Source organism: Orycteropus afer, unplaced genomic scaffold (assembly GCF_000298275.1).
Source record: "Orycteropus afer afer isolate SDZICR_OR568_19922 unplaced genomic scaffold, OryAfe1.0 scaffold00233, whole genome shotgun sequence".
Lineage (NCBI taxonomy): Eukaryota > Metazoa > Chordata > Mammalia > Tubulidentata > Orycteropodidae > Orycteropus > Orycteropus afer.
The window spans coordinates 2187401-2257934 of record NW_006921820.1 but is presented as its reverse complement, the minus strand read 5'-3'; the positions used below and the strand labels follow the sequence as shown (position 1 = coordinate 2257934).

The window sequence follows — 70534 nt, the reverse complement described above, 5'->3', positions numbered from 1 at the left end:
CTCAGAGATGGGGGCAAATCAGGGGTGGAAATGGGGCCAGGAACCCTCCAGGCTAAGGCCTGGCTGCTGGTCAGTCATCTCAGGCCAAGCCAGTGTCTCAGCTTCCCCTCGAGCCCATGGTGCCCACTCACCTGGCCGCTACCCCCTCGTCATTTAGTAGGCACTGAGGCCTGCTGTGTGCCAGGCCTGGGGTCTGCACTGGGCACACAACGCTGTGGCATGCCTGCCTCTGCCCCCAAGGAGTTCTCAGTTGAGTGGGTCAGACACAGAAACAGACAAAGGCAATTTCTATGTGGTTAAATAAGGGGTTCCTAGAAGCTCAAATAAGGGACTACTGCATTCTGCCGGTCAGGGAAGACTCTACAGAGTAGGTGATATTTGAGCCATACCTTGAGGAATGACAAGGAGCCTGCCAGACAGAAAATAGAAAGAAGGACATTCCAGGGAGAAGGGATAGCATGGGCAGTGGATGGTGGCATGAAAACCTTTCCTTCTTTTCTTCCTTACCATTCCCAAACAAGTTTGGTGCCCTCTTGGTGGCATTTCTAGCCTGTGTGGTGGAGGGGAGGAATCTTCCTTGCTCCCGTGTCCCTCCCTTATTTCCTTGCCCTACCCTGAGTCCCCTCCAAGAGGGGCAGCAGATCAACTCCTTCTTGCAGTGCTCTGACTTTTCACCTCTGACCCCCATCTTCCCTTGGTTAGGAGACCATGCAGCACCCTTCCTAGCCCCTGGGCTTGAAGTGGTGAGATGAGCCATGGACCCCAGGGCCCTGATGGCACCTTTCTGGAGAGGACCCTCAGAAGTTGTCTGATACTTGAGTTCACCAGCAGTAACTCCCATACTCCAGAGTAGGCCCAGACCCCAGGCTCTCCGAGGCCTCTGCCCTCACACCATCTTCCTTGACTCCTTCCTGTTGCACAGTGGGAAACCTAAGAGGAGAAAATAGGGGACAAAGCCTGCCTGCCCCTGGGACCATCTGCTCATGGCCAGCTTTACTGTGACGCAAGCCCCTGCTCCTGGGTCAGGCTGTACTATCTCCTCCAATCTATGTTTACGTCCTCAGAGAGCTGCTGACTTCTCCACCCCCAGGCCAGGCTGTGGTCAGCAGTGGGATTGGGGGAGCTGGCCCCCCAGGAGGTTTTGGCCTGTTCTTAGCTGCTGCTGCTTGAGTCTTTTTTTCTTGATAAACCTTTTACAATTAAAATAACAAATGTGTGACCTTTTCTATGTTGATTTTGGAGGAGATGAGGGTAGTGGGAAAGACAGAACCCTAATGGACCAGATTCTGAGGTGAGGCTGGGCACAAAATTGACCTCAGAACCACCTCAGAAAAGTTGGGGAAGGGCTGTACTGTTGGAAGGTGTTGGACTGGGGAGCTGAAGGTGCCATCAGTCATGGCTGGATGCCAGTCCTCCCTCTTCTCTGTAAAATGGGTAGAGTACTGCTCAGGGGCCTGGCTGTGCTGTTCTTTGATCTAGGCCACTTGTAGAAAGGATGGGACGTTGTGCCCCTAGACCCAGGGAGGCATGTCTTGGCCTTGGTCTGGGAAAGCCTCAGTCCAGGGAAGAGAAGGGGAAGAATAGAAACTGTCCTCCAAGTAGTCCTGTGTGCCCAGCCCTGCAGTGGCACCCATGCTGGGGAGTCTGAGGAGGAGCCCCCAGCTGTGCTCTTGGCAGTACCCCAGTCTGGATAAACAGGAATTCATGCATAGGAGAAAGAAGAGTCATTGTTAACACTAAGGTTCTCTTGTAGGGCCAGTGGGACTTGGTGGAGAGAGAGCTTCAAGGGTCAAGGCTGTCAGAGGAGGCTTTGGCCAGACCAAGGGCACAGGGAGCTCATGGGGGTTAGCTGGGGTAAAGGTCCACAGGTACTGGAAAGAGGCAGGCAAGTGTCCATGTTTAGGGCAAAGCATTCTCAGAGGAACTTCTGGAATGGATGTCCCTGGCCCTGGACCAACATTAGGTCAGATTTGGGACTTTCTGGGGAATTTTCTCCTCCCTCCTCTTTCCCCTCTTTCCTTCATTTTTCCAGCCCATACAAGGAACTTCCTCTTCTCAGCTTTGACCTCAATGTGGCCTTCTGCAGAGGGGGCTCTGACCTTAGGGTGAGGTTCCCTTTGGAGGCCAGTCTGGGTTCTTCCCCCAGAAATGCCCACGACTCCTCCATAATACCTGGAAAGCCCCCAATTAGTGCTTCCTGCTCATGGATAGGCATTGTCCTCTTTCTGTCCGTTGCCCTCTTTGTGTCCCTTCCTTCAGAGAGGGCCCTCTCCCACCCCTCCCATCTGCAGGGTGGTGGAGTCAGTCTCACAGTATTCTCTGGAGGGCCTTGGACCTAGAAGGAGAATCAGAAAGAGTCTCAGAATGGGCCAGGCCTGCTCTAGTCCCCCTGAGGTCTCCAGGCTGAGACTCTGTGTGTGTGTGTGTGTGTGAGAGAGAGAGAGAGAGAGTGAGGATGTCATGTTCCCTCTCTTGTTTCTATCTCTGGATAGGGGTATTGGGGAAATTTGACATCAAGGTGGGCTGGCCATGGCCTTTCTCAGCAGGAGACTTGGGGACTCAGGAGGGGGCTGGTATTTTGGTGGAGGCAAGACCTGCTGGCTGGCCTCTGTCACATGCCAGGCAGATGTTCTGGCCTGAGCTGGGCCCAGCTGCCTCCCGTTCCCTCCCTCACTTTGCTCCTAGGGCGTTGGAAAACAAGGCCTCGCTTTCTGTCCTGGGTAGCTACCAGGACCTGAGGGTGGGGGTGGGGAACCCTTGATCTCTAATCTTGCCCACCCCAGGAAAGGGAGTCTGCTTTGTCTTACACAGCCACATGTAGGGGTAAATAGGGGATGGAGGTGGAAGCAGACCACATATCCTAAAGCCTGTTCTCTTAGGGACACAAGAGGGTCATGAATTACTGTGCTATGGCTGGCCCCAGCCCCAGCCCATTACTGCCCCCATCATCCTGTCACACAGCCATGCAATCATCCATGTGTCCTCACATTCCCTGATGCAGTTAGTCACTCGGAGTCTCAGACATACAGCCCAAACCAGACACACTACACACAGGCCACATGTGCACATGCGTAGTCCTATGCTCACACTGTTGCACTCCCAGCCACATGGTCACACACTCACAGGCACACACACACTTGGCCCATCCACATGTGCACCGTCATCTGCTCACAGGGTCAGAGTCATGGCCACACTGTCACCCACAGCATCCCCTCATATGCTCATACATACAGATCACAGGGTAAGGTCTCTTCACCAAAGTCACACAAGCACATAACAAAGGTGTCACACATAGGTGCCTGGACTGCACTGGCACCGACCACCACCTCCTGGGCCCCCAGTTCTGAAGCCCAACTAGTCAGAGGTTTTTGCCTGAGGGACAAGCAACCCCAGGAGGTGTGTCTCTGAGGAGGTATAAAGCAAGTCACAAGCCCTGCGTCCAGGCAGATACCTTGAGAGATCTGGGGGTGCAGCTGAGTACAAGGGGGTGCGATGTAAAGCTGAGATGATCCAACAGCATCCATTCAACTCCTCATTGCACAGACAGGAAATCAGGGCTAGGGAGGGGTGGCAGTTATCCAGCAGTACCCAGAGGGTTGGGAGGTGCTTTGGATCAGAGTGGAGCTCTGGGCAGTCTCTGTAGCCTAGGCCAATCCTATGAAGGCCCCTGGCTGAACCTACTCAACTACGCTCCAGGCATCTTCCATCTGAAGCTGAGGCTGCAGTGTCCACAGGAGCAGGAGCCAGAATATGGTGGGCAGGGCCCAGGCCTGGGCGGGAATAACATTCCTGCACCATCTCCTCCCCAAACATGTGAGGACTGGGTCCGCCCCGCCCCCTTGCCCCCGCTGACTCAGGCCTCTAGGAGCCAAGCTCGCTCAGCTCCCAGACCAACCCCAACCTGCTTCCTCTTCAGCTTGGCCTTGACACTTCTCTCCACTGGCTGGGTCAGAGGAGACAGTGAGCCCTGGCAAGAAGACTACGGAGAAAATTCAAAATCCAGTTCCCCTAGACGGAGCTTGGAGGCAGAGGTGGATAACCCAATAAGGTAAGCATGGATTTACTTGTTTACTAATCTGTAGTGAACAGTTTCACATGTTTTTCAGGCTTTACTAAACAGTTTCACATGTGAAACTGTTCAGTACAGATTAGTAAATAAGTGCAAGTAAGTCAGTGCTTACCTTGCTTACTGGGCACTCTGTCATTCCTGTCAGGGACTGTAAATTTGACAAGAGACTTTGATTCTGTACAAAGGTGGTATGGGGTTGGAAGAGAGACAGCTGCCAGCCATACCTTGAAGCAGAATCTTTGATATGGTGAAAAAATGTGAAATTGTTCCCTGCAGATTAGTAAGTAAGCACAAGTAAGTCTGTGATTACCTTGTTTATTGGGTAATCTGACACTGCTTAGAGGGCTGATTGTGAAACTCAGCTCCGCAGGGTAAACTTTTTTCCTTTTGCTATTGTTTTGTTAGTCAAGCCCCAATGCAGTCTTTTTTTTTTTTTTTAATGCATTTTATTGAAATATATTTTATGTACAGTGAAATACACAAAACTAAAGTGACATGGGTCAGTGCTTTTTTTTTTTTTTCGCAGTGTTCCCTTCCCTCCCCTCCCACCCCTGGCAACCAACAAAGAAAATTTCCCTCCATATATAAACTTCTTCTTGACCCTCCACAACAACAAATTAATACTATGTTTGTCCTTCTGTGAATGACTTATTTCACTCAGCATAATGTCCTCCAAGTTCATCCATATTATGTGGTGTTTTGCAGACTCTACATTATTCTTTAGGTGCCGCATAGCATTCCATTATGTGTATGTACCATAGTTTGGTCATCCACTCTTCCGCTGATGGGCACATAGGTTGTTTCCATGTTTTTGCTATTGTAAATAGTGCTGTGATGAACATGAGTGTGCATATATCTGTTCCTGTCCTGGTTCTCATCTCTCTAGGATATACACCTAGTAATGGGATTGCTGGGTCAAATGATATCTTCAATTCCAACTTTCTAAGGAATCACCATATTGCTTTCCACAGTGGTTGTATCACTTCACAGTCCCACCAGCAGGGTATGAGAGTCCAAATCTCTACACATCCTCACCAGCATTTGTTATTTTCTGTCCTGTTGAATTTTGCCATCAGTGCTGGGGTGAGACGGTATCTCATGTTGTTTTGATTTGCATCTCTCTGATGGCCAATGATTGTGAGTATCTCTTCATGTATTAGTTGGCCACCTGAATATCCTCCTTGGTGAAGCGTCTAGTCATGTCTTCTGCCCATTTTTCAATTGGATTGTTAATTCCTTTGGTGTTGAGGCATTGGAGTTTTCTATAAATCTCGGAGATAAGTCTCTTGCCAGATATGTAATTATCGGCAAATGTGAATTTGTTGCTGTCATTTTTGTTATGTGCTTTTTTGTGGTGTTGATTTCTTTGTTCCATATATTTTCTGTGCTCAGTTCGATTTGTTTATTAATCATGTTATCACTTCCTTTGTTGCTATTGTTTTAGTATTTGCTAAATATTTGTGCTGGTCCTTTTCTCTATTTTGATGTGAAGGTTTATCATTTTTCTTTGAGGTTACTCTGTGATTTATAGTTTTCTTCCCCAGTTTAGAACAGTCCATTCCATCTTGTAGTTGTCTTGACATTGCTACCATCTAGAAGTTCTGTAATGACACAGTTTTTTTCCTCTTTTTGGTTTGTAGTTGTCCTCATTTTGTCAATTGATGTCTCTGGTTCCCTGCTTACAATCTTGTAGGCTTGTTTACTTTGGATACTTCCATAGCTGGGCTGGTTTTCTGGGTTATATCATCATGTGTGTTAATGGTCAGTTGTTGTTGGCTGTTGTTGCTTCTCTGTCCAAAGGGCTCCCTTTAGTATCTCTTGGAAGGTTGGTCTGGTTTTAACAAATTCCCTTAATTTCTGCTTATCTGGAAATGTCCTAATTTCACCATCATATTTAAGGGACAGTTTTGCTGGGTACATAATTCTTGGTTGGAAATTTTTCTCTTTCAGAGTTTTATATACACTATCCCATTGTCTTCTCACATACATGGTTCCTGTTGAGAAATCCTAGCCTAGTCTTATTGGTTGCCCCTTGTAGGTAACTTTTTGTTTTTCCCATGCTGCTCTCATGATTCTTTCTTTGCCTCTGGTTTTGGTAAGTTTGATGATGATACGTCTTGGTGATTTTCTTTTGGTGTTTATCCTGTTTGGGGTTTGTTGGACTTCCTGAATGCATATATTCTTATCTTTCATCATATCAGGGAAGTTCTCTTCCAACAAATCTTGAACAATTTTCTCAGTGGTTTTATTTTTCTCATTCTGTTCTGGCATTCTAGTGACATGGAGGTTATTCCTTGTGATGGTATCCCACATGAACCTTAGGCTTTCTTCATTTTGTTTTGATCTTTTTTCTGATTCATCTCTTTCCAAAGAAGTGTTCAGGTATTTGCTTTCAATTTCACTAATTCTGTCTTCCATTGATTCAATTCTGCTCCTTTGCCAATTCAATGTCTCATCTATTTCTGACAATTTAGTATTAATCTTCTGGATTTCTGTGTGTAGATTTTGTATCATTTCTAATTTTTCATTTACTTTGTCATTTTGTTCTTGTATTGTCTTTTGAAATGTTCACAGGGTTTTCTCTGTGTTTTCCTTGATCTGTCTCTCAATCCTTTGAAGATACCTAAATATAGTTCTTTTGAATTCCTTATCAGGGAGTTCCAATGCTGCGTCTTCCTCAGGGATGTGTTTTAGGTCTGTATCCTGGTCCCTTATTTCTCCTGCTTTATCTTGCTTCTTTATGTGGACTGTGATGCTCTGTTGTCTCCGAGGTATTGTGACATTTTTGTGTTTATATTTAATTGATGATTGTATGTTGGAGTGACTTGCCCACAATTTTCATTTTCTTTGTTTTGTTTGTATGTTATCTACACAAGCAGGGTACTGTGCTGTGCTCCTCTGTTCACTAGTTGGCAGCACTTATACCCTTACCACCTGTCTCCTTTCCTGTTGTCAGCCTCTTGTATGTCCCTACCAACCTTGGCAAACAGAGCCTATTCTTAGGTCCCTGGAATCTGAATGAGAACGCTATCACTTTAAAATCCAAAATGGTTGCCACTTGTAAACATTCAAAATAGCTGCACCCTCAATCACTTTAAATATCTAAAATGGCTGCCACGTGTAAACAATCAAAATGGCTGCACCCTCCAAACAGCAGAAAGTCAACAGCTCAGGTTGTCTCCCTCCTTGTTGTTTCCCTTCCTAGTCATAGACCATCAGTGCAGTCGTCCCTGCAGCCCCTGGTGACCAGGGCTGATCTTCAGGTCAATTCTCAGGTCCCAACACTACTTGAAAATATTCAGGCTGTTGGTCCTGTCAGAGGAGCTGACAGTCCTCAGCTCTGACCATCTCTGTATTCACTGTTTTCGTTTAGGTTTTTCCACTAGTTGGTACCTAATCCACTCCTGTATAGTTCCTTTCAAAGCTTAGTGCTCCAGGATTATCTTTTGTATCTCTGTCAATTGGTTTTTCTTTTCCTTGTTGAAGAGGGTCTGTGTCGCTTGTCTGCCTATTCCTCCATCTTACTGGAAGTCCCCCAGTGCAGTCTTGTCTGTTTAGAAGGCCGTGCCTCACAGAGCTGTGGGCTCCTCCAGCCTCACCAGCCATGGTGGGCATCATTGTTGCATTTCACAGACAGAGACAGAGACTTACTTGGGAAAAGGTTGGGACCTGCATAGGATTAATTACACAGTGAGGCTGTAGCAGGACTAGACTCAAACCCAGCTTTCTGGCTCCATTTTTTCTTGTTAGGTGCCATCAAATTAGTTATGACTCATAGTGACTCTATGCACAATAGAACAAAATACTGCCTGGTCCTGCACCATCCTCACAATCATTGCTATGTTTGAGCCCATTTTTGTAGCTACTGTGTCAATCTTGCTGAGGGTCTTTCTCTTTTTCACTGACCCTCTACCAAGCATAATGTCCTTCTCCAGGGACTAGTTCCTTCTGATAACATGTCCAAAGTACATGAAGTCTTGTCAGTCTCCTTTCTAAGGAGTATTCTGGCTGTACTTCTAAGACAGATTGGTTCATTTTTCTGGCAGTCCATGATATTCTTTGCCAACACCATAATTCAAATGCATCAGTTCTTCTTCAGTCTTCCTTATTCATTGTCCAGCTTTCATGTGCATATGAGGTGATAGAAAATACCATGCTTGGGGTCAGGTGCACCTTAGTCCTCAAAGTGACATCTTTGCTTTTGAACACTTTAATGAGGTCTTTTACAACAGATTTGCCTAATGCAATACATCATTTGATTTCTTGACTGCTGATTCCATGGACATTGATTATGGATCTAAGTAAAATTAAATCCTTGACAACTTCAATGTTTTCTCCATTTATCATAATGTTGCTTATTGATCTAGTTGTTTGGATTTTTGTTTTTTTTTATGTTGAGGTGTAATCCATACTGAAGGCTGTAGTCTGATCTTCATCATTAAGTGTTTCAAGTCCTCTTCACTTTTATCAAGTAACGTTGTGTCATCTGCATATTGCAGGTTTGTAATGAGTCTTCCTTTAAACCTGATGTTCCATTCTTCTTCATAGTCCAGCTTCTTGGATTATTTGCTTAGCATACAGATTGAGTAAGTATGGTGAAAGGATATAACCCTGACACACACCTTTTCTGATTTTAAACCACACATTATCCTCTTGTTCTGTTAGAACAACTGCCTCTTGGTCTATGTATAGGTTCCTCATGAGCACAATTAAGCATTCTGGAATTCCTATTCTTTATAATGTTATCCATAATTTGTTATGATCCACACTGTTGAAATAACATGGACTGCCAGAAGAACAAACAAATTTATCCTGGAAGAAGTGCAGCTGGAATGCTTCTTAGCAGTGAGAATGGCCAGACTTTGTCTCACCTACTTTGGTCATTTGTTCAGAAAGGACCAGTCCCTGGAGAAGGATATCATGGTTGGTAAAGTGGAGGATCAGAGGAAAAGGGGAAGACCCTCAATGAGATGGATTGACGCAGTGGCTACAAAGATGGGTTCAAGCATAGCAAGGATTGTCCAATTAAAAAATTGGAAGAAGACACGAATAGACACTTCACCAAAAAGATATTCAGGCAGCCAACGAACTCATGAAGAAATGTTTGCAATCATTAGCCATTAGAGAAATGCAAATCAAAACAACAATGAGATACCATTTCATCCCATCACTAATAGCAAAGTTCAACAACACAGAAAATAACAACTTCTGGTGAGGATGTGGAGAGATTGGGACTCTCATACATTGCTGGTGGGACTGTAAAATGATACCACCACTGTGGAAATCAATATGGTGATTCCTTAAAAAGTTGGAATTAGAAATACCATTTGATCCAGTAATCCCATTACTAGGTATATATCCTAGAGAAGTGAGAGCCATGGCAAAAACAGACATATGCACACCCATGTTCATCGCAGGACTATTTACAATAGCCAAAAGATAGAAACAACCTAGGTGTCCATCAACTGAGGAATGGATAACCAAATTATGATACATACACACAATAGAATACCGTGCAACACTAAAGAATAATGTAGAATCTGTGGAACACTGCACAAGTTCATGTGGATGAACTTGAAGGACATTATGCTGAGTGACATAAGTCAATTACAGAAGGACAAATATTGTATTAGTTCACTATTGTAAAAAGTCAAGAAAAGGTTTATATATGGAAGGAAACTTTCTTTGTTGGTTACCAGGGACAGGAGGGAAAGGGAGAGAACACTGTGAGATAGGTAGAGACAAGTACCGATTTGGGTGAAGGAAAATGCAATATACCAAAAGCAAGTGACTAACACAGTAACACTGAGGAAATGGAAAACACAGAGAGGTGCACAAGAAGTACAGACAACAAAGATAAACACTTTTACATATACAATACTGTGTTATCACTGATAACAAACATTAATCTACAGGTAAATAAATGGGTAGACAGGCTGAAGGATCAGGTATGACCATATATAAGGTTGGCAGATGATATTTCTACATACATATTTGTATGTACTATGTTGTTACTTGCCATCGAGTCAGACTCGACTCATAGAAACCCTTCCTTGGGTTTCCGAGGCAGTATCACTACAGAAGTAGATTGCCCAACCTTCCTTCTGAGGAGTGGCTGGTGGGTTTGAACCATCAGCCTTTTGGGTAGCTGTCAAGTGCCTTGGCACTATGCTACCAGAGCTCCTAGAGTATGTACTTTATACTACCAGAGTATGTACTATAAGAATGTCCATATATATAATAGAGCTAACAAGGGGCAAAGTTATAACTTCTTGGCCACTTAACCACCCTGAGGGAGTGAATAGTTGGCTGTGGGCTCAGGACCATGGTCATAGGGGACATCAAGCTCAATTGGCATAACATACTACACAAAAACATTGTTCTTACCCTACTTTGGTGAGTAGCAACTGGGGTCTTCAAAGCTTGCAAGTGATATATCAAAGTGAGTGATCAACATGGTGGCTCTGAGGAAGGGAAAAACACAGAGAGGTACACAAGAGGTACAGACAACAAAGATAAACCCTTGAAGATCTATAATACTCTGTTGTCAGTGATAACAAACATTAATCTACGGGTTAATAGATGGGTAGACAGGCTGAATGATCAGGTATGTCTAGGCAAAAAGAAATATACCCATGACCATATGTGAGGTTGGCAGATGATATTTCAACATACATATTTGTATATTCCATTGTTATTGTTATTATTAGGTGCTATTGAGTTGACTCCAACTCATAGTGACCCTGTGTACAACAGAATGTAACACTGTCTGGTCCTGTGCCAGTCTCACAATCCTTGCTATACCTGAAGCCATTGTGGCAGCCACTGTGTCAATCCATCTTGTTGAGGGCCTTCCCCTTTGTTGCTAAGCCTCCACTTTACCAAGCATGATATCCTTCTCCAGGGAACGGTCCCTTCTGACACATGACCAAAGCAAGTGAGATGAAGTCTGACCATTCTTACTTCCAAGGAGCATTATAGCAGCACTTCTTTGAGGACAGATTTGTTTGTTCTTCTGGCAGGCCATGGGACTTTCAATATTCTTTGCCAACACCACAACTCAAAAATGTCAACTCTTCTTTTGTCTTGCTTATTCATTGTCCAGCTATATAATAGAGCTAACAAGGGGCAAAGTTATGATAACTTCTAGGCCACAACCAACCACCCTGAGTGGGTAGTTGGACCTGTGGGCTCAGGATCATGGTCACAGGGGACATGAAATTCAATTGGCATAACATACTACACACAAGTGTTGTTCTATATCCTACTGTAGTGAGTAGTGACTGGGATCTTAAAAGCTTGCAAGCAGCCATCTAGATGCAACGATGGGTCTCTCCTCATCCAGAGCAAAGAAGAATGAAGAAAACCAAAGATACATGGGAACAATTAGTTCAAGGGACTAGTAGAGCATGTGATCCTCAGCCTATATGACCATGAGACCAGAAGAACTAGATGATGCCCAGCTACCACTGTCAACCACTTGGAAAGGGATCAGCGCAGGAGATCCTAGACAGAGTGGGAGAACAATGTGGAACAAAACTCAAAATCATAAAAAAAGACCAGGTTTACTGGTCTGATAGAGCCTGGTGAGACTCTTGAGACTATGGCCCCTAGTTACCTTTCAGGTCTGGAATTGAACTCAGTGCTGTGTCTTCTAGCCAAACAATAGACAGGCATATGGGATGAACATTTATATCAGGTAGATACACTCCTTAGAATGATCAATCATAGGAGAACAGAAGGGCAGTATTTGCACAGGGAGATAGCTCAGGGGGTAGGAATGCATAGGAAAGAAGGAGACAGAAAAAAAGACCAGGTTTGTTGGTCTGATAGAGCCTGGTGAGGCCCCGGAGACTATGGCCCCTAGTTGTCCTTGAGGTCTGGAACTGAACTCACTCCTGTGGCTTCCAGCCAAACAATAAACAGGCATATGGGGTAAACATTTACATCAGATAGATACACTCCTTAGAGCCATCATTTGTGGGAGAGCAGAAGGGCAGTGTTTTCACAGGGAGACAGCTGAGGGGCAAGAGCAGGAGTGCATGGGAGGGAAGGACAAAGGAAAGAGGTAACTACAGGGAAGAAGTGGGAAGAGAGGTGGGGAATTGTGGGGTATTGCAGTCAATGTCATGAAACAAAATGTATGAACTGCTGTATAAAAAATAAATTTGCTCTGTAAACTTTCACCCAAAATACAATAACGCAAAATGCAAATGCAACCAGTGGCGTGGAGTTGGATCCGACTCATAGTGACCCCTCGTTGGGTTTCCGAGGCGGTATCACTACTGAAGTAGATTGCCCAGCCTTCCTTCCTGGGAAAACACAATAAAAATAAAATGGAAAAAAAAAAAAAAACCATGGCAAGGATTGTGAGGATGGTGAAGGACAGGGCAGTGTTTTGTTTTGTTGTACTTATGGTTGCTATGAGTCAGAATCAACTCAACAGCACCTAACAACAACAACAACAACACACAGTCAAATGCCTTTGCATAGTCAATAAAACACAGGTAGACATCTTTCTGGTATTCACTGCTTTCAGTCAAGATCCATCAGATATCAGCAAGGATATCCCTCAGTCCACGTCTTCTTCTGAATCCCCCTTGCATTTCTGGCATTCTTTGTAAATGTACTTTTACAACTGTTTGTTAATTAACTTTAGCCAAATTTTATTTGTATGTGATATTAATGGTATTGTTCAATAATTTCCACATTCTGTTGGATCACCTTTCTTTGGAATGGGCACAAATATGGATCTCTTTCAGCTGGTTGGCCAGGTAGCTGTTTTCCAAATTTCTTGGCATAGACAAGTGAGTGCCTCCAGTGTTACATCCATTTGTTGAAACATCTCAGTTGGTATTCTGTCAATTCCTGGAGCCTTGTTTTTTGCCAATACCTTCAGTGCAGCTTGAACTTTTTTCTTCAGTACCATCAGTTCTTAATCATATGCTACTTCCTGAAATGGTTGAACATTGACCAATTCTTTTTGGTTTTCAATGGGTGGGATATACAGGAATTAAAATGACTACGTTGTGGAAAGAGGCAATGGAGAAGGTCAATATTATCAATCAGAACAAGGCCAGGGGCTGAGTGTGTAACAGACCATAAATTGCTCATATACAAGTTCAAGTTGAAGCTGAAGAAAATTAAAAGAAGTTTATGAGAGCCAGAATTTGACCTTGAGTATATCCCACTTGAATTTAGAGACCATCTGAAGAATAGATTTGATGTATTGAATACCAGTGACCGAAGAAGATCAGAAGAGTTGTGGGACAACATCAAGGACATCACACATGAAGAAAGCAAAATGTCATTAAAAAGAAGGAAAAGACTGAAATGAATATTGGAAAAGACTCTGAAACCTGCTCTTGATTGTAGTATAGTTAAAGCAAATGGAAGAAATGGTGAAGTAAAAGACCTGCACAGAAGATTTCAAAGGGCAGCTCAAGAAGACAAAGTAAAGTATTATAATGAAGTATGCAAAGCCATGGAGTTAGAAAACCAAAAGGGAAGAACTCACTTAGCATTTCTCAAGCTGAAAGAACTAAAGAAAAAATTCAAGCCTTGAGTTGCAATTTGAAAGATCCTATGTGCAAAATCCTGAATGACTCAGGAAGCATCAAAAGAAGATGGAAGGAATATAGAGTCACTGTACTGGAAAGAATTGGTCTACAGAGGAATATAATCAGAAAAATGGAAAACAACTGGTATTGTTGAAGATATGGGGAAACTGGAACCCTCATCCATTGTTGATGGGAATGTAAAATGGTCTAGCCTCTGTGGAAAACAGTTTGGCAGTTCCTCAAAAAGTTAAACGTATGCCCATGACCATGTATAAGGTTGGCAAATGATGTTTCTAAAAGCATATTTGTATTTCCTGTAAGAATGTCCAGATACATAGTAGAGCTGACAAGAGACAAGGTTGTGGTGACTTCTTGGCCATAGACAGCTACCCAGAGGGAGCAAGTACTTGGACCTGTGGCTCGGGACTGTGGTTGCAGGGGACGTCAAGCTCAATTGGCATAACATAGTACACAAAAACATTTTTTCACATCCTACTTTGGTGAGTAGCAACTGGGATCTTAAAAGCTTGCAAGCAGCCATCTAGATAAAACAATGGGTCTCTCCTCGCCCAGAGCAAAGAATGAAGAAAACCAAAGTCATCTGGAAACAATTAGTCCAAGGGACTGGTACACCATGTAATCTTCAGCTTATATGACCATGAGACCAGAAAAACTAGATGGTGCCTGGGTATCACTGTCAACCATTCACAAGGGGATCAGTGTAGGAGATCCTGGATAGAGTGGGAGAACAATGTAGAACAAAACTCAAAATTATTAAAAAAAAAAAAAAAAAAAAACAGGCTTGCTGGTCTGATCAAGCCTGGTGAAACCCCTGAGACTATGGCTCCTAGCTGCCCTTCAGGTCTGGAATTGAACTCCTGTGGCTTCCAGCCAAATAAAAGACAGGCATATGGGCTGGACATTTACATCAGGTAGATACACTCCTTGGAAAGATCAATCATGGGAGAACAGAAAGGCAGTGTGTGCACAAGGAGACCACTCGAGGGGCAGGAGTGCATGGAAGGGAAGGACACAGGGAAGAGGTAACTATGGGGAGAAAGTGAGAAGAGAGCTGTTGCATTGTGGGAAACTGCAGTCAATGTCATGAGACAAAATGTGTATGAACTGCTGTATGGAAAATGAAATTGCTCTGTAAACTTTCACCGAAATCACAATAAAAACTATTAAAAAAAAAAAAAAGGTTAAACATAGAATTACCATGTAATCCAGCAATTCCACTTCTACATACATACCCAAAAGAATTGAAAGCTTGAGACTCAAACAGATACTTGCACACCAGTGTTTATTGCAGCACTATTCACAAAAGCCAAAAGTTAGAAAGAACCCAACTGTTGATCAACGAATGAATAAACAAAATGGAATATTTTGTTTAATGGAATATTATTCAGCCATAAAGAGAAATGAAGTTCTGATACATGCTACTACATGGGTGCATTTGAAACCATTATGGTTAGTAATATAAGGTAGAAACAAAAGGACAAATATTATATGATCCCACTTATACAAAATATCTAGACTAAACAAATGGATAGAGAATAAAGTTTAGTAGTGGAGGTCTGGTAGCATAGTGCCTAAGGCACTTGACTGCTAACCAGGAGTCTGGTGGTTCAAACCCACCAGCCACTCCTCAGAAGGAAGGTTGGGCAATCTACTTCCATAGTGATACCACCTCAGAAACCCAAGAAGTGGTCACTATGAGTTGGGTCCGACTTGATGGCACATAACAATAACAACAACAACAACAGTGGTTATCGGGGTTGGGGGAGAAGGGAAGGGGAATTTTTGCTGATGGAATACGGAATTTCTGTTTGGGGCAATGTAAAACTTTTGGAAATAGTGATGGTAAAACAACATGGTGAATGTAATTATCACTCAGTTGTACACTTAAGAATGGTTGAAATGGCAAATTTTTGTTACATATGTTTCACCGCAATAATAATAATAAAGTTAGGTGAGCTAAGGCTACATAAAAGAGAGATCAAATCTGACCCCTCTTACCACCCTACCACCTGTGTCCGAGCCACCAGTACGATTGCTTGAACTATTACAGTAACCTCCCAACTGCTCTTTTGCTTTCTCTCCTGCTCCCTGACAGTCTAATAGAAGCCATATTAATCTTTTAAAAACACATTCTAAATAGAACCACATTTCTCCCATCCTCTCAACATCCACGGTTTCCCACCATACTTAGAATATTCTAAACTCTTACCACAGCCTACAGGGTCTTGTGTGGTCAGGCCCCTGGTAACTTCTTTGATATCACCTTGGACCATTGTCTTGTTTGGTCACAGAACACCAGATCCACTGGCCTGTGTGCTATTCCTCAAAACCTTAAGGTCTTTGCATTTGTTGGTCCTGTTGTCTGAAATGCTCTTTCTCCCAGATATGTACATGGCCTGCACCTCAGTTAAGTCAGATTTCTGACATCTAACCTACAGTCTCCCTAGTCCCTCTCAATCCCCTTATCCTGTCTTATTTTTCTTCATATCACTTATGGCGTCTGTCAATTATATATGTGTATGTGCTTTTTTTTAATGGAAAATTTCAAATGCACACAAGAATAGAAATGAATATAATAAAATATAATAGATTCCCCTATATGGGGGAATCATATGATGGGAGCTCTGGTAGCATAGTGCCTAAGACACTTGACTGCTAATCAGAAGGCTGGTGGTTCAAACCCACCAGCCACTCCTCAGAAGGAAGATGGGGCAATCTATTTCTGTAGTGATACTGCCTCGACAACCCAAGGAGGGGTCGCTATGAGTTGGGTCCGACTCAACAGCACACAACAACAACAACATACCCATCACTCAGCTTCAACAGATAGCTACACTGGGCCAACATTTTACTCCTCATATCCACTGCCTTCCAGCAAACTCCAGTCATTGCATAATCTCATCTGGAAATACACCAGCAGAGAAAGTTAAATTTGCAATGTGTCTGTTTCTAGTCTGTCTGCCCCAGCAGAAAACAGCCTTCAGAGGACTGGTATTTGTCTTACTCACTGATGGATCCAGCCCAGTGCCTAACACAGTGCCTGGCTCATACCAGGTGGCCCTGGGTAGCTGCTGGGCTATGTCTACAGGTCTCTGGGGAAGGTGTGTGTGCATATTTTGGTTTGCAACTCTGCTGCTGTGTCAGTGAGTGAGTGTGTCTGCAAATGCCTGTATGCTTGGCTGCATGTGACAGTCCTGTGACAGCATACATACACATGTGTGCATTGCAACAGCAGCTGGGCGGTCTGATGCATGCCTCCTCCGTGACATCATCTCCCACCCTTCCAGGACCAATGACTCGCTCTGGAGAGTGTTTCCCTCTTTCTCAGCAAGGCAAAGGGTGTGAAAGGATGGGAGAGGGGTGTGAACCAGTCCCTGATCTCTGGAAGGCTGGGTTCAAGGCCAGGCACAGCCCATGCTCATACTGTCCTAGCCTGTGGAGCTGGCAGCCTCCTCCTCCTTGGCCCTGAAGCTCAGCCCAGTTAAGCTGACACCAGCTGGGTGGGGTGTGGGTATGTATGTGGTGGGGGGGGTGGGGGTGTGCTAATGTCCTATTCTGGCCAGCTCCTGAGGCTCCTGAGGTCACCTCCAGGTAGTTTGGTAGTTGAGGTTGCTCAAGTTGGGGATGATTGGGCACAGAGTTCCAGCCCAGTGGGTCAGCAGTCCCTACTCCTGCCTTAGTTCTATATCTTAAAGGGTTGTCTGTGGAGGGTGGGCAATGGCTGAAGAACACACCTCCAGCCAGCACCACGTTCATCCCTAAGGTCTACTCCCTGTCAGACCAGGGGCTCCGTAGTAGCTTCCCTCAGCCGAGTCCCCAGACCACTGTCTATTCCAGGGCACCAATCTCCTCATCTCCCTGGCTCTGTTCCATCTTCCTGTCACCCTCATGCTTTGCCTTTAGCTCAACTCTGCCCATGCTTCAGGCCCAGCCCAGGCTTCCTCCTCCAGAGAGGCCTGTGTTCTTGCTCTTCACTGGCCCACCCCTGCCATCCATCCCTCCCCCAACTGGGCAGGCAGGTTTCAGTGGGGCTCCTCCCTCTTGGGTCCCCTGTGGCCAAACCTCCTCTAAAATAGGCCAGATGTTCCCCTGCTCTCCCTCCAACCTCAGGGGCAGTCCTCCTCAGAATCATTGGGAGGTGAGGAGTGGTGATGGTGGAGGAGGGGAGATCAAAGTAGGGCTACCAGCTCCTCTTACCCAAGTTGGAACTTGACTCTTATGCTGTGTACCACGCTTTCCCCACCAAAGCCCAGCAAAGGAGAACACCTCAATGTCCCTCTTTTCCTGATGAGGAATGCATACATTTGGCCCTCTGAGAGAAGGACAGCATTATCAGCACGTACTATGCACCAGACATTATTGTGATGATTGTAATAAAATTCAATAATAATGTCTGCTTCTGACATTTATTAAGCATCTACCATATGCCAGCCCCATATGTTAGGGAATTTAATAGTAATAACCATTATAACAGCACTGATAATAATGGTCGACATTTATTGAGCACTTGTTATGTGCTGCGTGCTGTTCTAGGAGCTTTGACATAACTCTAATCCTTTGAAAAGAAGCCTTGCTCAGTAGTGGTATTTTGATAGGTCATAACTAAGGCAAAGGGATGGGAGCTGGGCTGGGGGACTCTCGCCAGCCAGGCTCACACTATGGATGCTGACTAGGGCTGGAAAAGGGGACAGAGATGAAGGCAGGAGGTAGGGCTCTAGGCAGAAAGCAGGCACTGGCTCCATAGTCTCTGGGGCTGGTTATCCCATTCTGTGTTAGAACAGATGGGTGGATGTGTTCATTAGGCAGATAGTCACCACTCCTGCCCATCCTCCTTCAGTCCTTGTGTTCTCTTCCCAGACTCTGAGGATCTCAGGGCAGATCAGGAGGTAGAGAGGCTGAGACCCTGGGTCTCTGAAATTTATTGGGGCCCCAGGGTCCTGCCCCAGCAGCCTATCTAGAGGCCCTACCCAAAAGGTAACCTTTGAACAGAGCTGACTCAGAGGGCCTTTCCACCCTGAGTCACTCATCTTCCAGGAGTGCCCAGGCTCTACCAGCCTCACCCACTGCCTGCCTACCTGTCTGCCCAAAAGCCCTTTAGGCATCCCCTAGTCCAGGCACCACCTTCCCTGACAAGACCCAACAGGGTTCCCCCCCCCCCTTTTGGTTCTTGGAGCTCTCTGTCCTGGCCAGCATGTCTAGAGTCCCTGGCTCACTTCCACTTGTCCTAATGCTTCTCTGTTGTTGTTGTTATGTGCCGTCGAGTCGGCCCCAACTCATAGCGACCCCTCCTTGGGTTTCGGAGGCAGTATCACTACGGAAGTAGGATTGCCCAACCTTCCTTCCGAGGAGTGGCTGGTGGGTTTGAACCGCCAGCCTTCTGGTTAGCAGTCAAGTGCTTTAGCCACTATGCTACCAGAGCTTGTCTAGGTGCCTGGAATCTCACTTCTGAGATTCTTGGCATCTGGAAGGTTTTTGGGCCTTCAGGAGGCCCAGGTTTGTCAATGAATGGCTGACTACAGGCAAGTCACCCCTCTTCTCTGGCCTAAGGTTGGGACTCTGGGCCCCCTGGTCTAATGCAGGGTCCCCTGGGTGGAGTAGAAGTGGGGGCTCTGCTCTGCTCCTTGCCTATGAAGGCTGGGATCAGGTAACACTGTAGGTAATTAGACTAGCTGGCAATGGAGCCTATCCCTGGAAGTTCCTAGGAGGAGCTATGGAGAGTGAGAGATGTTAGGTTTTTGCCTCTTCCTGGCCCATTGAATCAACTCTGATTTTATATGTGGTGGGATTTCATGCATGATTGGTGAAAGGGCTGTATCCAAAGGGTTCCGAGAGGAGAGACTCCATGTGTCTGGGCGGGAGGGAACCATGGGTGAGCGTGGAGGAAGAGAGACGTGAGCTCTGAAGAGTCCGGAGGGACAGATTAAATCTCCTTGGAAATTCAGGGCTGGGACCAGGTCTGCCTGGGCTCTGGCAGAGATCTGGGGGCTAGAGCAGCAGTTGGGAGACCAGATGGGATGGAGGGAAGCCAGGGGAGCCAGAGTGGGAGCCCAGGAGAGGGCTCTGGGTGGGGTGAGTGGACTGAGGCCCCCTGGCCTGAGGCTATCTCTGGGTGAGGAGGGCTTGTATCCTGATAATAGATGTTTATTAAGCATCTACTATGTAAGGCATTTGACTGTTAACCAGAAGGCTGATGGTTCAAACCCACCAGCCACTCTTTGGAAGGAAGATTAGGCAATCTACTTCCAAAGAGATACTGCCTTGGAAACCCAAGGAGGGGTCACTATGAGTCTAATCGACTTGATGGTAGTGAGTATGTACTGCTAATCAAAACTTTGGCGCTTCAAACCCACCAACTACTCCATGGAAGGAAGATAGGGCAATTTACTTCCATAAATATTTATTGCCTTGGAAACCCAAAGTGGTTCACTATGAGTCAGAATTTACTTGATGGCAGTGAGTTTGGTTTACTATGTACCCAGTACGGGGCACAATAGGGGCTGGATGCTGCCCTGATAGAATGCACAGCAGTGAACAGTGTTACAGCAAGGTACAGAGAACTCCCCTGGGAGGGAAGGGGAGTTGAGAGCTCCTGAGGCATTCTCCCAGCAGCAGGGAAGCACACAGGCTAGAAGCCTTGGCCTGGCATTCCTTCCCAGCTGCTAGGGAGGGAGTAGAAGGACAGTTAGTGTGGCAGCCTCCAGCCAGCCTCTCTTGCTCCTCACCTTCTGCAAGGTGGAGGACTCTGGGACACCTATCCCTCCTTCCTGACAGGCACCTTCTTCCTGTCCTGCTCTCCTGGCTGCTACTGCTCCTCCATGGGGGATCCCCGTGCACAACACTGGCACTGGCTAGTGACCTTGGCCAGATACATCCCTTCATCCTTTCCTCTGATAGGTGGCACTCAGATGGCAGGGAGGGGACAGAGCAGGAAGAACCAACTGGATTGCCGAAAGCAGGGTGTTGGGGGCTGCTGCACTTTCCAGGGACTTCTTTGGGAGGCAAGGGCAGGAGTGGGCTCTTCCTGCAGGCCCTCCCATCTGATCAAACCTGGCTGCCGCCTTTGCCCTCCTCCACTTCCCTCTCATGTTCATTTGAGGCCCTTGGAGCAGGAGTTCCATAATCAGAACCCTATCCCCTTCTGTTTTTCTTGTGGGGGTATTGCATTTATGTTAATGGTGGTGGAATAATTTCAAAAAGGATAGTGAGAATGGGTGCACAACATGAAGAATGTAATCAATGTCATACATCCATGTAGAGTTGTTGAACTGGGATATGTTTTGCACAAATTTTCACCACAAAAACAAAAACAGAGCCCTATCCCATTAAGACTGAAGAGGATGTGGGAATTTCACAAGAATGTGGGGGAGAAGAGCAGACAGTGTAATATGAAGACAAAATCCTGCAACAGGGTCATGATGTCTGACCACCTTCCAGCTGTGTGATCTTTGCCTTGGTCCCTGCCTCTCCTGGTCTCAGTTTTCCCAATTAGAGGTTGAGGGGCATGACTAAAATCAGTACTTCTTGAACTTTTCTGTGTGGAACTAACCACCCAGGGCCCTTGTTGAAAATACAGAGTCTGATTCAGCAGGTCTGGGGTGGGATCAGAGAATCTGCTTTACTAACAAGGGCCCAAGAGATGCTGGTGCCACTTTGAGTAGCAAGGACTTAAACAGGCCATCTAATTTGGACTTTGGAGACTCAGAGATGGGGTCACTTGAGCCCTTCGTGACCTCACAGGGCATCAGAAGGAAGCCTTGGGATTAGTTCCAGGCTCTGGGGTAACAGCAGTAGCAGTTACCAAAAGGGTGGGTAGTGAGGAAGAAAGGAAAGCTCCTCCAGCCACTGGCTGAGGCTGTGTTTGGGTAGACAATTTTCTTCTTGGCTACTGGTCAACTTAAGGAGCTCTGGCAGTACAGTAGTGAAAGCACTCAGCTTCTAACCAAAATGTTGGTAGTTTGAACCCATCAGCTGCTCCATGGAAGAAAGATGAAGTAGTCTGCTTCTGTAAAGATTTATAGCCTTGGAAACCCTATGGGGCAATTCTACTCTGTCCTATAGGGTCACTGTGAATAATAATTGACTCCACGGCAGTGGGTTTGGGGTTTGGTTAACCTAACCAAGGGCTGCTTCTGTCTTTAGGGGTTCCTAAGAAATCTAAAGTGTTGTACATAAGTTGAGTGTTTATAACCTCGGGACTGACTATATTTAAAATAAGGTGAATCTAATCATAAGTAAATCTAATCATACTTCAACTGGAAATAAACCAAACAACTTAATTATATATATAAAGTATGAAGGAACACAGCATAACTCACTAGTTATCTGAGATGCCAATGCCCTTAATGAGGACAGCAGCTATCAGTTAAACACTATAACTCATTACACTGAGAATGGAAATGTAGTCAGGAGGTAGCTGAGCATGCCCATGGCTGCCCATGCCATGGAATGGGCCAGCATTCCCCAAGGAGAGAAGCAAGCAGATAGAGCCAGCCAGCCTTCCCACTCTGGACTCCCCCTCCCCAACTAGCTCATATCATTGGGTTAATGCACACATCATAGTTTGTAGTTAGTTACTCATTGGCATGTCTGAGTCTCTTCAGGAAGAGCTGGGTGCTTCCCATTCTGCATCTCCTACAGCATTTTTGGCATAAAATGTCATTAACTACACAGGGATGGCATTAACTAGGGTAGGACGGGGTGTGGAAAGAGGGGTCCAATGTGCCTGGTTTCCATCCAGGCTCTACCCACTAGCCAGGGTCCTCTCTAAAGCTAAGAATCAAGCAAAGAACTCTGAGGCAATGCCCAGCTGCCTCCATTCCTTTAAGATCCACCACCTCAGGGCTCGGAATGGATCTTCAGGGCAGATGCCAGCAGCCCTGGCAATTCCCATTGGTCAGGAAAGGTGGAGGAGAGCACTTCTTTGTCTTCTTATTGGAGGATGATAGCTCCAGCTCTGCGGGTTCTGTTTTCCACAGCAACTACACTTAAAGGGCCAGTTTCTAGGATGAGGAGAAAACCAAAATAACCAAACCCATTGCCATCCAGTCAATTTGATTTTGACTTGTAAGGACAGAACTGCCCCATAGGGTTTCCAAGGCTGTAATCTTTTTGGAAGCAGACTGCCACATCTTTCTCCCATGGAGCAGTTGGTGGAATTCAAACCATTGACCTTGACTTTTAGGTTAGCAGCCAAAAGCTTAAGCACTGCATCACAGGGGTCTTTAGGATGAGGAGAGGGGCTCATGTATTAGTTTCTTAGTCCCTTCTTGAGTACTTAAGAGGCTAAGCCATTCCAAGCAGTGAGCAGGGCTTCCAAATTGGGGACCTGGGTATCTGGACCACTCTGGCAACCTCCCCCTCATCTCTCATCTGGGGTGAAGGTCAACTTCCCAATTTCCAACTCTTGTTGATGTCAGCTTGGGTCTGGGCAGGGGAGCCTAGTTTTTGCTCAACATAGTCAGCTCCTGGGACTGTGGGAGGACCACAGATGAGGAACACCCTGCCCCAGGTTTGTGTGTGTACCTGTGTATGTGCATGTGTGTATTATGTAGGCAAGCAGTTACCTTGGTGTCATACGAGTGCCTGAGGGTCATGTGTGAACTTGTTCATGGCCATGGCTACATGCCCAGTGCCTATGATGCATGTGTGTAACATGTATGTTTGTGTGATAAAGAGGGCCAGAGGGTTCTAAACATTCTTGAACACTTGTACATAAGTTGGCTTCTCTCTTCAGTGTCTAAGAAGTGCTGGCTTTTTAAAGGAAGGGGATGGGGAGTTATTTTTTGTCAAGTGGGTAACACCTCCCTTCAGCCAAGGGGGCAGATCTGAAAGCTGCAAGGGATTTGCATACATCGAGGCCCCACGTTCAGGATGGGTCCCCTGCTAGGTTGTGCCAGGTCCTGGAAGAGTGGCTGGTCCTGTGCCCTCAGTGCCAGCCCACTGGCCAGTGCAGGCTAGAGAAGGAGACGGAGCTGTGCTGACTCGTGCCAGCTCACTGGGGGCAGGGCAGCCTGTGTGAACAGAGAGGGTGTCGTCAGTCCTCTGGGGGAAATCTGAGATGAGGCCAGATCCTGCCTGGCGGGTCCATCACTCTTGTCTCGGCTTACACTTCCAGGGAAACTGGTCACCCTGGGTGGAGACTGGCCCCAGATATCAGGGCCCTGAGGACCTAGCCCCTGGCTCCTCAGGCAGGCAGGGCAGAGCTCAGGGTGTGATACAGATACCCTTGGCAGAGTCCCCATATAAGCTGCAGGACAGACCAAGTTTAAGAGAGAATGGGGCCAGGATTGAGAACTCTGGCTGCAGAGGGACCTCTGAGGCCCAGTTCAGAGCTTCAGAAGCCTACCGGGGGCTCTGGTCACCCTCCTTGAGGGGCAGCACTTTTGGTGTGGCAAGAAGGGCCTCTCTGGGTGTCGGGGCCTCACCTGCTCTACTGCTGCCTTCCTCAGCAGCCTTCTCTTCCTCTCTTGGATTCTTGATCTACCCTTGGTCCACGGGGGTCCTTCCAGCAATGATATATTGGAATTCTGGGTTTCCTGTCCCAAACCTTCTGAGAGTGGTGAGGAGGATCTAGGAGGCCAATGCTGAGACGAAAAGGACATCATGGGGAGGGAGTTGTCCAGGGGCAGGATAATGGAGAATCTCCTCTTGTTTTAGTTCCTGGCTCAGTTGTTACAGGTGTTGGAGTACAGCTCTACCCCCAGGCACAGGACAGCTACCAAAGGCTGGCTGGGGCTCTACTCATATTCAGCTGTGCTCAGCCCCCAGACCTCCACCCTACTTACCCAGAGCTTGGCACTTCTGCTTCTTCTCCGACCTCAGGGCCTGCTGGAGCCTCTAATACCCCTATCCCCACTACCTCCAAGCCTGAAGACCCTCAAAAGGGAAAACACCAGAGGGTGGAATGTCCTCGGCAATTCAGTCAGAGGGACCTTTCAGAGAGGCTGTGGTCTCATAACCCATCTCCAGTCAAATGATGGATCTCTGGACCACATACCAGGATACTGGCTTTTCGGAACTCTTGCTGCTTACTCTGCCTTTGAGAAGGAGCATCCTTGGTCCTTCCGTTGAAAGGGCAGATATCAGCAGAATTTGTTATTGTTAGATGTTGACGAGTTGATTTTGACTCATAGTGACACCATGTGACAGAGCAGAACTGCCCCACAGGGTTTCCTAGGCTGCAGTCTTTATAAAAGCAGATTGCCAGGGATTTTCTGATGGAGCTGCTGGGTGGATCTGAACTGCCAACCTTTCAGTTAGCAACCCAGGGATTAAGTGGTATGATACCAGCGCTCCTTTCAGCAGAAGTAGTCCTTGTTAAAATCTCCAGGGAGCCAAAGAGTGGGCCTGTAGTTCTTCCTCTTCCCCCTCAGCTCCTTATCTCAGACTTAGGATTCCCCTCTGGCCCCCTCCCCCATCAAGACTCATTCTCTTCACTTTGTTGTTGGGACCACTTGAAAGGGAGGTAGAGTGGGATGGGATAGGGCTATGGAGGCCAAACCTGGGGATAAGAAATGTATGGTTGTGTTCTCTTAACATCTCTGTTTTATTTTTTTTAAGTTCTGTATAGAGGACCTACCTAGCCTATCTCTGTAAAACCAAAGGGCTGTGGTTCACCCTGCAAAGACTGGCCCCTCAGCCCACATGTGCTGTGAGCTGAGGCAAGGTAGAACAGTTGCCTGAGGGGAGGGTGGTGGTGGTGGTGATGGACCCCAGTGCATAGATACAAACAACACAGTGTTCAGAGCCTGAAGCACCCTTTATCTAGGCCCCAGTGGAGCCAAGTGTCCCTGACTGCCTGCTCCCACAGCCCTCAGGGAGTGTAGGCACTGTGTTGGCCCTTGGTTGGAGACCTTGCATAAGCCCCAGCTCAGCCTACCCTGGAGGCCCTGACTGATGCTTGTCAATCTCTCAGTTCATCAAGGCGGTGCCCTCGGCATGCAGGGGCCTCAGACCCTGTACTATCCCACACCCCCAGGGGCTCCATCAGTCCCAGCTAGCTCAGCACCATGTTAAATAGCTTCTTTGCAATCTCCCTTAAATAAACCCATCCCCAGAGCAACCCGCCCCACCATGAATATATTAGTCTACTGGCTAATGCCTTCTAGAGAGTAGAGAAGCTCTCTCTTGCCATCTGCTCCAGGGATTCCCTTCTCCCTAAAAAATCAGGGGCAAAAGAGCTTTTCCCTCAACCCTGGGGCAGAGACAAGAGGAGGTCTGGGTTGTCATGTAAAACCTATGACTCCCTGGATCTTACCCTTCCCTCCCTAGGGCACTTTCTCCTTGCCCTCTTGGCAGCCTGGATGTGACTTACCCAAGGCCTTGGCCCTTCCTTGTTAGAGGCACCCTGGTTTTGACAGCCAAAACTAGCTCCAGGGTAAGGGGACCGACCTCAGCCTCTTGTCTCAGCCCCTGAGCAACTCTCCAGACATGGAGTGAGCTGGGGGAGACTCTAGCTCTTGACCCAATTCCATCCTGGACCCCTGGGACTACCTCCAGGCGCCCTCCACCCCCAATATCTCCAGGTCTCTTTTGCTCCCAGGGCCTGGGAGCAGTGGGGCCTGGGACCCAGGCAAGCCCGTCCCTGGCCTGGTCAGCATCTGGGCCCAGGCCAGGCCTCACACCCAGTATTGGCCATTTTTGAGGGCGGGGTTGGGTGTCCGGCAGAACTGCAGCAGCTCTGGGTCAGGCTGGCTGCCTGGTGGGGGCCCCTGGCCAGGCACTGCCATCAGCGGGATAGCCTGGCCTGGCTCTACCTTGCGGAAGGTCTCAGTGTCACTGGCCAGGCCATTGCGGGGCTTGGCGGTCAGGATCTGGACGTTGTGCTTGCCTGTCTTGTTGCGTTTGCGGAGGTAGAAGAGCAGGGGCAAGATGAGTGCCAGGAGCAGGAGGACCAGGCACACAGGGATGATGATGCTGAACATGTTGGCCTCAAGGAAGCCCAGGAAGCCTCCCCTGGCCACGGTAGGCATGGGGCTGGATGCTGCTGGGCCTGGCTTTCCTGTGGGCGTACTGCTCTCTGGCTTCCCTGATTCTGTCCGGGCAGCATCAGGAAGACTGAGCAGGGCCACGCTGTAGGGCCGGGCTGCATTGTAAGGCTCAGTGGTAAAGTTCAATGAGGCCACAGCAGGTGGGACCCCCTGTGCCCGTAGCTCCAGAATGAGGCTGTCACCTGTGGGGCCAGGGGGCCTGCCCACCTCCAGCCCCAGCCTCCCAGCCTCAAGGTCCTGCTGAGTGAACTGCTCCACAAGCTGGCTGTCTCTGGGCTCTGTCCTGTCCTGGGGCATGCGGACCACACGGCCATGTTGGGGGCCCGCCAAGAGGCGGAAGCGAGGCACACTTCCTGTGAGGTTGGCTAGCTCGCCTGCATCTAGGATGGCAGGATCCAGGCGTAGGGTGGTACCCTGGGGCCATGGGCCACCTGCCCAGACACGCAGCAGAGCGCTCACGGTGATGTTCACGGTGGCTGATGCATTGGCACCCCGGGCCAGTGCTAGGATGCTGAAGTAGTCGTGAGCAGAGGAGAAGTTGGTGAAAGCAAAGACCACCTGTCCTTGGTCTATCTGGAGCTGGCTGAAAGCTGAGGCAGGCTGCCCGCCCACCAAGAGATGCCCATACTGGGGACCCTGGGTGAGGTGATACACTACGTCTGGCTCCTCCCGGTCAGAAACCACCTGGAGCTGCTGCCGGCTCAGTGAGGCACGGCCTAAGGCTTGGGGCACATCAAGGGGAGCCTGCAGCTGTACCTCAATGGTGGATGGCAGGACATCCACAGCCAGAGACATGGGCAGGGGTGGGCTGGCCCCGTCAGACACGCTCAGCTGGAAGGTGCCTGCCACGCTGCTCCCATTGGCCATGAAGGCCAGCCGCCCTGCATCCACATCAGCCTGGGTGAAATGGATCACAGGGCCTGGGCTGCCCCCCACCAGGCTCAGGAAGCCATTGTGGGGTGCGCGCTGCACCTCATACTTGATCTCCTCAGGTGTTGAGTCTGGGTCCACCACACTCAGCTGGGCCCGGGAAATGGGGACACGGGAGCCCCGGGTGAGCTGGAGTGGGACTGAGGCCTGAGGCTGAGGTGGCCGCTCATTCACATCCCGCACTGTGATGATAAAGGCTTCTGAAGTTTGGGGCCCAGTCACGGAGGCCCCTGCTGGCCCCTGGAGGTGGGCACGGAAGCGAAAGCCATCCTGCTGGGTGCCTCCTCCTCCATGGGCATACGCCAGCTGCCCTGCTGCGAGCTCAGATTGCAGGAAGTGGGGCCGCCTAGCGTGGAGCGGTTCCTCGGACACCAATAGCTGGCCCCTTGTGGGGAACTGTGTGACCTGGAAAAGCACATCATGCTTGGGGCGGTGGGGCAATGGAACGTTGGCCAGGAAGTTGGAGGCGTCAAGGGCAGTCACGGTGATCTCAGCCCGCTGGCCCTCAGGGACCCAGAGACCTGGGGGTGGAACACAGGCTATGAAGGTCCAGTCCACCAGGGCTGGGCTGTGGACCTTTAGACGTGGCCCCCAGGGCAGGGTTATGCTCCCCTCTGCAGACCAGGGTAAGGACTGTGGGGCTATGCCCCTTCTCAGACCAAGCTCCCAGGAGGACAGAACTGTATCCCGCCTCAGATCTCATATCTACCCTCCCCATAAGTTCCCAGGTCCTGGGGGTTGGAAGCAGAAACTACTGACTCTGGCCTGTATCCCTTCCTCTTTGGGCCTCCCTTGGTGTCCCCCAACCTTGTCAGCCCATCACATTGTTCACCTTTGTTCCTCCAGAGGCGGCTGGGGCGCTGGGGACAGGCAGCCTCAAAGGACACAGTCACAGTGAGGGTGGCGGTTATGTCGGGGGCAGGAGGTGAGGACAGCAGGAGCTCCAGGGTGTCATGGGCCTCCCAGAAGGGCTCGGGGGGCATCTCGTGCTCAAACAGAACATTCCCAGCAGACACCTGAGGGGAGACACCTTTGTTGGGGGCAAGAGGCAGGTCCAACCTATGGTGCCCACCAGCCTCCTCCCAGGCTGGCACCGGAATTGGGCCCTCAGGCCTCCCAGACAACCCTTTAGACTCCGGCCTCTGGGCTCTCATGGCTGTGCTCAACTCCATGTCTGTGACTTGCTCTTTCACTCACTGCTCACGAGGTCCCCAGTAAGCACCTGTGTGGCAGTGAAGAGCTAGGCTCTGCAGCCAGTGGCCAGAGTTCAAATCCTAGCTCTGCCACCTTGGACAGATCATCTCATTTCTCTGAGCCTCAAGGAAAGCAATAATCTATCCTTGCTTCTGTCTAAAGCAAGGCTTTCCTCTTTAGGTCTGGACCTCAGTTTCTCTTACCTACTGAAGACAACACTCCCACAGTCTCCTGTCTCTGCTAGGCATCCATGTCCTCCTCTAATGGACCACTCCCAAAGTGTAACACACATAGTAGTTGCCATCAAGTCAATTCGGATTCATGGCAACTCTATGTGTGTCAGAGAAGAGTTGTGCTCCACAGGAATTTCAATGGCTGACCTTTTGGAAGTAGAACACCCGGCCTTTCTTCTGAGACACCTGTGGGGGGACTCGAACCTCCAACCTTTCGGTTACCAGCCAAGAGCACTAACTGTTTGCAACACCCAGGGATTCCCCTATCATCAGTATGTTGTTGTTGTTGTTGTTATGTGCCGTTGAGTCGGACCTGACTCATAGCGACCCCTCTTCGGGTTTCTGAGGCAGTATCACTACAGAAGTAGATTGCCCCATCTTCCTTCCGAGGAGTGGCTGGTGGGTTTGAACCTCCAGCCTTCTGGTTAGCAGTCAAGTGCCTTAGGCACTACACTACCAGAGCTCCCTATCATCAGTATACAGATATATCATTCTTTCTTCCATCTTAAAGAAAATAATTCTTTTGACTTTACTTTTCCACCAGTTATTGCTGCCTTTTTTTCTCTGCAGCAAAGCTCCTCAAAAGAAGAATCTATACTCTCCTTCCACACTGTCCTTAAATCATTCCATCCAAGTGTTTGCTCCCACAGTGCCACCCAAACCACCATGTCTGTTCTTAGGACTGATCTTACTCACTCAGCAGTGTTTGACACCATTGAGCTCCTTCTTCCAAGTCTCTGTGGCTTTTAGAAGATCCCACTCTCTTAGCTTTCCTACTGCCTTGCTAGTTGTTTCTTCAGACTTTTCTTAGTTCCTCTCGTTCTCCCCAACATCGTATCGCTTGGTCTTTAGGTTCCCCTCTCTCTACCAGTGTTCCCCAAATGCTCTCCTCTAGTCTCGTGGCTCCAAAGCATGCCATCTATGCCCTCTCACTCCCACTGCCATAGTAACTCTTTAGGACAGAGTAGAAATGTTCTGTGGGGTTTCCAAGGCTGTAAATCTTTACAGAAGCAGATTACCTCATCTTTCTCCTGGGGAGTGGCTGATGAGTTTGAACTGCTGACCTTTTGGTTAACAGCCAAACGCTTTAACCACTATACCATCAGAGCTCCTCCATCTATGCCAGTGATCCCTTATTTGTCTCTCCAGCTCAGACCACTCTCTCCTGAATCCTGACTCATACATCCTGCTTCTTCAACAACTCCACGTGGATGTCTAGAGGATGGTCAAGCTGAACCTCATGCCCCCTATGGACTCTTGGTTTTCCTTGCCTCTCACAACCTTTCTTGCTTCGGTTGATGGCAGTTCTATTGGTGCAGTGGCTCAGGCCAAAGCCCTGGATTCATTCTGTACTCTTCTCTTGCATTCCATCATCTCTTGCCTAGATTATTATTTTGGCTCCCTGCTTTGGCCCTCCCTGCCCTTCCCACTATTAAAAAAAATCAACCAAATTCACTGCCGTTGAGTTGGTCCCGACTCATAGCGACCCCTCCTTGGGTTTCCGAGGCAGTATCACTACAGAAGTAGATTGCCCCATCTTCCTTCCGAGGAGTGGCTGGTGGGTTTGAACCGCCAGCCCTCTGGTTAGCAGTCATATGCTTTAGGCACTAGGCCACCAGAGCTCCTCCCACTATAGTTTGTTCTTAACACAGAAGCCAGAGCGCCCCTTTTAAAATGTGAGGCTATGTTGCTCTTTGGCGTAACATCCTGCAGTGGCTTAATTTTGGACCACAAAGAGTCCACTTCTGACCCTGTTAGCTCTCTGACCTCACCCCCTACACTTTCCCTCCCCCATGCCAACTCCACTCCAGTCATACTTGCTAGTCTTTAGGGCTGTTTGCATACTAAACACCAAGGAAGAGTCTTTACCTCCAAAAAGAAGTATGTTTCCTCCCCCTTTTAGTCAAAATATGTCCTTGTGGCTTATCTTTTGTTTCCTTCCTTTAGGAGACATAGGAACTACTTTCTTTCTCTCAGAAAAACAGGACTTACGCAACAGTGAGAGGGGAACAAACAGACTGGGGTCTTAACGTGTGGGCGAGTCAGGGAGCAGTGGGGACTGGTTTGCTGGGGATCACAGCCATTCTGAAGGGGAGCAGTATTGGCCTAAATGGGGGAGCAGTGCCTGCCTGGTCTAAAGGGGGAACAGGGCCTACTCAATCTAAAGGGGGAGCTGGGCCTGCTCTAAGGGGGTGGTGTGGTTCCTCAGCTGATTGCCATAAGAGGGAAGACACGATTTTAAGAACTGGAAATCAAGTTTTTATGTGAAATATCCCAAATGTTATATGCTAACAGTTAATTTTAAGAAATTAAACTCATTGCACAGGCCAAATAAAACACATCTGTGGGCCTGATGTGGCCTGTGAGGACTGTGGTTTGTAACCTCTGGCCCAGGCTGAAGGGTGGGCAGGACGGAAAGCACGCCTTCTGGCACAAGGATGGGAGGCTGGAAGCCTGGGCACAGGCATTTCCACAGGTGAGAGGTATCTGGTTAAGAGTGAGGCAAAACTCAGGCAAGGTGGGGAAGGGTCCCCAAGCTCTGGGGGAGCAAGCAGTATCCTTCGGTGAAAGAAATTCCTGGATTAGAAATCAGATGATATAGTCTTGGTTTTACCTTTAACTAGCCCTGTGATCTGAATAGAGTTACCTGACTTCTGTGAACCTCAGTTTCCTTATCTGCAAAATGGGGACACTGATCCCTGCCCTAGGAAGCTCTGGTGGTGTAGTGGTTAAAGCATTGGGCTGCCAACAAAAAGGTTGGTGGTTAGAACCCACCAGTTGCTCTACAGGAGAAAGATGTGGCAGCCTGCTTCCATAGATTTACAGCCTTGGAAACCCTATGGAATAGTTCTATTCTGTCCTATAGGGTCACTATGAGCTGTAATTGACTTGAAGACAGTGGTTTGAAATCCCTGCCCTGCTGAGCTCACAGTGCTGTGGGACAATGATGTTGTCAAGACACAATCCAGTGCTCTCCCCTCTTCTCCATGGCGGGGGGGTGGGAGTGGGTTTGTCTGCCACGCAGTGTCTTCCCAGCTTCCCTGGGTGGCTCTGCCAGCCTGGCCCCCTGGTGGTCATTCGACCTAGTGTTCCTTATTACTGGGTGTGGGTAAACGTGGGGACTGTTCTGGCCTTGTACTCTCCCCCTTACCCGGCATCAGGTGACAAAGGCTCCCAGCAGTGCTGAGCCCTTACCTCAGCCTGAGTGAAGTTCACCAGGGCCTCGCCAGTGCTGCCCTGATGGGCAAGGAACAGCCGGCCCAGCTGGGGGCCCCTCATCACACGGTAGAGCAGGTGGTGGGGGTCTGTGCCTTCGTTGGAGCTGGCTCTCAGGTTGTGGCTGCTGAGGGGCTGGACGGACCCTGTGAGAGACAAAAGAGGCCTGTCGACCTTTGATTGGGAGTCAGGGCAAGGCCTCTGATGGCAGAGAGCCTATATGACCTTGGTGTGCCACCTGTTAGCTCTGCCCCCAGCCACCTGACATGAAGGATCACCAGGGCAGACCCACCTGGGCAGACAGTCAGCATCCGGCTGCCCTCCAGAGAGAGAAGCAGCTGCTTCCGGGCTACCACACGGAAGAAGTGTCCAGGGGAAGCATGCTCACCGTCGGAGAGGTCAAAGTGGAAACCTCCATCCAGAGGTCCTGAGGACAGGGGTGGAGCTGAGGACAGGCCCAGGACAGCTCCCCTCCTAAGGGCATCCCCATGGGCTGCAGGAACAAGCAGGGGTCCCCTCTCAGCACTCACCTCTATGTGTGAACAGCACCAGCCCACTGTCCAGCTGGGCTTGTGTGAAGCTGCGTACCTCAGTGTCTGGTGCTGCTCTCAGCACAACCCATCCGTTGCTGGGCTGCTCAATGGTGTAGACCAGGTCCTTGGGCTCTGAGTCTCTGTCTGTGCCCCTAAGGGCCTCCGGAGGGATGGGCGCAGTGGCTCCTTCCCATATCTGGGGACACAGGCCTGTGAAATTTCTGCCCCTACCATGCTCACCCACCAGTTCCTCCCTGAAGCTGCCGTCAGGGTTCCAACAGTGCCATGGCTCGGGCCTTAGCTGCCATGGGGGTTTGTTGCCATTTGGAGATTTTCCTGAACTCTATTCACCTTCCTGGTCACCCCAGGACCCCCAGGCACCCTCCTTACCACCTGTCCTAATCTTGCCTATACTTCAAGGGCAGTTCAGGTTCCTCTACCTCAGGAAGTCCCCCAGTTCTTATCCTCACCAAGTTCTCACTCCCGAGACCCCCACTCTGACCAACAGTGCTGCTTAGTAGTGTCTTCCTGGTAGAGTTAGGGTCTCTCCTCAGCCCCCTCCACAGTTTATCTGGGCAGGGGCTGTAATACACTGGAAATGTTGATTTTTTGCCCTGCCCAGGACACTGAGAAAGGAGCTCGGATGGTGTAGTGGTTAAAGCACTCAGCTGCTAACCACAAAGTTGGTGGTTTGAACCCACCAGCTATTCTACAGGAGAAAGGTGACACAGTCTGCTTCCTTAAAGATTTACAGCCTTGGAAACCCTAGGGGCAGTTCTACTCTGTCCTATAGGGTCACTATGAGTCAGAATCAACTTGATAGCAGTGGATTTGGTTTTGTTTAGGATACTGAGAAATGGACTGGGTGAGCCAGGGCAAGGCCTGGTGAGGGAGGGATGGGGGACTGAGAACCAGGAGTCTGAAGAGCTGGCCCAGTCAAGAGCACTGAAGCAAGGCTGAGATGAGGGCCCAGGTGTGTCCATTGTAGTTATGGGCCCCAAACAGGTGGGAGTGCCCTGGTGCAATGAGCCCCTCCTTGTGTGCAGAGTAAAGAGAAGTCCCCATCAAGCCTCCGGGGCAGGATCCAGTTCCCAGAGCTAGGGTCCTTCTACACATCCTGTTGTATTAACAACTTATCAGTGCTAGGCAAGGGCTCTCATACCCGGAAAGCTAAGCTTGGTGGGATTCCTGGGCTTTCCCCCATCCCCGGAGACTCCTGGCAGAACTCCAGAAGGAAGGGCCGTAATATATGGGGTGGGGCTTCAGCACTGGGCTCCTAGAGCAAATATGGGTGGACAGCACCACCTGGTGGCTGAGTTGCTGCAAAGCAGTCCCTGCCTATATTCCCAGGGGAGCCCTTGACTGTTGCTCTACCCCTCTGCTGGCCTTCCCACCACTTTGACAGTGCTCTACACACCTTATACCACCAGAGACTCCCAGCGCCCCACATCCAAGACAGCCCAAGTCTTCTGAAACATTCCATGGCTTCGGCTGACATGGAGTCCATACCCCAAAGGCTGGCATTCAAAGCTCTGTCTACTGTTGTACTATGTGGATGGGGTCAAATCATACTATTTCCACTTCACAAGTGATTAGCTGTGTGACCTGGAGAAATTCTATCATCTCTCTGGGCCTCAATTTTCACCTCTGCCAAATGGGGGAACCACTGCTTTGCAGTGGTGTAAGGGACAGAGACTTGGGGCACCGAGCTATGCTTTTTACTTGCTGTGGATGGAGCTTAATTACTCCCCACCTGAGCCTACATTCAAGGGTTTGAAAGAATTTTCTCCAGGAGTTCCAGTCCTGAGGCAGAGAAAAAAAGTCTCCCACTGTGTGCAAGTCCAAGGAGCAGCAGGGCCCTAGCGTGGCCGTTCACAAGCCTGCCCATTAGACTTATAAATGTCCAGAACAAAGCCTCACACCTGTGCTCTATGTTCAGAGCAACAGCTCATCTCTCTTCCTAACAACCCAGTGAGGCATGTAACAGTGCCCCCATTTTACAGAGGAGGAAAACTGAGACTCAGAGAGGGGGACCAATATGCTGGGAAGAAGGGACCACGGCCCTCTCTCTGGGAGAGGAGGTGGGGAGGTGTTGCAGGATGCTCTCACCTGTAGGCCTGTGTTTGTGGTGAGGATGGGGGGTTGGTCATTGACAGGCAGGACAGTGACAGTAAAAGCCACGGGATGGCTCTGGTGGTCCATCTCTGAAGCATTGGCCAACAGGACAAAGGTGTCTGTCAGTGTCTCGCTCCCATCATGCACATAGCGGATCAGCTGCTGTTCTACCTACAGGAAGACCAGGGGCTGGGGGTCAGGCCCCAGCAGGCACCACCCAAGGTCTCAGGCCCAACACCCTCCACGCAAGAGGAGATAGAACTTGTTTCCATAGGTGGGAAATGGGAACAATAATTTCTGTCTCCCAGAGTGAGTACAAGTAAGAACTGAGATAAAGTACCTAAAGCAGAGGTACTTCATAAACACAGCTCCCTGCCCCAACCCTGCCCCAAAGTTGGGCTGTATACCCAGGGCTTCCCTGACAGCCATACCTCTCTCCAGGAGAAAGCCTGGAGGGTCCCGTCTTGACGTCCTTCCTCCTTCTGCAGGGCCCCATGCTGGGGAGGCTCTAACACCTGCAGGTTGAGGCCAGGCAGTGTGGGGAAATAGGGCCCCTTGATGCGGAGCAGCGGAGGGGCCAGGGTGCGGGTGCCGCCCTCAGGGACACTGAAGTTCTGCGCCTCCAGGGGGATGGAAGCAGGCAGCACCTCCAGCTCCATGCGGACACCCTCGAGGGGAGCACCAACACCAGAGGCCACGTCCAGGGAGAAGGTATCACTCCAGGCTTCGGTGCGGGAGTGCAGGTACAGGACCTGGCCTGCATCCACTGCCTCCTGGGAGAAGCTCTGCACAGGGTCCAGGCTGGGTGGTTCATCTGTGGAGGCGCCGTGGGACACCATCACCAGGTAGCCAGCAGTGGGTGGAGTCTTCACTGAGAACACAATGTCTGAAGGTGGCACTGCATCCTGAGCTGCCTGGTTAATAGAGGGGTCATGAAGCTTCACAGGGGGTCATAGAAGGAGGCTGTCCTGGGCCCTAATAACCAGAATGGGCTCAATGCCCATGTCTCTCTCACTCTCCCAGGGAGTATCCAAGACACCAGACACCTCTGCTCACTTAGACACAATCAAGTTCACACACAGATCACTTAGACATGCAGCTCTCACCCACCCCACTACAGTCATATGGTCAAATGGCCTCAGGGAAGTACACAATCACATATCCTCAGACTCAGAGACATAGACATAAAATCTCACTACATATTTATGCACAGGCCTGGATACACATGTATATAACATGTACTCACACACACACACACATACACTGCTCACACACAGAGGCTACAGGTTTGCCTAGAGCCTCCTTCTCCTGTCCCTGCTGTTGCCACACCATACCACCAGAGGGCGTCCCATCCTTCTTAGCAACACAGGCTCCTACACTATCAACCGTATAGTTTGCTGACCTCAGTCCAGCCCCAAAGGATAGTGGGTGCACCCTCACCTGATGGTCCAACCCCAAAATCTACAAATTCTTGATTCTGTGCCTTTGCCTGGACTGTTCTCTCTGCCTGGAATACCATTCCCCACTCTCTTCAGTTGACACCCCAGACTCTTCAAAGCTTGGCTCAAATGCTGCCTACTCCAGGGCAAAGACTTCCTGACAGGAGACATGTTTAGGGACAGTTTGCCAAAAAGACCAGACAGCCAGAACCAAAAGGGCCTCAGAAATTGGCAGTGTAGAAGAATAAGGTTCAGACAGGGCAAGAGATTGGCCTAAGGTCACATAGCAAGTCAATGGGCCTCATGGAAGCCCATGATTGCTCTGTGAGGTTTCTGGTTGTGAGTAGCCCTTGTCAGACCCTCTCAGTCCTGGCCTAGGGAAAAGAGTTGAGGACATGGGGATCTGAGGGACAACCAAGCCTATTTCTATGGCCAGTAGTCTTCAAAGCTTAGTGTTGTTGTTGTTGTTGTTATGTGCCATCGAGTCGGACCGACTCATAGCGACCCCTCCTTGGGTTTCTGAGGCAGTATTGCTATGGAAGTAGATTGCCCCATCTTGCTTAGTATCCATGACAATTTCCCAGGGAACTTACTAGAATATAGATACTTAAGTTCCAGTCAGAAATTCTGTGAGTTTGGATGAGGCCCAGGAATCTGTATGTTTAACCACAGCATGTACATGTGTGCATGTGATATGTAGAGGTACATACAACTCACAGGTGGAAGTATGTACAACAGATAAATTCCTCAGGCACCCTCATACATATAATACACACATATAGGTGCATACTCAAGACACATACGTACACTCGACACAGGTCAATGAGTCACATCCTAAAACACACAAGCATGCCCAGGCATGACAGCTGGGGACGAAAGGTCCCTCTACCTGGCTGTACCCCTGTACACCACTTCCAGCTCCCTACCTCCAGCTGGTCCCTTCTGATCTCAGCTGCTTCTCCCTGGAAGACGTAGATCTTCTTGTGCTGAACCAGTTGTAGTGGGGGCAGTGGTCCCTCTAGGGCAATGGTCACCCGCAGGGTGGCATCTGTGTGCACGGGCCCTGCCTCCACGGAGAAGGCCAGGGTGTCATGGGGGCTGAGGCTGCCATTGTGTCTGTAGACAATGGCCCCATCCAGCAGGTCCTGCTGGGAGAAGGTTGTGGCTGGCTGGCTGGCCCGGAGCAGTTGCCCCCACCGTGGGCCAGATGTGACACGATAGTGGACCTCATCCCCACTGCGGATGTCAAGGTTGGTGTCCAGGTGGAGCACAGCTGTGTCGATGGTGCCCTGGCCCCACTGAGGGACCATGAGGCTGGAGCCATTAGCCACGTGGAGGTAGGGCTCTGAGGCCTGAACCTCGAGCAGGGCAGTGGCCTGGTGCTGCCCATCAGAAACCTGCAGTTGGATCCAGCCACGGTCAGCCCCCGAGTGCACGAACAGGACTCGCTTCTTCCTGAGGTCCTCCTGGGTGAAGCGGTAGATGGGCCGTGTAGGCTCATCCACGGCTACGATACTGCCGAAGAGAAGGTCCTTGCGGGTCAGCACCAACTGAACATCAGCAAAGCCCGAATCAGAGTCACTGAAGGCCACATCGTCTGTTGTCAGCAGCCGCTGCCCTCCCCGGGCCACATGGAAGACACGGCTGATGGTCTGCACAGGGGCATGATCATTCATGGGCTGGATGGCCACACGGAAGACACCCCGGACCTCCTCCCAGGCCATGCCACCACTGCCCTCATCTTGGCGGGTTGCCACAAATGGGATGTCATCTTCAGTGGTCTCAGAGTCGTCATGCTGGTAGACCAGTCGGCCTTGGAGCAGGTCTTCATTAGTGAAGGACATCACCATGGTGGTCTTGTCTTCTGCCTCTCGCCATGCCAACTTCCCATGGCGGGGCCGCTCCATGACCTCATAGAGGTAGCTGGCACTGTTGAGACTCTTGACAAAGAGGTGGTCAGCAGAGATGACACCTTCACCACCCTCGGGCACTGAGAGGAGGACATTGGTGAGGACAGGAGCATTGGGGTCACCGCCGATGTGGATGGGGAAGGTGTAGAGGGGGGAGAAGTGAGGTGGAGCTGTGACACGGAAGCGGAAGTTGTCCTCAACTGCCTCTGAGGCCCATGTCGTTGCCCCATAGGTCACCTGCCCAGACTGTAGGTCATCCTGGGTGAAGCCCTGACCATCTGACAGCCGTGTGCCTTTTAGCTGAAGATTCCCCTTCCTGGGGGCCTGAACTACTTCATAGTGGAAGGAGGTGGGGCTTGGACCTGCCCCCTCCAGGGTGGCCTCCAGGTGGGCCGTGGTTAAGGCTTTCTGGTGAGTGTTCTGAGTGTGCAGGGGCTCCAGCCGCAGCAGCCACACCATGGCTCTCTGGATGGTCACTGGAAAGGAGAAGTTGCTCAGGGTCTCCTGACCCACTTGCACCTCTAGAGCCAGGTTCTCCACGGTGTCCTTGGCACGGTGCTTCGGGTCAGTGCTCAGGTACCTCACGCGGCCCTGCTCCACGTCATGCTGGTGGAAGGCCTGTGCAGCCCGCCACTCTGCACCCTCTGCCCCACCTGCCCCCTGCTTCTGCAGCTCCCCAAACTGCAGGGCTCCTGTGACCCGGAACAACACGCTGACCTCCTGCCCCACTGCGTTGGTCTCTACTGACAGGTTGGCAGGCAAGATGGGTGCAGAAGAGCCCTGTGCCAGGCGGAGCCCCGTGTTGTGGCGGATCTGAATGGCTGGGCGGATAGCCACCACCTTCAGGGTGGCTGGGGGGCTGGCCTGCAGTCCGTCACTGACCCTGAACGTCAGGTCCTGTGCTGGACCGCCACGGTGGATATAGATGAGGCTGCCTACCTCCAGCTCCCGGCAGGAGAATTCAGCTGCTGGCTGCCCAGGCTGGTCTCGGCGCTCCACAGGGAGGCTAGTGGGGTTGCCAAGAAGCTGGAAGGTAAGGCCTTCACAGGCTGAGTCTGGGTCGTAGGCCTGGAAAACCTCAGGCCCCAGTGGCTTCTGTGTGTGCTCCAGGATCACCATGAGGCTGCCATGTGGGAAGATGACATGGGGTGGGTCGTTGATGGGATTGACCTGAATGGGCAGGATATAGGTCTGGCCCCTCCTCAGGCAGGAGGGCACCGGCCCTCGAGCTGTCACAGACACCTCCAACACCAGCTGGTCAGAGGTGTCCTCAGAGCCATCATGGATGAAGCGGGCCTTGCGGTTCACCACGTCTAACAGGGTGAACATTTTCCGTGCCTGGGCGCCCGGGATGTCCAGCTCCAGCTCGCCGTGGCGTGCACCACGGCTCACGCTGAAGAGCACCTGGGATTTACGTAGCTCTGCTTCGCTCAGGTCCAGGGTGGGCTGTACATGCCGCCACTCAAGCCAGGCTGTGCCACCCTCGGCCACCACCAGAGGGCTGATGGTCAGCAGCTGGGTGAAGTTGGCAAAGATGGGAGGCAGTCCCCGCTCAGGCACGCAGGGCTCTGGCAGCTCCATGGCGGGCCAAGGCTCAGGTGCCAGGGTGGAGAAGACTTCATATGGGCCATAGGCATCCTCTTCATACTCCTCTTCCTCCAGCCTGCAGCCAGCTGCCATGTTGCGAGTCAGCAAGGCATCCCGGAGCCCCCACCTCTGGCCATTGACACTGAGGTCTTCCATGCAGCCCAGCAGGGAGGCATTGGCAGCCCCAGGCGCCAGGCCCAGGCGGTGTTCCTGGAGGTGGCGAGAGGCCTCTGAATCCAGGCTCCCAAGGAGGAGACTGCCGTGTGGCTCCACATAGCTGAGGACCCCTCGATTGGAAGTGCGCGTGGGGTACTGGTCCACAGAGATTTCTAGTCGGTGAGCATCTATGTGGATGCTGACCTCATGGGGCTGCCCGTCAGCCACAGGTACACTGTTGTGGAGCAATATGGTGCCCTGGGCCTTCTCTACTATGGCCCGCAAGTGGCCCTCAAATATGTCGATGTAGATGAAGTCCCCATGTCGGCCGCCTGCCTGGAAGGCCAGGGGTGCCTGCCTGCTCCTTGTGATGAGTGTAAACTCCAGGGTGCCTTCGTCTCGTGTGCCCCAGGCAGGGAAGGCAGCCAGAGAGTGGGGCCCAGAGAAGCCCAGGGCCACGTCGTCGCCAGCAGAAAATTCTTCAGCACAGCCCTCGTGCACATCTGGGGTCAAGGGCTGGAGGAGGTTTCGGCCATTGAGAGTGGCTGAATGGAGGCAACCTCTCAGGGGACGGCTGGTTCCCCTTAGGTAGGCCAGGCCAAGGTTCCCAGCGCCCCCAATGAAGAGCCCATAGGGGACCTCCAGGGAGTCTCCTGGGGCTGGGGCTGAGGTGTTCAGGAGCCCATCGACTGACAATGTGGCCCAGTTGTCTGTGATAGTTAGCACCACGGTGTGAGGGATGGAGTTGCTTAGCAGGGTCTCTGCTGGGGTCTGCAGCCTCAGCTCCTCCTGGCCCAGAACAAGTCTAACCTGGCAAGAGACAGGTATGGTGGGGGATGGGGCAGCATGTTGAATATATCACTTCTCCTGTAAAAGTACAATGAGTTCCCCACACTTGGGGTCCCTAGAGCAGATGATCTAGGGTAAGAACTTCTCATGGCACCCCTTTCTCCTTTCTATTATCCCTTTACTTGATACTCAAATACTCCCCAAAGTCAATCTGTGCCACACCTGGACTGGCCTGGGGAACCTTCAATGTGAATCAGATATGGTCCCTACCCAAAAGGAACTAACATATAGCAAGTTGCCCTTCTAGAGATCCAATTCATGGGTTTTTATTCTTCCCTTCTTTTCTTGGGTGAGAGGTACCAGAAAATCACCTTGGAATCCAAAAGATTCCACCACTGGAATAATGGTCATTTGGGAACCCCCTGATGAGGCCTCATTGAGGGCAGTGAGGCCCACTGTTCAGGGATAGGGAGCCCAATCAGATACTCTATGCTTTGAAGGTTTAGTAGAGAAAATCTCCCTGACCCAAGGTTAGAGGAGGGAAGAGGGACATGATTCTGGCTCCATGATACTGGCACCAGAACTAGCTCCGGCATGGCACTCCCACAACTACATGGTAGCCTGCATGATAACAGAGTATGGAAACTGAGAGAGCAGAGCACTAAGAACCATGACCTTGGGAGTTCCTTTCTGGAGCACCTCTACTTAGGGTGTGACATCATTGTACCCAGCAGGGCAGAACAGCATCTGTGCCAGATACTAGGCCAGTGTTCAACAGTGACACCTTGTGGCAGTGAGAAGCAATGGCAGCACCAGATTGATCAGGCCATAGTCCTATGTCCGCTGGAGTGTGGGAGCAGATGGAGCCTCCAAATTTGAACTAGGTAAGACCCCACAGGAGTCACTGGGTGGCACTGGACTACTAACTGAAGGGATAACTGTTCAAATCCACCCAGAGGTGTCTTGGAAGACAGGGCTACTTGAAAGTTCCCAGCCTTGAAAACCCTATGGAACAGCTCTATTCTCCACACATGGGGATGCCATGAGTTGGAATCAACACAACCACAACTAACTAACTAACTAACTAACTAACTAACTAACTGACTAACTAACAACAAAAAGACCCCAGAGTTCTCAAAACTCTTCATGGTTAGGAGGAAGGCTCAAGAGGGAGCCAGAAGACTCCTTGCTAATAAAGCTCATGATGACTTGGACAATGAAATGGAAAAAAAAAGAAAGTAGTGGTGGTATTGATGCAAATTACCATCATCAACAGATAATAGCAATGGAGGGTAACTCATGTTATGGCCAGAGGGGTGCACATGGGATATTGGGAGTCCAGGAGAGGGGGTGGAGCCCAGGTAAGCACCAGGGGTCATTTCCTGGAGGAAGGGATGTCCAGGTTGAGACTTCAAGGAGAGGCAGGTGAAGGGGATGAGTGAGGCATGCCCTAAGCAGAGGGAACTGCAAGTAGTTCAGTGTGGTTACAGCACAGCCCACTAGGGGTTGTGAACAATGAGGCTGGAGAGAGTAGGAGGGCAGAGCCAGTTCACAAGGGAGTCAGTCACAGTTTCAGGAATGCTGGTATTGTCCATTTTGCAGGGAGAACTTTGAGACCCTAAGGTGAAAGTGTCTTGCTTAAGGTCACACAGTGAGTTGGAGACTGTGAAAACTAGAGAAGGAGATCCATCCCTGGTTCCTGGGATGTCACTGACCTGCAGGCGTCCAGAGTGGAGTTGCAGCAGGAGATGGTCAGCTGGGCCTGCTGCCAGGAGCAGTAGGGCTTTGGGCTGGGATGTGGAGAACTGCAACTGTAGGTCTATGTCAGTCAGAGCCATGGCCACAGGCACCTCCAGGTGGTTCTCACCGAAGAACGAGGCTATGTGAGAGAGGGAACTGTGGTCAAAGCTCAAACTCTTGCCTGGAAGAGGATGATGTTTCAGAGATGGGTAGGTGGGCTTCAGGGCAGGGGCTCCATGTTGGTGGAGGCTTCAGGGCTGGTGCAGCCTCCTGGTTCTCATATGTGGTATTGTCTTGTGGGCATCAGCCAGGTCCTAGTACCTCCTTGGTCCTGGCACAAGGAGGATTCACCTTGTGTCCATACCAAACCTTGGCTCTGAAGGAAGCCACACACTCTCCTCCCTTGGACCCCATTAGAATCTCCCTCCTAGATCTGGCCCCTCCCTGGCCCAAAGGGAAACTGTCACTGGTCTGATTACCTGGCCTGGTGGTCACCTCTCTTGCTCACATTCTCACTCCAAATTGATCTCACTCAATTCCTTCTAACTATTCTTATGTGAGGGGGGAGCTTCTGAACAACACTTGCCATGCCATGCCCACCTCCATGGGCTGGATGGAGCCATGGCTAGGGCCTTGTGATCATGCTAAGAGGGGAAGCTAGCCCATCCCAGCTTCTCTCTCAGGCTAGGCTCCCAGCTGTCCTCAGGGGTAGGTGTGGCAGTTGGTTGGCCTGAGTCCTCCTCCTGAGGAGCAAAGGCTGTGAGGCCGGATGGAGACCATGTGCAATGCTGGACCCAAAAGGCGCCAAAACTTCCTCCATCACCCCATATTGCTTCCTGCTGTAGAGCTATTACTGGTCCCTAGCGAGTGGTCAGATCTGGCCCCATTGTTTCCACTTTGGCCAGGGAGCCAAGGACGAACACAGCTGAGTCCTTGCTTCCATCAGGCTAAGCCTGAGGCTGAAGACAGGGCCTAGGAGGGCCTGGGGTATGCTGGGCAGAGCAAAGAGAGCCTCCCAGGGCAGCAGGCCACATTTGGGTTTGTCCAGGGTCACTGGCCACTATGTAAGGCTTCTTTTGTCCTACACTGGGCTCCTTTTAAACTACCACCTCCTCTAGGTATTTTCCTCAAATTAGCCTCCCTCAGCCTCCAACTTGCAGCCACAATTCCTGGTCTATTCCCTTTTGCAGAGGTTGTTGTCATTAGTTGCCATCAAGTTGACATTGACTCATGGTGACCCCGGGAGCTCTGGTAGCATAGTGCCTAAGGCACTTGACTGCTAACCAGAAGGTCGGCAGTTCAAACCCATACGCCACTCCTTGGAAGGAAGGTTGGGCAATCTACTTCCATAGTGATACTGCCTTGGAAACTCAAGAGGGGTCGCTATGAGTCGGGTCTGACTCAATGGCACATAACAACAACAACAACATGGAGGGAAGGAAGTGAGGAAAGTGTGCAGAGCAGAACTGAAATCCACAGGAGGGGTCGCCATGAGTCGGATCCGACTGGACGGCAGTGAGTTTGTTCTTTTTTTGATGAACTTTTGGAAGCAGATCGCCAGGCCCATCTTCCAAGGTGTCCCTGGGTGGATTTGAACCACCAGCTTTTAGGCTAGTAGCTGAGTGCTTAACCATCCACGGAGTCTTTAGCCAAACAGAACTTTGACTTTGCCTCCCAGATGTCCAGGGCTTGGGGGGCAGATGTTGTTGATGTTATGTGCCGTCGAGTCAGACCCGACTCCTAGTGACCCCTCCTTGGATTTCTGAGGCAGTATCACTATGGAAGTAGATTGCCCAACCTTCCTTCTGAGGAGTGGCGCATGGGTTTGAAGCGACAGCCTTCTGGTTAGCAGTCAAATGCCTTAGGCACTACGCTACCAGAGCTCCTCGGGGGCAGATAGGAATGGGTTAAAAGGGTGATTCATCCTTGTGGGGCTCTCCCTCAACCTCATGTGAGTAAGCAAAGGCTGATGGCTGTGATAGGGATGTGCTGGTCCCTGGCCAGATTGAGCCAGCTGACATTGCCAAGGAAGCAGCAGCAGCCGCAGAAGTTTGAAACTAGTATTTCCTAAGGGCAGCAAACACCACTGGGAGGGATGGCCAAGACTGATAATGGTCTTCCTGGGGCTGAGCTGAACTCCCCTCTAGTTATCTCCTCTCGCCAGCACTTGCTGGCAACACCGGAACCCTGTCTGGGAGGCTAATAGAATCAAATGAGAACTGCAAAACTATCACAGTGCCAGGGAGGGACTGAGCAAGGAACTGGCAGGTGGCAGTCACCTACAGGGGTGTTTTATCTGCACGGAACTGACTGTTAAGAACAAACCACAGCACACTAAACTGTGGGCAGCCACAGCACAGAAGGTGGGGCACGTGGCCCCTGCTGGATGGCCCCCCTGCTGTGGTGGGCTGGAGCTGACTCACTGGCTGGCAAGGGCTGATCTTTAAAGTTGCAGGAATTGTGAACCAGGTGATGCTGCCTGCAGTGGAAATATTTATACCAGGGAAAGAGGCAAACTATAAATCAAGGCCCCACCCCCCAAAAAAGCCTGTTGTTAAACATTTATCTACCTGCCTTCCCATTGCTGAGTGACCCCATCCCCCTATTTACACCCCCTTGTACTAAAACTGTATTTCAGCCCTTGGAACATGATCAAGGTCAGGGGCTCTGGACCAGGCAGGAACTGAAGTTGATGGCTGCCCTATCCATAGAACCACCTGCCTCTAGACCCCTCCCCACAGAGGAGAGCAGCAGCCTGTTTAGCCTGGTTCTTGAGGCCAGAGTAGGAGGGTGGCAGGAAGCAGAGGTACTTTCCAGAGAGCTGGGGTCTGAATGGGCCCATTGAGGGGCTGGGACCTGCTGTTTCCTGTGGGGCTGGGTGGAGAAGGGCTCACACAGGCGGCCTTGTGCTGCTGGGAGTGCGCAGGCCAGGCAGCCCCCTTGCTCCAACAGAGGCCTCTGATGCCTCCCTGGATGGGGCTTTGGAAACTCTGACATCGCCACTCCCCCACTCTTGGACTCCTCCTTTTGTCTCTCTTTCTCTCTCTGATGGGCTGCAGTTGTAAGAATCCAGAATCCCTCTCCTGGGGTGGGGTAGTTGTAGAGGATAGAGAAGTAGGATAGAGAAGCAATGAGCCAGGAGTCAATCCTGGAGGACTTCCTGGGGGAGGTGAGGTTGGTGGAAAGGAGCAGAGAGTGAGGGAAATGGGCAGTCTCAGAGAAGGGCAGTGAGGCCAAGTAAAAAGCTGGCAGAAAGGCCACAGGGAGGGCTCCCTTGGATAGGCAGGGGAGGGCTACTGCCCCTCACCCCCTGAAGGCTCAGGGTAGCTTCAAGGCAGAGAAATAGAAAGAAAAGTAGCATGGGCCAAGCCAGGCTCAGTGGTCTGATTCCTCTTGTCTATAGGAATTAGTCCTGGAGGTCCCTTCCAGGACAAGAGTCTGTTTTCAAGTATAGGTGTACAGAAGGTAAATGGTGTGAGCTTCCAGGATAATGCCAAGCCCTTGGCATGGTGGGACCAGGATGCCCCAAGGGCCTGGGGTGGGGCCAGAAAGAGTGACAGCATGCTTGGGTACACAGTGTATAGGGCTGTGAACATGTGTATTTGCATGTGTGTGCAAGTGTATGGGTGGCTGATGGAGTGTGTGTTTTGGGTAAGGCTATGTGTTTGTGTGTGTGCGCGTGTGTGGGCTGGGAGCTGCCAGGACAGAGCAGTAATTGTGCCCAGGCCTGTCCTGCCCCTTGGTGCCTGCCTGCCGTTACTTGGCTGGGCCTGGCTCCATGAAAGGGGCCGTGTGTTCTTGGAGGGCTCCTGCCCCTCCTGCCTGGCGCCCATCTAAGAAGTTTGCTGAAGGTGGAGAAGTCTCCCAACTTCCCACCCTTCCTCCCCATGAACAGGGTACTGCTGTCTGGGCCCCAGGGTGGGGTGGCTCCATCCCTCTTCCTGAGACTTAGGGCTAGGGGTACAGAAAGAGCCTGTGTCCTTCCCTGCCAATCCCCTTCTCCAATGGGGAGATGGGCCCAGAGACGTTGGAACCTAGGCCAAGGTCCCCCAGCAAACCACCCTCTGACAGGGCACAGGTGGTGCTGGCATCTCCTGGCTCCCAAGGGACATTTCTAGGGTGTTTGTCAATGGGGACCTGCACTCTGGTCCAAGCATGTGGCTTGTTCCCATCATGATGTTCGACCCTCAGCCCATCAGCAGTTTCTTGGAGAAAGGGGTCCCTGTGCTGGAAACACCTCTGCCTGCCAGCCCCCTCACACTTTCCAGGCCAGCCAGAAGTAGGTCTGAAGCACAGTACTTGTCTGATCTCAAGGGTTGCTGCAGATCCTGCCTCTTCTGAGTCCTCAGACCACCTGGATTCTGCTTCTCCCTTGCCCCCTTCTCTCCCTATTTTGTCTTTGGTCCCCCTTTCCTCTATCCCACCCTGACTATTCCTAGGAGAACTACCTTGCCCTAGAACAGAGAGTCAGGCCCGGGGCCCTTTGCCTTCCCAGCCCTGGGCTCCCTACCCCTTGGGGGCTGAGCCCACTATCTCAAAGTTCCCTATAGCCCATGCTTGTAGTAGGGGGCTAGGCCTCCACTTTCCAGACAGACACACTGAGGTTCCTGAGGAGAAGCACCTGGACAGAGAGAAGCAGAAAGAGAGCTGCCATCCCAGGCTGTGCCACCTGCCTGATCCCCATTCAAGCAGGCACCCCACCCCACCCCCTGGCAATCTACCCCTGTGTGCCCAGCTCCCATTGCATTCCTAGTTGCCTGGGGCAGCCAGGAGGGCCCACAGCCAGCATGCGTCATGGGCAGCAGCAGCATTCCTGGGTGTCTGCTGCCGCCTGACTTTATAAGGGAGAAAGTTTGGGAGCCCAGAGCCGCTGGGTGAAATGGCCAGTGGGGAGTACCCAAGCCCATAGCTGAGGGCCTGGGTGGGAGACCTGGACATATATATGGGGGAGAGATATAGCCAGTGTTATTGAGATGGAGCAGGAGATGAGAGGTAGATGGGAGAGAAGGGAGGGCCTATATTCATTCATTCATTCATTCATTCATTCACAAATAATGCAGAAATGGAGATGGAAAGGGAGGGAAAGAAAGCCCTGGAAAGATATTTAAAGTAAGAGTGAGAAATAGAGACCCCCTCCTCCACAAAGACTGAACTCAGAGATACAGCCCAAGCCTGAGGAAAGAGATGGAGGAGGAAAAAATAATCAAGAAAGTCAGAGAAGATGGGATGTTGGTAGCAAACCTATTGCTGTGGACAGGAGGGGAGGGGAGAGGAGAGCAACTCAGCCAGCAACCCAGGGAGGGGAAGGGTCCTGCTTTGGGACAAAGCTGGAGTTCTCCATCACAGCTATTGCGGGTCTGGCACTAGAGCTGGCAGATCCTGGCTCCAGGTCTAGGGAGGCAGAGGTGAGGCTGGGAGAGTCCCCCCACCCAGGGAATCTGAGAAGGGCTGTGGGTGGAGTGCTGTGGGAGGGCCGAGGCAAGACTGAAGGACTCCCTGTCTTCCCTCATGGGTGTGTGTGTGTGGTAGCCCATGAGGGACTGAATGCCAGCCCTGTGTGAGAGCAGGGAGAGGCTAGGTGGCCACCCAGCAGCCTGAGCCTCCTCGAGGTCACCCAGGCCCTCCAGACCTCACGTCAGAGTCCCTGCCCTCGCGCCTCCAAGGGACTTACGTTCTTTTTGCCAGTGCTCTGTCTCTGAGCCAGGGACCCTCTGAGGTGGTTGGGGTGGGGTGGAAAGTTCTCTCTGATTTAGAACCAGAGCTACAACTCAGAGGCCTGTGAGACTAAAAGCTCTGTGTACCAGCCACTCCCAATTTAAAGCTGGGAAATCAGAGTGAGGTGCTAATGTGAGAACTGGATCCTGGAGGGTGGGGTCATGGACCCCAGCACAGCAACACTGGGCAGAGTGCAGGTGAATGTCCCTGCGTGAGTGTGCGCATGTGCACAAGTGCACACATATGCATGGCTGTGGGTATGCGTGAATCAGTGTCATGTGTGTACACAAGGTGCATCTGAGGTGGCGTGGTGGCGAGTATGCGCAGGTGAGGAGGTGGTGCATGGGGCCCACAGTTTGGTTATGGACAGTGGACCATGACTGGCCGTGTCTGCCTCCTTGGGCTGCTGGGGCAACCCTCCACAAGGCTCAGCCATCTTAAACCAAGCTATCGCTTTCCCCAGTCCTGTTCCCCTCCCCATTCACTCAGGTGTGGGCACTTCCATCCATCCACTGGCCACCAAAGCTGGAAACTAGGCCTTGTCTGCCATTCTCTCCCTTCCTCACAGCCACGCTGTCACCAAAACTTGCTGTCTCCACCTTCTTAACATCCTGCTTGGGGGTTCATCTTTCTCATGGCCACCCTATCTCCAGATCACCACCACTGCTGGTCTGGGCAGTTGCAATAGTGTTCTCATGAGCTCCAACCTCCAATCTTCCTTCCACTCATTTGCTACCAGGCAGCCAGATGGGTGGTTCAAGGGAGCAAGCTGAAGGATGTCACTTTGCTTGAACCTCTAGTACTTCTTTAGGATAAAGTCTAGGCTCTTGAACATGGCACAGAAGGGCTTGTCTGGTACTGCCTGCCCCTTCAACCTCATCTCCCCCATACCATGTCCCTCATACTCACCAAACAAGCTATGCTCTCCAGCCTCCAGCCCTTTGTACATGCTGTTCCCTCTGCCTGGAACACCCTCCCTCATCTCCTTTATCCAACACTTCATCCTTTTCTCATGTTAGATACTTCTTTTTAGTCCTACTCCCACCCTCACCAGCCAGTGTTAAGCCCATTCCTCAATGCTCTTTTCATATCCTGGTGGTCTCCCACCAAAGTATGACAAAGTACATGGTACACTGCCTTGTGATTGCCTGTGGGTTGTGTGTGTGTGTCTTCCAAGAGATGGTGAGCTCCTGGGGAGGTGGGTAGCACAGGGCTAGTACAAGGCCTGATCAGAGTAGATGCCCAACAAATACTAGTGGAATGGATAAGTCAATGGATGGTCAGCCCCAGAGCCTTGGGCCTAGCCATAGGAGAGGTTCCAGGGGACAGACTTCAGCTCAGACCAAAGGGACAAGATACCTTGCTCAGCAGTGATCACTGGGTCATGAGAGCCAAGGCTAGAAGGCTCATCATCTGTCAGGGCTGGGTGCCTTGGCATCTTACCCACCTGCAGGCCCTATAGGACTAACTGCTCCTTAGCTATCCTACCTCCCTGATTCCAGACTCATTCCATAGATTAGGGCCATTCCAGTGGGCCAGTAAGTACCTGCTCCTTGAGCTGCTGCCATACACACAACAGTAGATTAGCTCAGTCACATGGATCTTAAAAGAACAGCTGTCTCTCTCAGGAGCTGATACCTCAGTGCCAGGCACTGAAGTGTTCAGGGGCAGATGGCTCCTTGTCTAAACTCTGCAGAGACCTCTGCTGGGGGCCAGGGAGGCTGCATCCCTTCTTGTCTCAGGAACTCTTGATCTGCTAGACTCAAAGTCAGGGTATGTGACCTTCGGTTTGGTTGACTCTCTGGTCTCTCATAAGGCCAAAGAAGTCCGGACAAGTATTCAGTCTTCTCAGCTATTGGCTGAGCTCTGACTCTGTTATGGGCCTCAGCTACTGACCCTCTAACCAAGTGCCTGAGCCACCCATACAGAAAGTTCAGGAACAATTTCTTATTTAGGGACTGTTCTGGTTACCTGGTGCCACTCTGCAAGAATATACCACAAATGGGATGGCCTTAACAAACAGGAGTTATTTCTCTCACAATTTGGAGGCTTTAAGTCCAAGTTCAAAGTGCCAGGCTCTAGGGGCTGTGTGAAAGCCCCTCAACCTTGGCTTCAGCTCTACCTCTTTCTCCCAGCCCACTGAAGCTAGACGCATCTCTTCACTCAGGCAGCTACTGGCTGCTGAGGCTAACAAGCCCAACGTTGTTGTTGTTGTTTGCCGTCGAGTCGGCCCTGACTCATAGCGACCCCTCCTTGGGTTTCCAAGGCAGTATCACTATGGAAGTAGTAGGATTGCCCAACCTTCCTTCCGAGGAGTGGCTGGTGGGTTCGAACCGCAAAAGGCACAGTCCTGATGCTACCAAACCACATGACAGGCCATTAATTCAAGTCCATTGTAAGTCCCAAGGTTGGCAGAGCATGGTAGGCTGCTGAACAATAACATGGCTACTTGCAGGGTCCAAGCATGCAGTAAGCTGGAGACCATTCTGCTTATATACAGGAAGCAGACCACAGTCCCTAAGGCAACTCAGCTGCTCACAGTAGATTCCACCATGGAGTTGATTACCAGTCTCATCATGGGGCATACTACATCCAGCTGCCCACCCATTCAACCAGGCCCAGCCAAGTTGACACACAAACTGAATGACCACGGGGACCGTCTCTGGAAAATCCCCTGGAAAGGAAGCAAGGGGTACATGGGGTGGGAAATGCTGGGCCACAGACCCTGATGAAGGGGCTGGGGAGCATAGGGAGGCAGGGCTAGTGCCCTGGACTCCCGGCCATGTGTCCTAGTCCTGGAGCCACGTGGGACACAGAGGAAGTGGGAGGGAAAATGAGAGGTTCTGCTGGAAGAAGCAGCCCACAGAGTCCACCCAGGCTGGAGGGGTTGGGAGGAGAAGGAAGGGGGGTGCTCAATGGAGTCTTTGTGGAAGCTTTTTGCTCCCCAGGCCCAAGGCAAGGAGGGGTGGGGCTAATGCGGGTGGGGAGCATTTCCAAGAGGCTTTTCCCTACCTTATAATTTTCCTCCTTGTACAGGAGAGGGGTGGATTTCTAGGCCTTTTCCTGTCCCTCAGCTTTCCTGGCCTTAAAGGGGATGGGGACCCTCACCTTAGTCGGCCTAGGCTGGGATAAAGTTTCTAGCAAGGAAGAGACACATTAAGGGGCCTCTGGTGGCATAGTGGATAAGGCATTTGCCTGCTAACAAGAAGGTTAATGGTTCAAACCCACCAGCCCCTCTATGGAAGGAAGATGGGGCAATCTTCTTTCATAAGAAACCCAAAGGAGGTGGCTATGAGTCAGAATCAACTCTATGGCAGTGAGTTGTTTAGATCCCCACCCTCAGCAGGATCTCCCATTTCACAGCTGAGGAAATCACGGCTCAGAAAAGGCAGTCCCCTGGGCTAGGGCCTCATGGGATGAGCAGTGGCAGAGCTGGGACTCAAGCCTTGGTGGGTCTGGCTCAGAGCTGGGTGCTGTGGGTGTCAGAGAGGGGCGTATGCAATCTGGGAGTCCTTTGCACACAGAGTGCATGCGGGTGGGGGCTTGGTGGTTGCGTGTGAATCGGAAACGGAGCATCTGCCACTGGCTCCAGTGGGAGGAGGGTGTGAGAGTTGGCCTCCTGCCTGGGGAAGACTCGCTCTTTCCTTTCTTGTCCCTGGGGCTCCCTCTGTTAGGGTCGGGGTGGAGGTGGGAGGGAGTGAGGGAAGGAGGAAAAAGCATCTGCTTTTGCTGGGTGGTTTGGCAACCCTGGCCTCTCCTGGTGTGGCTGGATGGGGTCTGGCTCTGAGGCCTGCCTGACTGGGGAGGGACCTTCTTCCGGGGCTGGCATATTCCAGAAGCCAGCAATAAGTGCCAGCTCCTGGGGCTGGAGGCCAGGTGGAGGGCAAAGAGGTGGGGGTCTGGGCTCTGCCCAGTGTAGGGAAGCCTGATCCCAGGAGGCTGATGACCCAGGCCCTCTCCTGGGCAGAGTCCAGAGCTGGGAAGCCTATTGCTCATCTCCAAGTCTGTCCCCAGCTCTGGGATAAGAAACCACTAAGGGCAGGGCAGCTGTGGAGGTGTCCCAGGGCTTCCCCTAGCCTGGCAGGCTGGGCTTGGAGACAGTGAGTGTATGAGTTGGGGGTGGGGGAGGGGATGGTGGAAGCAATGACTGTAGGTCTGGACAGAGGCCTGGACCTGATCTCCAGTGGCCCCAGTTTATGCTGATAAGCTGTATGCTTTGGAGAAGCTCCTGCTATCTCTGGGATTCAATTCTCCCATCTGAAATATAGGGAAGAGCTGTGGGATGATGCCACAGGCAGAAGTCCCATGTATGTCCAGGAGACTGGGGGAAATACAGACTTGGGTCAGGAATCACCTTCTCAGGATCACTTTCACACACACACCACTCAGAGCCATGTGCTCTTATGATCTCTCTGTCCTCAGTTTTCCCATCTATGAATGGGGACTTGCAAGGGGAGACTGACAAATGCCTGTCTCCTAGCTAACCCAGCTAGCAGGAAGTAGCTGGTGGAGAGGTGTGATCAATATAGTGGGTATAATGGAGCCATCTTTGGCCTAAATGGCCTTAGTCCTGGCCAGATTAGAAGTTCTGGAGGAAGAAACATCAACAGCTAGGAGAATGGAGTCAAATGGTCAGCACTTGGTTTCATAATAGGGATTTTCTATCGGGCAGAGCTGTCTGACCTCAGACAGGCAGCAGAGTAGCAATCCCCTGGTACTGACCATGTGACAGCAGGACCAGGGACCTGAGAAAAGAGCATGGCCTGGGGGATAGAGAGAAGATTCTCTGTCTGCCCTGACTGGGACCTCCGAGATCTACAGACTGAGAGCGCCCTATCTGGGCAGGCCATGCCCCTCGTCAAACAGGTCCTGCTGCCTAGCACCCTCCACCTGCTAACTCCTTGGACTCTTGTGATCCCCACACTGTACTCTCTCCAGCCCGTATCTCCCTGCCAGCTTTCGGCACTGCCTCTTCATCATGGAATTCACATTTCTTTGTCTCCAGCACCAACTCTGCAGGGCTCTAGGCTGATCCGCCAATGCTCTCAGGACATCTACACTAGGCACCCCAATCCTACTGCCCTTGAGTCAATTCTGACTCATAGTGACCCCTGGGTTTCCAAGGCTGTAAATCTTTACAGAAGTAGATTGCCTCATCTTCCTCTTGTGGAGCAGCTGGTGGGTTTGAACCTCTGACCTTCTGGTTAGTAGCCAAACGCCTTACCCACTACGCCACCAGAACTCCTGCAGGCTCCCGCATAGAACCCTCCAATCCAACCTCTCAGAAACCAGACTCATGTGTCATCCCTCCCCTAGTCCCAGTGAAGGCCCCACCATCCACCCATTGCTGGGTAGAAACCTGAGAGCCATTCTGGATTTCTCCCTCTTCCCACCCTGCAGCCAACTAATCACCATGCCCAATCAATCCCACCCCTAAATTCTTCAAACCTGCCTTCCCCCCTCTCAACTCTGTGACATCCCACAAGACAGACCCCACAGTCCCTTGCTTGGCTTAATGAATTGTCTGTCTCCCTTTGCTAACAGCAGCCAGTGTCAACCTTCCAAAATGAAAGTCGCTCCAACATCCTGCCTTGCCTGGAAGCCTTTAATGGCTCCCCATCACCCCAGGATTAAGCTCCATCCACTAGCATGGCCCTGAAGGTGACCTCTCTCCTGCCCTGCCAGGCTTTCCTGTTCACCTTCCTTGAACACCCACATGACAACCTCACTAGACATTGGGATGTCTTCTATTCATACCCAACAAATTCCTACTACCTGGCCTTTGCTTAGACTGAGACTTCTGACTGTAAAATGCCCTCATGCTCCCTCAGGAAAGACGTCTTCCCCACCCTTCCTGCAGCCCAAAGTACCTTCTTTGCATTTGGAGTGCAGAGACACTCCAATGTGGCTTGGAGATTTGTGTTACTGTATCTCTGTAATACTGTGAGCCTCGAGGGACGACATTGGCCCAGCTGGAAGGGCAAGGCACTGGAAGAAAGGAGGGAGGGACCAACAGGGCCTGGAGGACTGGCTAGTTTCACCAGTTGACCTGGCTGGTGGTGGGGGAGTGTGACTGCATCTAGAAGCTTGATCTTCCTCTCTGCCCCAGGGCACCAGTGTCCAGAAGCAGGGGGCTGAACACCATGCCCCAGGGAAGTAGGATGGAAGACTGCCCTAGCCAGAGGTGCTTTTCTGGGCCTGTGGTGACAGAGTCTGGTGCTTGTTTTTAAAGAAAATAGAATCAGGGCCCCTATTTATAGCTGGAGGCCATGGCCACAGACAGGAGGTGGATGGGGTCTGAGGCTATGCAGACTCCTGCTCCATTCCAGCAGGGGCTGGGGGTGGGGCCATTCCCAGGCCCCCTACCCTCTGCCCCCCTTTCTCAGCTCCCAAGGAAGTGCCTGTGGGATCTTGACATTCCCTGGACAGGATGTAGCCTGCTTTTGGGGCAGGGAAGACTTGGGTAAGGGGGATGGAAAAATTTCTCTCAGAATTGGTCTCTTGGGGCCCAGTGTCCCTTATGGGAATGGGTGGAGGTGAGGGCCTATTATGTCTGCTTAGAAGGCAAGGGAGGACCCAGGGTGAGGGTGGTGTCCTGGCTGCAGAGAGAGCACCTTGGACTGCTACCAGCAGGGGGTAAAGGACTAAGGGAAAGAAAGGAGCAAGACAGGGGAGATGAGGAAGACAGAGCTGGAGAGACAGGGATGGGGAGACAGAGAGAAGGGATGGCAGAGACAGAGATGGAAAGACAGGGATGGGGGAAGAGAGAGATGCAGCCAGTTGGCAGTATGGATAAAGGGCGGAGATGGAGAGAGCAATGGGAGATTGAAGTGAGGTTTCTGTTCCCACAGAAAGTCTTCATGGGCTCTGGGTATAGTGGTCAGTGTCTTAGTTGGCTTCAGGTGAGGAGGGGCAGGAGTTAGGCATCTCTGTGGCCTTCACTCCAGGTGAGGCTACAGCCTGGGCTCACAGCTGCTGCCAGCCTCTATTCAGACTTCTCCCTTGGTTGTGCCTATTGGGGGCAGTGGGGTGGCTGGAGAGCTGTGGGCTCTCGGGCTCTTTTAGCCTGGGGCACGTGTCACGGAGCCATAGCCACAACCGGTGACTCAGATGGTTAAAAAAGGAGTAGCTCCAAGCGGTGACTCAACTGGCTTTGGAGGGGTTGGGTGGGTCTGGCTGGTATGAAATGGGGTGGTCTGGGTTTATTTTTGGCAGGGCGGGGCTGGGGCCAGGGGGTGGAAGATGGGAACCGGGGGTGGAGAGGAGCTGCCTCTCTCATCCAGGGAGAGCTGAGGGCTCTGTGCTAATTTAGGGAAGAGTTTTTCATTGCCAGGGAGCCCCAGTAGGCTGGGACCTGTTCCAGGCCCAGCCTGCCTTGCTGTGGGACCCAGGACAAACCACTGGCTCTCTCTGGACATAAGTGGAACCCCTGTTCTGTCTCCAAGAGGCTTGGGATCAGAATTTTAGAGCTGATCTTGGACACTGCAGAACCACTTCAGAGGCCCAGAGAAGGATAGGGTTTGCCCAAGGCCATACAGCAGAACCAGCTACCTCCAGGCTGCTGTCACCACTCAGGTCTCTATAATATCTCCCCTGCCCCAGGGCTGAATAGTTGGAGGGACAGGCCCCTATCTGAGTACCCACTCCTGAAGGGCTCAGCTGGGCTTCAGATGGAAGGCCGGAAACACATGGGTCCCAGAAGCCTGGAGACTGAGTTTGGACGGAGGCAAGCATTTGGAATCTATTAGTGCACATCCGGGGAGCCAGCCAGGCCCTGCCCAGGAGTCTGTTGAGACTATGGGGGTGAAGGTGTCACACACTGGGGTCTAGGCCTGGGGAACTGGGCTAAGGTCAGTCCTTTACTTTGGAGCAGTGGCCCAGGCTGTTCACCCTTTCTGCAGATACCCCCTCAACTCAGCTCCTCTCACCTCCCCAGTCCTGCTCTCACACATATGTGGACCTCAGGCATCACCAATATACCTGATGGGTCCAGTAGCCCAGGGCAGAGAGGGGCTCTCACCTCCCTAAGTGTGCATTTTCGCTCCTTGTGATGCAGCCACCACTGCTTAATGAGTAGAGATAACGGCCTCACGGAAGCTCAGACAGTTGAGTCATTTTGTATCACTGAGTCCTGGCCTCCAGCTTTGCCTCCCCAGAGGGGCTGGCAGAGAGCAGAGCAGCCTGTGGGTAGTAAAGCTGGGCTGGCATAAAACAGGCTTCTGGGCATCCCCATCACATAAAAAGTCTTGGGGCCTGTACATTCTCTTCCTCCCACCCACTTGCTTTTGGGATAGGGTCTGACTTTCATTTGTTCATTCATTCAACACATATTTGTTGACTCTTGCTGTGCATCAGGCTCAACGATCTCCATCTGAGGGGCTATTAGGCTTTAGTGGAACAGACTCCCTTCTCCACATAGTGGGAGAGGTGTGTGAGCCTCAGTGGGTTAGCCATACAGATGCAGAATTTCACCTTCCTCACATCTTCCCCTTTCTGAAGGGCCCTGGGCTGGCAGAGACTGGCCAGCTGACACTCTCTTGGGTGCCCAGCTCTCTTGTCCATGTAATTTCGTCCCACACAGACCTTCTCACAGGGCCTTGTACAATTCCCTGCCTTGGAAATGTTCTCAAACATTCCTAAGCAGGGAGCCCCCATCCTGCTGGCCCTGCCCCCACTCCAAGACGATGACGGCCATAATAGAAAAACTGCAGCCTCAGAAGCAAGCACTTTATTCCAGGCAGAGCGTTTCATAGTATCTTGTTTAATCCTCAATGTGCATAGGACTATTTATCCCAATTTAGAGAAGAGGAAAGGAGCCCTGGTAGAGCAGTGGTTAAGTGCTCAGCTGCTAATTAACAGGTTGGCAGTTTGAACCCACCAGCTTCTCAGCAGGAGAAAGATGAGGCAGTCTGCTTCTGTAGAAATTTACAACCTTGGAAACCCTATGGGGCAGTTTTGCCCTGTCCTGTAGGGTTGCTAGGAGTCTGAATTGACTCGATGGCAATGGGGTTTTTTAGAGAAAAGAGGAAACTGAGGCTCAGAAGGGCCAAGTTACTTGCCCAAGGTCATATAGCTGGTGAGTATTAGGGCTGGAATTGAATCCTGGGCTCTCTAATATTCTGTTCTTAACCGCTACACTTCCCGCCTCTCTGCTCCCCCATCTTTGAGCTGAGAACTCAGATGAGGGAGAGGTGAGGTCTGAGTCAGGACTGAAGGGCGGTGAGGAGCTGACTCTTAGCTGCTCTGAGACACCCAAAAAGGGTGATGTGTTCCTTTCCTGCCAGAATGGAAAGTGTGTGTGTGTGTGTGTGTGTGTGTCTGGGCCCAACGCCTGCCTTTCTGGCTAGCCTCCAGCTGCAGGAGAGCAGGCCCAGCCCCAGCCGCCACTGTGCACAAGGGAAGGGGCTGGGAGGGGCTAGTGTCGTGGGAATCAGCATCCTGGGCCTACCGATATTTATAGCTGCCCCCTCCTGCCATGTGGGCGGGAGAAGGGGTTACTCTTAGGTGGGAACGGAAGTTGGTCTCCTCTCCCCAGCCCCTTCTGTCCCCTAGAGATCAGGCAGAGGCCTTGTCATGGTGGGGGAGCCGGGCTATGTCTTGAGTAAGGGGTTTTCCCCAGAACTGCTGGTTCAGGGGTTAGACACACTTCTTGCCAGTCCACAGCCAGGCTTCTGAATAACACTGCATGTGTGCTTGTGTGTGTATATGTGTGTATGAGTGTGCATGTGTGTATATGTGTGCACACACATACCTATTAGGTATTAGTATGATGAAGGTCATGAACCAGGGGACAGAGGCCAGGGAGAGGGGCCTGTAATCCCACAGAGATGAAGGCTGGTCCTAGGAGAAGGGCAGAACTGGGTGACTGGAAAAGGCTCTGGGGAGGTGGTGCTGAGGCTGAACTTTGAAGGATGGGGAGAAAGAGGGAAGGCCTCTTTCAGGGAACAGCGTAAACCAAAGTGGAAGAGTGCCAGGGGTTACCTGATGGCCAGCTTGTGGCCCAGGGTGATATATTGGGGGGAGAGAAGGACATAGAACAGCAGTGGTGCCTTTGGGCCTACAGGTAGTGGCAACATGAGGCTTTTGTCCACCTGGATGCTCAGGAATGTTCCATCTGGTACTGGGAGGGGCAGGGTGGGATACTGGGGCTACAGAGACTACAGAGCCCCCAGGCCCGGCCATTAGGAAGCTGGGATTGTGCTCTGCTCCCTGCCCTCAAGCCCCTAGTCTTTGCTCTACCTGGGGAAGGACATTTGTCAGGGGCCCTTGGCTTGGATTCTTTGACAGTCAGAAAGTTCTTCCTTGTATCTCCCCTGTTCTCAATTTGTTCTAACTCAAAACAATTCCCTGGTTTTAAAGATTTTTGTGTGTGTATGTTTTGTTTTTAAAGCCACAGAACCCATTATCAAAACCACATTTTACACAAAATCCTAATCTATAAACAAATTCATGGAATGGCTATGCATGCATTGGAGTGGGGCAGGCATCCTCTATTATCAGCACAGCGGCCTCCAGGTGTAAAGCTATGTAAAGCTGTGGGGCACCTCGGGGCACATTCGAAAAACCGAGGTTGGCTCAGTGATGTCTGTGTCCCTCTATGGGCCCAGCCCTGTGCTCAGCAGGATGGTAGAGACCCCTGAGAAGAGCAGGTGGGTTGTCTTCCCTGGGGGAGCTGCTAATCTTGTGGGTGAGGCCATGACCCAAACCAGGGTATAAGGACAAAGGGCAGGGAGGCCTAGCCATCATTCTGCTGAGGACTTGCTGTGCAACTCTGCATAAGTGGTCACCTGTCTCTGGGCCCTGTTTCCCTCTGAACCATGGGAGGCTGGTGGTTTGGGGTAGGGGGTCTCTACAGCAAGGCTGAGAAGGAAGAAGACAGCCTCACTCATGCACACACCACGTCTGTTAAGCCATGAGAGACACAGGCTGAAACAGTTAAGCAGGAGCAGTGTCTGGAGACTAATGTACACCAGAGTTGGCAGAGCCAGATCCTCCGTAGGCTGGGAGCTGGCCCAGGCGTGGGCAGGAGCTGAGCAGGAGGAAGTAATGGTCAACAGGATAGGCACTGTTCCTGGCCAGGCCCACCCATGCCACCTCCAGAACGTGGATGAACCACGCCAACAAGCCACCTCCACTAACCACTGGCAGTCCCCAGAGCCACCACCCTACATCTGAGACAAACATGGCTTCATCTGCCATCCCAGCTGTCAGAGGATGGGTGGGGGCTTTCTTGAAGGGGAGATTTGTTTATGCTGTGAGAAAGTGGGGAGAGTTGGAAGAGGCAGGGGTGGCATTTGCTGGGGGTAGGAACAGATCTGCAGTCCTCAGGGAACTAATGAGCCTGAAGACTTGTCTCTCTCATGCTGGGGGGACCAAGCCTCACTGGTGGGTGGGTGCCCACTGGTGTGATCTAGGAAAGCCAGCTGTTGTTGGAATGAGTGAGAATACTCATGCCCATATATATCCAAAAGCAAGTTCCTGATTTTCTCTGAGCCTCAGTTTCTTCATCTGTAAAATGGGAATGTTTCCTGGTTCACAGGGATGCTATGAAGTTGCAGGACCACGTGGGTAGTGCCTACTCTGAGGCACCTCTCGGGGCAGGAGTGCAGTTACAATATAGCTTTATCCTCTCCCATTTGAGAGAAGAGGAGAGAGCTAGGCACCCCTCCCCAGAGAAGACCATGTACAAAACTCCTCACATAATTTCAGGGGTTTAAGAGTAATTTAAGGAGTCCCTGGAAGGAACTCTGGTGGTATAGTGGGTAAGGCATTTGGCTGGTAACCAAAAAGTCAGTGGTTTGAACCCACCAGCTGCCCCAGGAAAGAAAGATAAGGCAGTCTGCTTCTGTAAAGATTTACAGCCTTGGAAACCCAATGGGGGTCATTATGAGTTGGATTCGACTGGAGGGCAGTAAGTTTGGCCTTTTTTGTTGTATTTTTTGGAAGGAGTCCCCAGGTGGTACAAACTGGTAAGTGGCTGACTACTAGCCAAAAGGTCTTTCCTTCAAACCCACCCAGAGGCCTAGAAAGACAGTCCTGGCAATCTGCTTCCGAAAGGTCACAGCCTTGAAAACCCTATGGAGCAGTTCTATTCTGCACACATGGGTGGGGTCGCCATGAATTGGTATCGATTTAGATGGCAATTAACAGCAGTGATTTTGGAACCCACCCTAAGCCTGTGCCTGGAGGAAGAGCCCTAACTCTAGAAGGCTCTATTCGACACATGTTGGGGCAGGGGGCAAATTGGAGGCAAGAGGGGAGGTGGGTGGGGCCAGGAGTTGGGGGAGGAGTTGTGAAGGGGTAGAGGCACCAGGGAGAGATATAAGTACTACCAGACCCAGCATTCCCTTCTCTTGCTTCAAGCATTGAATAGGAGCCACAGGGGAGCAGTGCCCCACCTCCCACCCTGTTCTAACCTTCCCTCCAGGCACCACCCAGCCTAGGGGAATTGGAGAGCAAGGGGGCAAGGCAGAGCTACACTCAGCTCCTGGTCCCAGCCATCTTGTCCAGGTCTGTGAGAGTGGCTGTGTGCAGTCTACGCGTACTGTTTCTTACTAGTGTGCGTTCCACATTTGTATGTGTGAGTGAGTGAGTGAGCGAGCAAGCCAGCGATAGCAAGCAGAGCGAGTGAGCGAGTGAGCGAGTGAGCGAGCATGTATGTCAGGGCTATTTCCAACTCTCTCTCCCCTGCCCGCCCTATACTGGGCAGCACGCCCAGTTCCCAGATGGAGCCTATACACTTCCTTTGCTAGCTCCAAGCGCTCCCCACTCCCCACCCGCAGTCCTCGCCAGCTGCCTGGCCTAGCCCACCTGGCGAGACCCCCTCCCTGGCCCCCCAGGCAGGCAGCACTAAAAGGCCCTTCTTGTCTTGCCTAGGTGGGTGGGCGCACATGGGTAGAGGGGCTCAGTTATACTTCCTTGGTTCTGTAACAGTTTTTCCAGAGTCTGGGTGGGCTGAGTCAAGGGCCCTGGCCCCTGCCCTGCCCCAGAGGCCTGGGGCAAAACACACACACACACACACACACAACCTCAGTTTGTCCACAGTACTACAGATCCCCTCAACCCATCCTCAGAGGCCGCAGAATCAACCCTAGTTCAATTTCTTGCATCCAGTGACCCTGCAGCCTTGCTCTGAGTCACTCCCATCAGCACCCCCAGCCTGAGTCCTACTTTAGCCCCTCACATTCTGTCTTTCAAAATCAGTGATGCCAGGCAAGAGAAGAAGGGCAGGAACCACTGTACCTGCATGCTCCGTGCCCACTCTGACCTCCTAGTTTTTGTTCACGCTGTTCCCCATGCCTGGATTATCTTTTCTTTTCTGCCTATCCATTTAGAATCAGCTCAAACCCAGTCTCCTCCAAGGGCTTGTCCCTCTAATGAAGGCCTCTTATAGGGCTCAGAAAGGACACCACACTTAGTCACACACACTGTCATAGTGGCTTAAGTCTAGACCTCCAAGAAGGCACAGAGCAGGGCTGGGGTTTTTTTCTGGGCGGCTGGGATTCTCTGTGTGAGTTAAAGCACTTTGCCTCTTCTCTGGGACCTTAGTCTCCCGGTCTGTACAATAGGAAGGTTGGCCTAGATGGCCTCCAAGGGTGCCAGGCACCATGACCTGGATGCTCTGGAATGTTAATGAGTGCAGCAAATCATTCCATTTTGGGGTAGAGACCCCAAGGGCATCCAGGAGGGGAGGAAATGATACCTTTCTCAGGTGGGGGCTTGCTCCTATTGCAGAGACCAGGATAGGGAGCTGAGTTAGGCATGGGGTGGAGATGGGTTATTGGAGGGGAGCTCTGCCAGGGAGAGGGTGAGGATACCAGCTGTCTCACCCCCTTACCAATCTCTAAATCTCTCCTAAAGGCAGGGATCAGCTTAATGCTCTAAAACTCCACTGGCATCATGCCACTCCCCTGCCCTAAAACTTTTGTTGGCTCCTCACTGCTGTGGGCTTCACTCTGCTATTTAATGTTTTTGTGCTCCAGCCCAATGGCTCTCTTGGCTTCATGGTCAAAATATGCCATCCAGCCTGGCTGCTGGCCTTCCTAGCTCAACAGCCCTCTGTTTACAGCCACCTTAGTGCCTTTGCTCAGGCTAAGACACCTACCTGGAGTAATGACTCCTCTCCCCATCCTTCACAGCTTGGTTCAAGGCCCATTGCCCACTCTGCCCTGCCTCACCCCAGCCACTCCCAGAATTTCTCTTCTCTGTACTGTTCATCTGGGTCTTTATAGACCCAACCAGTTGTTTGAGTTTTAATTTGCTTTTCTGTCTGCTGAATGAGCCCACATTCAGCCTGTCCATTTCTGTGTACCTTCATTACCTAGTGCAATGCCTGCATGTTTTTGGTGCTGAGAAGGTATTTGAGAGTGGCTCTCAGAAGTCCAAGGAGGTGGGGGTGCTGGAATCTCCCATGGCTGAGAGCTGGGGGCTGGATGCAGTCACTTTGGATGCACCCACTCTGCTTCTCTAGAGCCCAGCCTGTCACTCAGGCCTTGAGATACTGGGGGGTGGGATCTCTGGGAACAGAAGTTGGGAGCCTGGGGATCCAGCCCTGACTCACCTCAGTGGGGAGGGGGTGTTGTCCCCTGACTCATTTCCCTTCTGGGTACCTCGTGATGCCCTCAATTAGAACTGGCTTCCCCATCTTATGGGGAGAAGGGTGTGGCCTGGGCCCTTGGGAGGGAGACTCAAGCCCTTCGTCTGCTCAAAGTTGCTCTTGGGAATAGTCCCAAAAGATGTAGGCTGAAGCACTGATTCATACATGGGTAGTAATGACTGATGGGCCCTGAGGCTAAGGTTCTTATGGCATAACTAGACCATGCCTTAATTAAACGAATAATTCTGTAATGGTAGGCTTTCTGGCATTCTGACAGAGAGGGGGCATATCTTAGTGTTCCTCAGAAGGCAAGCTTTCATTCAGCCTCCACTGGGGTAAGGTAGCAACACCAGGGGCAGGGAGAGGAGGCAGAGGGTTGCACTAGCCCTGCCTCTACAGCCCTAAAGGGTGGGTAGTCCTGTCTGTCATCAGTCAGGGAAGACAGAGGAAGGAGAGGAAGACTGGAGAGGGGAGAGGGCAGTGGAAGGTGGCAGCAGAGAAGCCAGCCAGCCAGACATCAGATCAGACACTTGGGAACAAGGAAAGAGGGAACAGGAGCAGGGCTAGGGAAAGGCTGGAGGAGGTAGAAGGTAGAGGCATATGTATGGGGCCCGACGCAGGGCGGTTCACTCCCCATTTCCAGCGCCGCTGCACTCCTATGCTTTGGCTTGGGCATCCAAGGCTGGGGTACGTGCTCTCCCCTGTCGTTGGGTGTCCTTTGGGCGCCAACGGATGCACAGAGTGCACGGAGCCTCGAAGGCGTTGAGGCGGCTTCACTGGGTGTCTCGGACAATCCCACAATCCGAGCCAGTTGAGCCACGCCCTAGACAGTCAGACCCTGGCGCCCCTGGCCACGCGCGCTGGGCAACCTCAGATAACCAGAGCGCGGAAAACGTGGGATCCAGCGCCTTCGGTGGGGTTCCGTGTCCACCCCAGGGTCGAACTCTCAGAGACCCTAGCCTAAGGTGGGAGAAGCGCCGCCATCTCGTCTTGGGTCTGGCGCCTCCAGTCTCTTCTCCCTACTTTAAGAACACCCCTCAGCTCCAGCCAGACTAGGTCAGGGGTTTCGGGCCCCTCACTCACCTGTGGATGCTGGGTCCACCAGCACAGCTAAGGTCAAAGCCAGGGCCAGGGCGGGGGCTGGAGGCGGGGACCGCCTGCCGGAGCGCATCGCGGCGGCGGGATGGACCGTAGAACTTGCAAGGAGCTCAGCTGAGTCTGGGCACCAAAGTTGCGAGTTGAAAGCTCCAGGCGCGGCAGACGCGGGCTGGGACTTCAGGGGCGTCCAGTCACACTTAACTCCGGGGGCGGGGCGGGCACAGACTCGCGCACTCGGGTTTCAGGCCGCCCCCCACGGTTGCCCCCCCCCACTACCCCTCCCACTTTCTTAAAGAGCCCGTGCTGGGCTGCTCTTCTCGGGGAAGTGGGGAAAGGACCCTTAAGTCTTGGTCAAACCCAGGCCCCACTCTAGAGATTTGGGGCAGAAATCCCTGAGGAAATTGAGCAAGAAGGCCATGGGCTGAGACCCTTTCAGCTCTGACCCAGGGCCCGCCTCCCCGGAGGTCCCTCCAGAAGGAAGCCGGCTCTCTCCCCTTCTCTTTTGTGTCTGTGGGGAGACACTACAAGCCTCAAAGAAAGGCCAGATGCCACCTCACCCCAACAGGCTACATTACAGGCAGCTTTGCTTCTGGGACCTCATCATGGACTCTATTCAGGCAAAGGAGCAACAATGGGGAAGGTGGTTCTGTGCCAGGGGCTTTGTGACCTTGACCTCTGCTGCCCCATAGGGCCTTAGTCTCCCTGTCAAGGAGAGGTGTTCTGGATCCCTCCACAAGGCAGTTGTTGTTGTTGTTGTTATGTGCCGTCGAGTCGGCCCCGACTCATAGCGACCCCTCCTTGGGTTTCCGAGTCAGTATCACTACAGAAGTAGGATTGCCCAACCTTCCTTCCAAGGAGTGGCTGGTGGGTTTGAACCGCCAGCCTTCTGGTTAGCAGTCAAGTGCTTTAGCAACTATGCCACAAGGCAGTAGGGATTCTCAAATCCATGGTGTCATTGCTCTCCAAGTAACCCTGCAAAGTGGTAGAGGACCCCCAATCCTTCCCGTTTTATGGAGGAAGCTGAGGCTCAGAGCTGGCAGTGGCTCTTACAAAGCCCCAGGTCAACAGTAGGTCTCTGGCCACTTGGATCCAGGATCCCCTGGCCACTTGGATCCAGGATCCCCTGGCCTCTTGACCCCGATTTTGGGAGTTTCAACTTCCAGGCCGCATATTGGAAATCTGGCCCTGGATTTAGCTCCTACCTAACAGTCTCAGGCTGGGGCCCTTCTCCTGGCTTTCTCCCAGGTAACAACATCAGCCTTGTTCTGAATAGAAGAGAAAGGGCAATGTTATTACAGAGCTTCCAGCACCCAGAGGCTCTACCTAGCCCCAGCATCAGCGTTGCCTGCTTTGGTATCTTTATCCAGTGAATGGGTAGAAGAACATCCCTGGAGTACTGTCACCTTCTCCTCCTCCAACCATATCCCTCCATTGACACCTGCTTGCCCCAGGTCATCCCCCAACCCCTATCCTCTCTCCAGCCCCTCCCCTTAGCTGATGACAGGTTCACAATATGTATAGCACTTTATAGTTTGCAACAAAACTAAGCCCTCATTTTCCAAATCAAGAAACTGAGACTGAGAGAGGTTAAGGGACTTGATCAAGTCTATGCAACTGCTAAAGGAGCTCTGGTGGTGTAATGGCTAAACCATTTGGCTGCTAACCAAAAGGTTGGTGGTTTGACCACACCAGCTTCTATGAAGAAGAAATGGGGCAGACTACTGCCGTAAAGATTTACAGCCTTGGAAACCCAATGGGGGTCACTGTGAGTTGGAATCAACTCGATGGCAGTGATTTTTTTTTTTTTTTTTAAATACAACTGCTAAGAAGTAGAGCCAGATATTTGATCCCAGGTCCAGTGCTATCATTACCACAGCACAGTGTGTTGGTGCAGGGACTATGTGGTGGCTATGAGGACTAGTCTTGGACCCAGACAGACCTGATTCAAATCCCAGATCTCCTGCTTAACTGTCCAAGCTTGAGCAAGTTGCTTCATCTCTCTGTGGCTCAGTTTCCTCATTTGTAAAATTGGGTTTGTGAAGATGAAATGTTTTAACGTACCTCAAGTGCCAAGCCCAGGGCCTGACACACAGCAGGCACTCAATAAATGTTTAGTCTTTCTCCTCCCTGTCAATCTCACATCCTCAAAGTGTTTCACAGTTTGCACATACCTTCACACCCATCACCTCCTTTGATGGAAAGTCAGGTCTTTGAGGGTCAAAGCTTAAACCTTCCCCTCCAGAGGCAGCAACATACAGTGGGTGCTCAATAAATGCCTGCTGGGCTTGACTAAGAAGCCAGCTGCTGCTGTTCTAAGGGGAGTTTGGCAGACCTAGGAATACTCGTCCAGTCACCTCAGAAGGCCTGGGGCTGGGGCTTTGCCCAGCTGGCCTCGGTGGCAATATAGCCACTGATTCCACATTTGTCCCTTGTTTTTCCTTCTTCTCAGTCAGTAAGGCACCTGGTCCTCATTAGGGGCTAATTACTGGCCAAGAGTGGGCCTGGGACTGAGGGGGCCTCTGCTTGGAAGGTTGTATTTAGAGGAAAAGAGCTTTCTTTTTAGGAATGAAGAAAGAAGAGAGGGAAAGCCTTTTGCTTCTTTATGAATCAAAAACTTGGGTAGAGATCCTCCCCCCATACTGTCTTCATCCATCTTCCTTCATCCCCACTCACATAAACCTACCCACTGCCTCCAGGAGTCGTTTGTCTGTGGAGCCTCCAAACAGGGAGTTCCCGCCCACAGCTGAGATTCAAGGCAAGTCCGTATTAGCTGGGAGCCTCCCCCTGCCTTGTTGCTAGCTGCGAAGAGAAACACAGGCCTGGAAAAATAATGGCAACTAGCACGGCAGGCAGTCATAATCGGGCATGCATTTCTGTGCTGGAGCTTCCCAGTTTATAAAACAGTCACCTGGTCTCTTGACAACCCTATGAAGTGTGTATGTTGGAGGATAGTGTTCCCTTTCCACAGATGAGGAAGTTGAGGTTCTGAGTGAAAAAGGGGTGTTGGGAACCTAGAGCACACAGGCTTGGCCCATGCTCAGCCTGCAGCCTGGGACTTGAACCCTGGGCTGATGCTGAGTGGCGTCATGCCAGGCCGACTGGCAGAAACTGATGCCCTGGTGTGGTAGTTAAGGTTGTGTGTCAACTTGGCTGGGCGTGGTTGAGTGGCTGGTGGTAGTTACTCCCCATGATGAGACTGGCAATCAACTCCATAGTGGGATCTACCACAAGCAGCTGAGTAACTGTGTTAGGGATGTGGTCTGCTTCCCATATATAAGAAGCAGCTTTGGGAATGGTCTTTAGCTTAATGGCACGCTTGAACCCTTCACATAGCTGAGTCATTGTTCAGCAGCCTGCTGTACTCTACCACTCTTGGGACTTTCAATGGACTTGAATCAATGGCCTACCATGTTGTTTGGTAAAATTGGGACTGTGCCATTTTATTTGTTGACCTTGGGCTGGTTTGCTTCAGCAGCCAATACCTGCCTAAGTGAAGAGATGCCTCTAGCTTCAGTGGGCCAGGAGCAAGAGGCAGAGCTAAAGCCCAAGGTCAAGGGGCTTTCACATAGCCCCTAGAGCTTGGCACCTGGAACTTGGACTTCTAGTTTCCAAAATTATAAGAATAAACTCCTGTTTGTTAAAGCCATCCCATTTGTAGTATCTTCTGTTAGAGTAGCACAGAGGTAACCAAAACACCTGGTGTGTTTTGGAATCATCCTGCCCACTCTCTCGGAGCAGGGACGTTGGACAGGGCAGCGCCTGCTCTTCAGTTGTCCCCTCCCAGCCTCCTCAGCGTGCTCCCCTGAGGCCTCTGAGGCCCCAGTCCTGTGCACAGCTGGCATCCTCAGACTGGCTCAGGCTTCCTCCCTTCTGCCTTCTGACATTTGCCATGATTTTCCCTGACTTGAGTTGGCTGGGTGTCTTTGATAACTATCTTTGACTGCCTCAGCCTCCCTGACCACATCTTACTTTCCTCAAGGAAGCCCTCCTGGTCTCCCTCCTACTCACTGACTTCTCCTTCCATGGACTTCTGGGAGGACTGAATTTCACAGTACTCCTAGTGCCCCCTGGGCAATCTAACTGGGTCAGGAGGTATGGCATCAATATCTCCCCTGGCCTCCAGACTGGGAGTACCTATTCCTTTGAGCCCTTCCCAGCAAAGTACAGAATGGGGCACACAGGGGTAGGGGAAGAGGGAGACTTGGAGCACATCTAAAGGAAAAAAAAAGGATGCAACCTCCCTACCCCACCATGAGAGGAGGTGAAAAGAGGGCTCAAAAGTCTCTGAAGGGACCATGACCTGTGGTGTGTCCAGTCTCAGTTTCTCCAAGTTATCTACCTCTGTGAGAAAAAGAGGAAGCAAACTCAGTAGAGTTCAGCCAAGCATGCTGCTGGGGTGCTCCTGGTCATTCTTACTCCCAGTGCTTCTTGGACTAAGAATGCCCGCCCTAGCAGTGTCCGTGACTTGGCCCTGTCCTTGGCCAGGGACCAGCACTCTGTGTTTTGCACCCTGACCACTGGCCCCACCAAGAATCCTGTGGCCAAAGCCAGCCTGCAAGTAAATGGTATGTGTTGTGCCCTAGATGGGGTGCAGAGTGGTAAGGTGGGGTGGTGGTGGTGGTGGTAGTGGTGGTGCTTGAGCAGGGGTGCATTCCCTGCCCTCAGGGAATTGACCCTCTGCCATGAAGGACACTGAGCCCAGGTCACAGCTGTGGGAAGGGACACAGACTTTAGACCCCAGCCAGCCGAGTGGCCCTGCAGTCTCATGTCCAGGAACACCACAGCCCAAGCCCCAGGTTTGGACCTCTGGCCAGAGACTTCTGCTAGGAGTGGTCCTGCTCTTGCTTTTGGCTGGAGGCATTTGTGAGGCTCCTCCAAGTACAGGCAGCCAAGCTCAGGAGGGAGGGAGCAGCTACTCCCAACAATTACACAATTCAGGAGCTGAAAAGTTATGTTTGCTACCCCAGGAAGCCAGCTGTGGATGGGATGCCAGTGGCAGGGCTTTGCCTAGCCAGTGGCAGACTCTAGCCATGCTCAAGCTGGGCTGGGGAGATGGGGGCTAGGAGTGGTGGAGGACCCTCTCAGAGCCTCTGACCTCCTGAAGCAGGCAATAGTCTTCCACACCATGTTCACAAAGGTCCATGGCTTCAGTGGTTGTGACCAGCTGGCCACAGCTGATTCCCCTGTGTTTGTGCTATTTCTAAACATTAGTTAATGCTATTAACCCCTGCTTTGCCCCACTGATGAAGATCTGGCTACCGGATCTGGTCTCTGGGAGGCAGAACACCCAGTGTGGGTGGAAAGTTGGTGAGTGTACCTGCTCAGGGTCTAGCCTGAGACAGGTATCTTTTGGGGGGTGGGGTGGGGCTCCCAAAAGAAGGACTAGAAACACCTGCTCAGGACCAGGAATGACGCTTGCAGTGTGTGTCCAGAGATGTGTGTCTGAGCTGGCGGCAGGGCAGGGCAGCGGAAAGAATGTGGGGTTAGGAGCCAGAAGTCCCATTCTGCCAAGCCTTTTCTGTGTGGCCTCAGGCAAATCACTGCACCTTTTTTTTTTTTTTTCCTTTTTTTTAATTAATAGAATTTATGGATTAATTTTTTTTAGAGCAGTTTTAGGTTTACAGAGAAATTGAGCAGAAAGTACAGAGTTCTCATATTCTCATATACCCACTTCCTCCTCCTTACAATTTCCTCAGTTTTTAAAATCTTGCGTTCTTGTGGTATATTTGTCATGACTCATGAACCAGTATTGGCACATTATTACTAATTAAAGTCTATAATTTACATTAGGAGCCCTGGTGGAGCAGTGACTAAGCACTCGGCTGATAACCGAAAGGTTGGTGGTTTGAACCTACCAGCAGCTCCACCTCCATGGGAGAAAGATGAGGGGGGCAGTCTACTTCCTTAAAGATTTACAGCCTTGGAAACCCTATGGGGCAGTTCTACTCTGTCCTATGGGGTCACTAGACTTGATGTCAGTGGATTCTATAGTTCATGTTAGGGCTGCCACTTTGCACTGTACAGTCCTATGGATTTTGACAAATATATAATGTCACGTGTGCATCATTATAATATCATATAAAAGAGCTTCCCTGTCCTAAAAATGCCCTAAGCTCCGGCAATATTTCCCTTCTCCTTCCTCTTGTGTCTCTGGCAACCACTGATCTTTTTACTGTCTCTGTAGTTTTGCCTTTGCCAGAAAGTTCATATAGTTGGAATCATGCAGTATTTAGGCTTTTCACTTAGCAATATTTACATAAGGTTCCTTCATGTCTTTTCCTGGAGGATAGCTCATTTCTGTTTTTAATTGTGGTCAAATATATATAGCATACCATTTGTCATTTGAACCATTTTTAAATGTAGAATTTAGTGGCATTAATTACAATCATAGGGTTGTACAACCATCACCACTATTTATTTCCAACCCATTTTCATCACCTCAAGTGGAAACTCTGTACCCATTAAGCAATAAAACTCCATTCCTCCCTCCCCCCAGTTCCTTGTAACCTCTAATCTAATTTGTCTCTATGAATTTGCCTAGACACTGCATTAGTGGAATTATACATTTCTCCTTTTGTTCTGGCATAATGTTTTCAAGGGTCATTCGTTTTGTAGCATATATCAGAACTTCATTCCTTTGTATG

The 70534-nt window shown here is 51.0% G+C and overlaps 1 protein-coding gene across 1 annotated transcript; it reads right to left on the bottom strand.

Annotated features, from left to right (window-relative positions):
- Nucleotides 1–26267: 26267 nt before the first annotated feature.
- On the bottom strand, nt 26268–63963 carry CSPG4 (chondroitin sulfate proteoglycan 4). Its single transcript, XM_007948996.2, has 10 exons — nt 63876–63963; nt 42457–42620; nt 37226–40762; nt 35292–35774; nt 34855–35031; nt 32743–32941; nt 32505–32639; nt 32192–32358; nt 28402–28585; nt 26268–28090 (listed from the first exon to the last, which is right to left on the bottom strand). The coding sequence occupies exons 1-10, from the start codon at nt 63961–63963 to the stop codon at nt 26268–26270; spliced, it is 6957 nt and encodes a 2318-aa protein (XP_007947187.1).
- Between the last annotated feature and the right edge of the window lie 6571 nt (nt 63964–70534).

Excerpts from the sequence above, each read along its gene's own strand:
- CSPG4 (XM_007948996.2), bottom strand. The coding sequence starts at position 63,963 with ATGCGCTCCGGCAGGCGGTCCCCGCCTCCAGCCCCCGCCCTGGCCCTG. Across the intron at positions 42,621-63,875 it reads GGTGGACCCAGCATCCACAG|CCTCGTTCTTCGGTGAGAAC; the intron begins GTGAGTGAGGGG and ends TCTCTCACATAG. Across the intron at positions 40,763-42,456 it reads TCCACTCTGGACGCCTGCAG|GTTAGACTTGTTCTGGGCCA; the intron begins GTCAGTGACATC and ends GTCTCTTGCCAG.